This window comes from Arachis ipaensis, chromosome B7 (assembly GCF_059453495.1).
Source record: "Arachis ipaensis isolate K30076 ecotype BB chromosome B7, ASM5945349v1, whole genome shotgun sequence".
In the NCBI taxonomy this organism is placed as follows: Eukaryota; Viridiplantae; Streptophyta; class Magnoliopsida; order Fabales; family Fabaceae; genus Arachis; species Arachis ipaensis.
In genome coordinates, this window is record NC_142442.1 from 130,921,972 (window position 1) to 130,992,361 (window position 70,390).

At 38.2% G+C, this 70,390-nt stretch overlaps 7 protein-coding genes across 12 annotated transcripts; 4 read left to right on the plus strand and 3 right to left on the minus strand.

Moving 5' to 3' along the window:
* Window positions 1-12,685: 12,685 nt before the first annotated feature.
* On the plus strand, window positions 12,686-13,385 carry LOC148554140 (uncharacterized). The gene is made up of 2 exons (XM_088493120.1): window positions 12,686-12,880; window positions 12,957-13,385. The coding sequence occupies exons 1-2, from the start codon at window positions 12,686-12,688 to the stop codon at window positions 13,383-13,385; spliced, it is 624 nt and encodes a 207-aa protein (XP_088349246.1).
* A 3,135-nt stretch (window positions 13,386-16,520) lies between these two features.
* LOC148554141 (uncharacterized) lies at window positions 16,521-19,190 on the minus strand. Its single transcript, XM_088495004.1, has 2 exons — window positions 16,929-19,190; window positions 16,521-16,763 (listed from the first exon to the last, which is right to left on the minus strand). The coding sequence occupies exons 1-2, from the start codon at window positions 19,188-19,190 to the stop codon at window positions 16,521-16,523; spliced, it is 2,505 nt and encodes an 834-aa protein (XP_088351130.1).
* Window positions 19,191-20,448: 1,258 nt separating this feature from the next.
* Window positions 20,449-24,817, plus strand: LOC107605907 (putative pentatricopeptide repeat-containing protein At1g03510). Of its 6 annotated transcripts, none has more exons than XM_088493226.1 (6): window positions 20,449-20,727; window positions 20,830-21,092; window positions 21,583-21,711; window positions 21,820-21,870; window positions 21,979-22,094; window positions 22,394-24,817. In XM_088493226.1, the coding sequence occupies exon 6, from the start codon at window positions 22,504-22,506 to the stop codon at window positions 23,938-23,940; it is 1,437 nt and encodes a 478-aa protein (XP_088349352.1). In that variant the 5' UTR covers window positions 20,449-20,727; window positions 20,830-21,092; window positions 21,583-21,711; window positions 21,820-21,870; window positions 21,979-22,094; window positions 22,394-22,503; the 3' UTR covers window positions 23,941-24,817. The 6 variants fall into 6 exon arrangements, 5 of the variants coding, with proteins under 5 accessions (XP_088349352.1, XP_020961935.1, XP_016163337.1 ...); XM_016307851.3 differs by having other exon boundaries at window positions 20,485-20,727; window positions 22,386-24,817; XM_021106276.2 differs by lacking the exon at window positions 20,830-21,092 and having other exon boundaries at window positions 20,471-20,727; window positions 22,386-24,817.
* Window positions 23,954-24,727, plus strand: LOC107607695 (CCT motif family protein). The gene is given in 2 exon segments (XM_088495005.1): window positions 23,954-24,009; window positions 24,045-24,727. Coding segments are annotated over 2 exon segments (543 nt in total). The 3' UTR covers window positions 24,532-24,727.
* A 3,433-nt stretch (window positions 24,818-28,250) lies between the features above and the next one.
* Window positions 28,251-36,306, plus strand: LOC107605912 (histone-lysine N-methyltransferase ATX4). Its single transcript, XM_016307861.3, has 23 exons — window positions 28,251-30,049; window positions 30,162-30,217; window positions 30,318-30,531; window positions 30,766-30,885; window positions 30,993-31,061; window positions 31,164-31,232; window positions 31,338-31,429; window positions 31,729-31,824; window positions 32,127-32,262; window positions 32,401-32,503; window positions 32,604-32,703; window positions 32,936-33,060; window positions 33,267-33,412; window positions 33,606-33,710; window positions 33,880-33,944; window positions 34,080-34,290; window positions 34,480-34,566; window positions 34,645-34,701; window positions 34,795-34,884; window positions 35,207-35,293; window positions 35,394-35,468; window positions 35,554-35,654; window positions 35,869-36,306. Exons 1-23 carry the CDS (start codon window positions 29,120-29,122, stop codon window positions 35,957-35,959), a joined length of 3,225 nt encoding a protein of 1,074 aa, XP_016163347.1. The 5' UTR covers window positions 28,251-29,119; the 3' UTR covers window positions 35,960-36,306.
* Window positions 36,307-37,999: 1,693 nt separating this feature from the next.
* ORG1 (OBP3-responsive protein 1) lies at window positions 38,000-42,711 on the minus strand. The gene is made up of 14 exons (XM_016307862.3): window positions 42,526-42,711; window positions 41,685-42,011; window positions 41,546-41,589; window positions 41,384-41,462; window positions 41,187-41,303; window positions 40,898-41,080; window positions 40,698-40,784; window positions 40,298-40,401; window positions 40,129-40,216; window positions 39,745-39,825; window positions 39,577-39,653; window positions 39,229-39,364; window positions 39,018-39,080; window positions 38,000-38,771 (listed from the first exon to the last, which is right to left on the minus strand). The coding sequence occupies exons 2-14, from the start codon at window positions 41,994-41,996 to the stop codon at window positions 38,118-38,120; spliced, it is 2,025 nt and encodes a 674-aa protein (XP_016163348.1). The 5' UTR covers window positions 41,997-42,011; window positions 42,526-42,711; the 3' UTR covers window positions 38,000-38,117.
* Window positions 42,712-47,584: 4,873 nt separating this feature from the next.
* Window positions 47,585-49,428, minus strand: LOC148554142 (uncharacterized). The gene is made up of 4 exons (XM_088495006.1): window positions 49,246-49,428; window positions 48,670-49,128; window positions 47,748-48,132; window positions 47,585-47,589 (listed from the first exon to the last, which is right to left on the minus strand). The coding sequence occupies exons 1-4, from the start codon at window positions 49,426-49,428 to the stop codon at window positions 47,585-47,587; spliced, it is 1,032 nt and encodes a 343-aa protein (XP_088351132.1).
* Window positions 49,429-70,390: the final 20,962 nt, after the last annotated feature.

Genomic DNA, 70,390 nt, shown 5'->3' on the forward strand with positions numbered 1-70,390 from the left:
GCTATTGAGGACATAAATTTACAAAAAAAATGAGTATTTTTTACAAAAAAAAAAGAATATCTAAAATACATGATGTGATTACCGAAATATAACTACGTAAATCATTATTAATATAATAATATAAATGTTAAATATGTTAATATAAAAAAAACAAATGATTTTTTTAATAAATATAGAGATTATTATATAAAAACTAATTTAAAATGTATAAAGACTTGAGGGTATGATATTAAATTCGTTAAGTGAAAAATATTAGTGAATTAAACAATTAAGACATAAATTTATCATATAATAAAAAATAATACATATGAAACTATGAAACTACTAAATTACATACTATTTTTTAATTCTTTTAAGCACATATCTCATATATAAATATAGTTTCTCTAAATTTTGGGAGAGGGGCCAAAGCCACTGCTCGCCCCCCTCTATGTCCGTCCCTGCTTATATATACATTTTCTTATTTAGCTAAATTCCTTACAAATTATTTTTCTACCCTCGTATAATAAATAAAAACAATAGTAACGGACACTTCAATATGAGTATATCAAAACCCTATATCCTATATGCATATAACTACAACTTGACATTTTTTGAAGGTGTCTAGACCTCAACTTAATACAGATATCATGTAACAATGTTCATTTCCGCCAACTGAATTTTAAAAAAACAAAATAGGGGCTTGAAATTATATAAACATGACCGACCACTCTATCTTTGTTATACCAGTTTAGAGGTAAAAACTAAATCGGTTTATGAAAGATTTTGGCGCTGATATAGTAGTTCCTGAAGTTTGCATTTAACCACATAGTCCGTAAAATGATTTTAAAATTTGACAAATGTATCCCTGAGCTCGTCGCACCACAATTCCGACAACGACAATGCTAACATGGCCACCGGAAAGTTCAAGGTGGAAGATTTAATTACCTAATCAACCCATCCAACCTGGAACCTTAATCATCTGCATTCCCCCTTTAAACCCTAAACTGCCAACTCATCCAACGCACTCTCTCACTCATGAGTTGCTCTATCCCAGTAAATCCTCCTGCACCCTGATCCGGCAAAAGATCCTCCCTTCCCATCACACTTTCGCTTTTTCAACCCTGAATTGTTCCAAATTATGAGATTACTTTACAATTAAAACAGATTAATAACAACAATGCCCAGAAAATTACAAATAGATTCACATACAATAATCACAAGACAATAAATTAAAATAAAATACCACCCCACAACAATAAGAGACAAACAAGACACGACACATCAGAACCAACAAAGAACACTGACAGAGGGTGTAGGGCAGCGACTGGCGACGAGTAGCGAGCAGCTACGAGCAACGACTCGTGGTGGGGCCGTGATCAGAAGGGACAAAAATGATAAGTGAGCAGCTGCTGTTATGTGTGCATGTCCTTATGCTTGACCACTTTGAGGGAAGGGAGCAACCGCGAAGCACGTACCTACAGCGTGACATTCCGAAGACAACAGTAAAGGTGCAGGGCAGACAGAAAGTGGCAGTTTAGGGAAGGCGAAATTGTTTAGGGCACACGAACGATGCGGACCTGCTGAAAATGACGGACGATAGAGCATTTGGTAGACGCAACCGAACTTAATACGAGATGGCGACCATGCGGTATCGGTGGCATTGGCTGTGTCAGACTGAGAAGCTTTAGCTCTACTATTTTTTTGGGGAAAGTGCTTTCAAATGGTTACAGAGTGCATTGGGGAAGGGGGATTAGCATTCACAGGAGGAACGGAGTGGGATTCGTGGGATTTGGGGCTTACTAGGGGTGTTCATGGGCCGGGTGAAATCGGGTTTGATGTGACCCAGACCTGGCCCAAAATATATGCTGGATCTATTTGTTAGACTCGAACCCGGCCCTAGACCCGATGAAACCTATACACTTTCGAGCCACGATTATACCGGTTGAAAACCGGGCCGTTAACATTACATTACCTTGATACCTTCTTGTAAGGAAGCATGTGAAAATATCCAAATTTCTAAGATTCCAACTATTATTTGACATGGTAAAATTCACTTAGAAAAATATAACAAGAACCAACCCTTCTCTAAAATTAAAGCATAACCATAATCAATACTAATATTGTCTAATAGCTCCAAATTTTTAAATCAATACAAATAACACAGTATTATGCCATTAGTCTAAAGTCTTATGCATTTTAAACATAGAACATTAACTTATAGTCTTATAATGACTAATAACACAAAATATTAAAGTTTACAATACTTAAATTCCAAATAAAAATAACCATCATCCATCACTAATAACACAAAATATTAATTGTGTATGATGACCGGGACATCGGGCCGAGTTCGGACGACCCGAGTTATGGCCCCAACTCGACCCGAAACAATGACTGGGTCTATTTTTGAGACCCTTATCCGACCCTAGACTCGATGAAATCACACCAAATTAACTCCTAAAGTGTACGAGACCGGGCCGGGTCTTCGGGTCGGGCCTGACCATGTACACCCATGGGGCTTACATTCTGGATAATGAATTAATTACAAATTTCATCTAACATTTTTGGGTGGGCATCTTAGCATTCTTCTCATCGGAAACGTGCTCTGGCAAGTCTAGGCATATGCTTTTCAAGTTTTAAAGTCATATAATGACTACTTTGTCAATTAAAACAGTATGGTGTTATTTTATCAGTTGCAAAATCTTTTCGGTCCCGATTCGGTATTTACCTAAACCAACTTATATACTTAAAAAGAGGTTTAATTACTTTGTTGGTTCCTATTGTTTTGCAAAATTTTGAATTAGGTCCCTATACTTTTTTTCCTTTTAATTGAGTCCTTGCACCAATTTATTTTTTAATTCGGGTACCTATACTTTCTTTTCCTTCTCATTGAGTCCCTGTACCAATTTCTTTTGTTTTAATTAGATGCCAATACAATTAAGCCAACTACTCTTATTGAAAAAAAATGGATGTAGGGAGCAAGGGACCAATTCAAAGAAAAAAAAAGTATAGGGTCCTAACTAAAAATCTTTCCAAACTACATGGCTCAACAGATTAATTAAACCCTAAAAATATTCAGAATGTACACTGCTATATCTTATTCACTATTTCCATATTTTGATTGCATTCTTTAAAAGAAGGTTTAATTTCTCTATTGGTTCTTATAGTTTCGCAAAATTCATAATTAAGTCCCTGTACTTTTTTTTAATTGAGTCCTTGCACCAATTTTTTTTTAACTGGGTCTCTACATAATTTTCTTTTTATTTGGGTCCTTGCACCAATTTTTTTTTAACTTGAGTCCCTAAAAAATTAAGATAATTACAGCTAAGAAGGACCTATTTAAAAAAAAATTTGGTGCAGGTCCCCAATTAAAAAGAAAAAAAGTATACGAACCTAATTAAAAATTTTGCAACACCATAGAGACCAACAGAATAATTAAAACCTTAATAGAATGCTTACAAATTATTAACATTTTCACTACCATAAAAAAACGGCCACGTTGACATGGAAGTCTTGAATTTATCATTCTATTTCCTTTTTTTTTTGGGGTTACAGTCCCCTAGTACCAAAATCTCTAAGAGAGTCAACCTAACCCATGACCCACTCACAGTATTTCTAGATACGGGGCCTAAAAAAGGCAAGTCCATTCATCATATTCATTCAACGGAATTTTTCTGCTGACCCGGAATCACCATCCCCCCATCAGCTTAGCTACAATGTCGACCAACTTAAACCAGCCCTGCGGCCTCTGCAAGCCGTTCAGTAAAGTCAGCGAGTTGCTCCCCTAACTACCAGCAGATATCCACGCATCACCTTTGCAACGAACCAAAGAGCATATCTTTATCTTCACATATGTACCCTATAATTTACCCATAAAAGTATTATAGCAATTTGTATTCATCTGTTGTGGCAAAAACATACAAGTTTTGAATTAGGCGTCCGACCTTGTTAAAACCTTTTCTGAGCAAAAACCCAGTGTAGGAAAAAAGCTTATGAGTAGAAAAAAGAGTACCATCATACGCCTTTTTATGACTAAGTTGTGTACAATCTTAAGGATGAGACGTTCCACGTTCCGAAAACTGGGTCTCCCTTTAGTGTTTGCAGCATATAAGCCCCCATTCTGAGTGTCTTAACAACTCGGTAGGGTCCATCCCATGTAGCTGCCAACTTGCCATGTCCATGGTTTCGCCGAGCCTCTTATGTCTTTCATAAAACGAGGTCCCCCTCCTGAAAGGTCCTAGGGATCACCTTCTTATTATATCTTCTTTGTATCAATTGATGTAGTGCCTTTTGTTTCAAAGATGCCTCGTCCCTGTATTCTTCTACCATGTCAAGTTCGGCTATCCGTACTTGGTCATTGGAAGTATTTGTATGGAGCTCGGCTCTTAGTGTTGGATTGGCAATCTCTACCGGAATCATTGCATCCGCGCCATATACTAATTTGAATGGGGTTTTCCCTGTGGCTGAGTGCATGGTGGTGTTGTAACCCCACAGCACCTCTGGTACCAGGTCCGCCCATTGTCCTTTTGCATCACCGAGCTTTTTTTCAAAAGCTTGTAAGACAACTCGGTTGGCTGCCTCTACCTTGCCATTTGTTTGGGAATGCTCTACTAAACTAAAATGATGTTTGATATGGAAGTTCTATAAAAAAGAAGCAAATTCAGCATCAGTGAATTGCCTTCCATTATCAATAACGACCTCACCAGGAATGCCATATATGCAGATGATGTTTTTCCAAAAGAAAGATTGTACCTTATCTGCTATGATTTGTGCTAGTGGTTGTGCTTCAATCCATTTAGAAAAGTAATATATTGATACTAAAAGAAATTTTACTTGTCCTGACACTTTTGGGAATGGTCCTAAGATATCCATTCCCCATCTGAAAAATGTCAAACTTACCTCGACACTATGCAACACCTCTGCAGGGTTATGTATTATTGTTGCATGTCTCTAACAGTTATCACATTTTTGTACTTTAGTTATGCAATCTCATATTATGGTTGGCCAATAATACCCTGCTCTAAGTAGTTTTGCCGCCAGACTTCTTCTTCCTATGTGGTTACCACATGCTCTATCATGAGCTTCGTCTATTGTTGTCATTGCTTCGTCTTTGCCAATGCATCTAAGAAATGGTTGCGAAAATCCTCTTATGTATAGCTCGGCTCCGATTAGTGTGTAAAAGCTTGCTTGTCTTCGGAAGAGCTTTGGATTTATTTCGTTAGTTGGTATTATTCCATGGCAAATATAATCTATGATAGGAGATCTCCAATCTTCTTCCTGTGACACACTTAATACACATGTTAGGTTTACGCTAGGTTGTTCTAGCATTAATTGTGATAGATTAGGTATATTACCCTTTCGGGTCGTTGCTAACTTAGACAGTATGTCGACCTCGTTGGTTATTTTTCCAAGGTATATGAATGATTTTGAAATTATCAAATTTTGAAATAAAGTTCCTTACCATGAGCCAATATTGTTCCAACAGGGGGTCTTTTACCTGGAACGATCCGTTTACCTGTTATACTACTAGCAATGAATCACAGTGTACCACGATCCATGGTATTTATAGTTTAATGGCGAGCTTTAATCCAGCAATTAGGGCTTCATATTTTACTTGATTATTGCTTGCCACGAAGGAGAATTGTAATGACTGCTCTATTATTATGTTTCCATCTTCTAATAGGATTCTGACCCTACTTTCTTCATTATTGGATGCTCCATCTACATATAATCTTCAAGCGTGTACCTCGGTCAGATTACCTAGATTTGTGAGTTCGGCAACGAAGTCGGCCAGGATCCGTGACTTCAAAGTAGGTCTTGATTGATACTGTATGTTGAACTCGGATAGTTCAATAGACCATTTAATTAATCTCCCCACCACCTCTGGTCTGGTTAAGATCTGCCGGAGTGGTTGATCTGTGTGGACTATGATAGTATGGCTTTGAAAGTAGTGTCTGAGCCTTCTAGCTGTAGTGACTAAAGCTAAGGCTAGTTGTTCTATATTTGAATACCTCTGTTCAGTTGGTTGTAAGACTTTGTTGACGAAGTAAATTGGGCTTTGTGCTTTATCTGTTTCAAAGACAAGAGCCGAGCTTATAGCATAGTTAGAAACAGATAAATATAAATTTAATAGCTTACCGACTTCTAGATTCTGGAGTATTGGGGGTGATGACAATATTATTTTTAATTCCATAAAGGACCTATCACAATCATCTGTCCATTTGAATTGCTTATTTTTTGAGATGACTTGAAAAAAGTGATAAGATTTATATGCTATCATTGGCAAGAATCGTGACAGGACTACTATTCTTCCTGTCAATCTCTGGACCTCTTTCACAGTTGTTGGGGTGGTCATGTTTAAGATGGCAGAGCACTTCTCGGGGTTTACTTCAATTCTTTGGGAAGTTAACTTGAATCCGAGAAATTTTCCTCCTTGTATTCCAAAAGTGCATTTTTCAGGGTTTAACCTCATATTGTAAGTTCGGATTTGGTGGAAAACCTCGATCAAATCAACGTAATGTGAGCCTCCTTGGGGGGTTTTAGGCTTTTAGCCACCATATCATCTACATAAACTTCCATATTTCTTCCGATTTGGTGACTAAAAATTTTGTCCATCAAGCGCTGGTACATCACATCTGCATTCTTAAGATCGAATGGCATTACCGTGAAACAAAAATTTCCAAATTCCGTAATGAATGCAGTCTTGTGTTGGTCCTCAGAATGCATTAGGATCTGGTTATAGCCAGAGTATGCATCCATGAAACTCAACTAAAAAATAACCGGATGCATTATCTACTAGCATGTCAATGCAAGGTAATGGGTATATATCTTTAGGACATCCTTTATTAAGATTCGTAAAATCGATGCACATGCGCCATTTACTTGTGTTCTTCCTTACTATTACGACGTAAGACAACCAGGTTGTAAATCTTACTTCTTTGATGAATCCTGCTGTTAACAGTTTCTTGGTCTCTTCCAAAGATGATTCTCTTTTTTCTGTTTCGAGGTTGCGCTTCTTTTGGGCTATGGGTATAACTAATGGGTCCACAGCTAACTTGTGGCACATAATGCGAGGGTCAATCCCTGGCATGTCTGTCGGGCTCCACGCAAATAGGTCGGCGTTGTGTTTTAAGACGGTTATAAGCCGAGCTTTCTCTTCACCTGAAAGTGCACTTCCGATATATGTAAATTTGTTAGGATTTTCATTAAATATTACCTTTTTAAGTTCGTCCATAGGCTGAGGTCTTTCTCAAAAATCCTCCCGCAGGTCGAGCTCATTAAGCAGGGGTAGGTCTTCTGAGTTATAAACAGCCTGTACTTGAGTTGGAGCTATCTTATTTACCGCTTTTTACTTTAGGCTAGCATTATAGCATTGACATGCTTCTTTATGATTCGCGTGTATTGTAGCTACTAAGTTATCCTGCACATGAAAATTAACACAAAAGTGTAAAGTGGATACAATTGTACCAAAAGAATTCAAAGTCAGTATGCCTAAAATGATGTTATATGGGCTTATGCAGTTTACTATGAAGTATTGAATGTCAACTATTTTTTATTGAGGGTACTCCCCCAAAACAGTCTTCAACCAAGTGTGTCCCATTACCGGTACCTTTTCTCCTGAGAACCCAACCAGGTCCCCGGAAGAGGGCTGTATGGCTTTATCAGATAAGTTTATTTTTGGAAAGTTGAATAAAATAAAACATTAGCACTACTACCTGAGTCTAGAAAGACCTTTCTTACCAACAGGTCGCTAACCTGAACTGAGATGACCACGGGGTTGTCAAGGTTTGGACTTGATAATCTGAAATTTGAAGGCGTGAAAGTAATTGCCTTTGTAACTATATCCTTTTTTGTCAAAAGGTTCATTCCTTCTATTGTCAGCATTGCTCTGTAACTTCATTTTTGGGCCGAACTTGTGGTCCCCCCACTGGCGTAGCCTCCTGAGTTAAAGTTGAAGACTCCCCGTGGCGAGTTTGAGCTCATCCACTTTCTTTTATCATTTTCTTCTGGCATTTGGTTAACCACTTCTCGGGTTTTGCTGCTTCTCCTGTGCTGGCGTTCATCTACACATTTGTCTAGGAGTCCTTGTTGGGCTAACCATTCAAGTAAGTCTTTTGCCACTATGCACTCATCTGTTGTGTGACCAAATTTCTGATGAAAAGCGCAATGCTTTATTTTCTCTACAAACCTCTAATCCTGGTAATTACCAGCTCTTCTTAGAGGCTTGGTAATCTTGGCGTGAAGGATCTCCTTTATATTGTCCTCCTTCTTTGTGTTGAATTGGGTATAGTTGTCAAATTTGTGGGTAAGCTTAAATGGTTTTTTCTGGTCTTTGTTACTTGGTGGTCTAGAGGCTCTTTCTTCCTCCAGCCTAGGCTACTGTTTGTCTGTCCTCCGAGCTTCTCGGAGCTCTTCAATTTTCATTTGCCCGGTAGCCTTTTCCCAGAATTCGGCCAATGTCTTCGGTTTCATGACTGTAATTGTCTCCTGAAACTTGCCAGGCCAGAGGCCGCTTTTGATTGCATGTAAGTGAACATCCGGGCTTAGATCAGGAATCTCCATGGTTGCCTTGGTGAATCTCGTCATGTAATCCTTGAGACTTTTCCGTTGTCCTTGCATGATGGTGCTAAGGTAGTCTAAGCCATGTACATATATCCTTGAAGCAGCAAAGTAATCTATGAAGGATCTTGCCAACTCTTCAAAACAAGAGATCGAACCTGCATGTATCTTTGAAAACCAAAGTAAGGCAGCACCATCTAAGAAAGTTGGAAAAGATCGACAAAGCATAGGGTCAGAAGCACTGTTAAAAAACATCGACTGGAATTTTTTAATGTGAACACAAGGGTCTCCAAACCCTTCATAAGTCTTGAGTGTGGTAGGTAGCACAAAGTTCTTTGGCATCTGTAAATTTATTATATCCTCCGAAAAAGGATTGGATAAAGTGAGTTTTTCCTTTGGAGGGGTTATCTCCTGGGGTTCTGCATCCCATGATTGTGTATTGCTCAGGTTTGAGCTCTTGAGGTCTCCATCGCCATGCTTTCCGTTTTGGCTTTTGGATGATAGTTCGGTTATCCTTCGAACTTCAGCTTGAAGTTTGGCAAGAGCTAGAAGCTCGGCTTGCGTGGGCTGTTGGGCTCTGCTATCAGTCATACCTGAAGGTTAGTAGCATTGCAAAAAGAAAGTGTAAAACTAAAAGAGAGTTAAATTCAGTGAGGTTTCTATACTGGGCCCCACGGTAGGAGCCAACTGTTCCGTCCGAGATGAACTATCCGATCTATGGACGGTTCGAGCTTTAACGACGTGGAATGCTGTTATACAACTACTCCCAGGTTGAGTTATTGGTTGGCCAAGCTCCGAGCACCGCAGGTGGAACACGGAACACCTGCAAAAGAATCTCCAACGCTCAAGTCAGAAAAGGATTCAATAATAACGATAAAATAAAAGGAGTTCACTCTTTAGTCTGTGTGTGTTCGCTTCCTTGTTGGATGTGCCTTTTTGGTGCTGTTCGTCTTGTTTAAATAAAAGGAGAGGCTATTATGCCGAGCTTCTATTATCTCGTCCTCTTTCATTATAAGATGATAAAGCATGTAGCTGAAAACATTTCGTATTCTGATGAAGATATATAATCATTTGTATATGCATAATATATTTTTTGAAATCGTTTCATCCTAGTTGCTTTCAAGCAAAGGAGCTAGTGTTGGTGATATTTTCATTATATCAGATTGTGCTTTCCATGATAGAAGAATACCTATACTTGTAAGTATTATGTTATATCTTTTAGCTCTTGCTTGATTTGTCTTTTGCTCCCTTATCTATTTGAAATGTGATTGACTATATAAATTTTTTATTTGAGACTGTGATTATAGAATAACCTATTGTTGTATTGCATATATCTTGTGGAGGGCTGCTCTAGTTTTGGTTATTGTGTTCTATCTGTATTGAATATTTTATCCACTTTTTTCTATGTATTTCCTCTATCCACCTAAACTTCTAGTTATACTATTTATTTACCTTGGAGGGAAAAAATGACAAGATACTAGGCGTGACATACCTCACTTAACAAGTTTGCATATAGGCAAGTGCATATTTGATCGACGTATAATAACCCATTTCTCTTGTCTTCCATAGGTTGTTGATATGTATGGAGTTGGTTTGCGTAAAGCCTTTGAGACACCGAATCTTGTAAAGGAACTTAACTTCCATGTGTAGGCTAGTGCTGTACTCATGTATTCAAAGTTATCAAATATGTGAAAACTTATTTCTCTTGCATCTTCAAATATCATTTCTTCATTATGTTTGCTAAAATGAATCTATTCTTGTTCAAATTGAATTGTGAATTGAAAAGGTCCGTCAATATCCACATTTGTGGTCATGAAAATAGGTTCCAGTTTTTCAACATATTAATTGGACTAGATTGAATGCATGTGTGGTACACCGTACACGAAGTTTATACCTCCGATCACATACAAATTTATATTGTCTGAGTTTGACACGACCACTAGAAAATTCTCTTGGTTTCAGAATTGTTATTGTGACAATTTATGTATGCCGCATTTCATTAAGAACTAAGAAGTACTTCTATTACATTTCATTATAGCTGCTATTACTTCTACCTGCTCTTCTTTCACTCTTTTCTTAAACCAAATCTTATTCTATTATATTTGTGGTTTGTCCGAACACTAGGGAGGCCGAGCTTAAGCGCTTCCGAGTGAGTTGACACCGAGGAGGAAGAGCTTGACGTCGGCCGGAAGTCAAACACCGCGGCGGGAATACCTGCACAAGATACTCCGACGCTCAAGTCAGTAGTGATTCATGGTGAGTGAGTTAAGAGAAAAGAGTGAGAGAATAAGAGTGAGAGAATAAGAGTGATAGAACCTGAGACCTAGCCGAGCGTATCATCTAGGTTTTATAGGAGTTGGTTTTTACCTGTTAATGGATAAGTCCTAGTTTGTAGGTTGGTTATGATATTCTGTTTTGGTGCTATAAACCTGCTGAGCACGTTTCTTATTTTCAGTTGGGTGATGCTGCTTCGGTCCTGATCACGTGCCGAGCTTTTCGGACGGCTGATACGGGACCGAGCTTTATGATGCACGTGTCTTTTCATTCGAATGGGTAAGGTCGAGCTTATCTGCTCACGTACCGAGTATTCCGGGCGAGCTTTATGATTCACGTGCCGAGCTTATTGCGCAACCGAGGATAAGGGTGACGTATCATAGCCCCCAAGCTTGCCTTGGTGCAGACATGGCTAAGGCGAGCTTCTCAGACCAGGAGTGCTGAATCCTCGGTTGCTGACTTTGTCTTGCATATGGTCTTCGTAGCCCCCAAGCTCGTCTTAGTTGGATGTGTTGGTATTGAAACGTTTTTGTAGCATTTAATGCTTACTCTGTTTTCGCGCCCTAATGAATGATTGATTTGATTGTGCTGCGCGTTCCAAGGAACCCCTGACCGTCTGATTTGTAGAGTGCTGATCATGGATTTTTTGATGGTTTGATTAAATGGTAACGTTTCATGTGTAACCGCTTCCCTTGCAATAAACTTGTCTACCTTGGTTTCTCTTTGTTTCTTTTTCTGTGTTGGTGATTTCAGCGATTTGGAGAGAATGAGCAAAAAAGGTGAGTGCTGATTTGCGTTCTTCCTCCTTCTCCCTTATTCATTTTGGTTTTTGGTCTTTCCATGGAAGAAGAGAAGTTTGAGTTTGTTGGGGGTGATCCATATAGTTGGGTTGATACTAAGGTTAGGGGTTACGTTTCTCAGTTTAGTGATAAGGAGTCTGTTGAAGTGCTGGGTTCTAATGTTTGGGTTAGGAGTGGTAGTAAGATTAAGATAGAGATACTGCCTTGTGATTCTGATGACCGCGTCTTCCATTGTCGTAATGACTGGGCTTTTTTCTATATGTATAGTTGCTTGCTTACTGAACTAGAAGTTAGACTTCCCTTCACCGAGTTTCAATGTGGTGTTTTATACTGGTTGAATTGTGCCCCGAGCCAGCTTCACCCTAATTCATGGGGGTTTGTCAGGGCGTTTGAGATTTTGATGGAATTCCTTGAGCAGCCGCCCTCTCTTCGGTTGTTCTTCTCTTTGTTTCAGGCTAAGGGGGTTAATCGAGGTCTTTGGGTTAATCTTAGTAGTTACCCCCGTCGTGCTATCTTCGGTCTCTACAAGTCTTCTTTTAAGGATTTTAAAACCATGTATGTTAAAGTGAGAAGTGTACCCGAGGAGTTTCCGTTCTATCTAAATGAGTTTCTTGTTGAGAAGTTCCCTTTATATTGGTGTTCCGAACCTGTGCAAGCCTTAGACGTGGATGATAGGTCGGTTGATGATCAACTTGTGATGGAGTTTCTGTTTGAGGAGTTGGGCCCAAAGGGGTTACTATCTGTGTCCGAGTTGTTAAAATGGGATCTTGATAGAGAGGCGGTTCTGAGATATCTAGGTAAATTAGTTGTTTTTGCTTTGTTTGTTCGTTTTGTCCTTGTTTGTTCTTATTCTGTTGGCCCTCTGTGCAGGTGACAAGGCGCCTACGATTACCACTGCTGGTCTGAAGTCATTCTTCAGTCAGCGGAGGAAAGCCGAAAAGGAGAGTTCGGCTACCAATGCTGATAAAGGTCTTGTGATTCAGCCGGAGCCTGCCCTTAAGTCTAAATGAAAGAGGGGTCTTGCAAAAGAGAAGATTGCTGAGGCTTTCCTGAAGGACGGAGAGTCTTCTATGGAGCTTCAGCGAGTGGAGTCTGCTTATGAGTCTCAGAAGAAACTGCATGGGTATTCAGAGGACGTACATAGTCGGTCTTTATGGGGTAAGTTGTATCCCTTTTCTGTTATGGCGGATGAACTTTGCTGCTTTCCGGACGATATGAAGATGATTGAAGACATCAGGCATGTAGGAGTTAGTCGTTTTCTTCAGGTAGGTGTTTGTGACTTATTTATACGTTGCTGTTATGATGCTGTTATTGCTGTGACGATGTTATAATATGTCTTAGGTGATTGGTGCGCGCATCGTGGCTGTTGGCCGTGCTGAAGAGCTTGCTCTTGAAAAAGAGAATAAGTCTGCTTTGGATGTTGGCAAGCTCTCTATGGCTTTGGAGGAGAAAGAGAGGACCATCTCTAAGCTGTCTTCTGAGCTGTCTGAGGAGAAGCGCCTTCGGCTTACTTCTACGGAGGAGGTAAGGACTTTTAAGGTTGAGAATGACCGCTTGGGGTCAAGGGTTAAGGAGTTGCAGACCGAAGTCTACAAGGCCTTTGCACAAGGGTTTGAATGTGCTGTTTCTCAAGTGCGGGTGCTGTTTCCTGAGTCGGATGTGGATAAGCTTGATGCGACGAAGGTGGTTGTGGGTGGGCAGCTTGTGGAGGACGAACCTGTTGTTGCTGATGAAGGTGAAGGATCCAGCATTGGTGACAAAGTCGAGTAGGCTCTTAGTTAAAATTTGTGAGCTTCGTATGTAGTATTGTGGCTCTTTTAGAACTTTTTTGCTTTTCTGGGTAATTCCGAATATTGTTATCGGTAGTGATACTTTTGTTTTCCGAGCATATAGCTCGGCTTAATTATGAAAAGAGGTTGATATTTTGAATGAATTTATGACTATGTGTTGGAAACAGTCGTGTGTATGTATTGAAGATGGCCTAAGCCGTTCTTTGCTTAAGTGAACTTGTCAGAAATGTGAATAGCTGTTCTAATGTAGTATTTATCTTTTTGAATGGAAGCGCTTTAAGATTTGTTTGATGATAATGTTTGTTTGTACATCTCCCGAGCAGTATGCTCGGTATGCGCGTGTTGTTTTCCGAGTATGAAGCTCGGGTTAGTTTGTTAATTGGAAACACTTTGACTTATTCTTATGATGGGAGTTTTCCGAGGAATATGCTCGGCTTATGATGTTAGTGTTCCGAGGATAATGTTCGGATGGTGCGTTTACTAACTAAAATGTATGCTAACTGTCTAAATGAGAACTGTTTTGATTGTACATTAGGTTGTATGGGTACAATGATTTGTTGCGTCCGGCCTCATTAAAACCCTTTCCGAGTAAAACCCTTGCGTTTTGGGAAAAAACCGTCGGAAGGAAAAAAGAGTACCATCATTCGCTATTACACAGGCTATGTCATGATTGATATTCCCTTAGAGAGGAGACGTTCCATGTTCCTGGAAGTTGCTCTCCTCTAAGGGTTTCTAATTTGTAAGCCCCCTTTCCGAGGTTTTGAAGAACTCGGAAAGGACCTTCCCAATTTGCCGCTAATTTGCCATGTGCTGGTGGTTTCCGCGCATCTTCTGTTCGTCTGAGTACAAGGTCTCCATTGTTGAAGGACCTGTGAACTACTCTTTTGTGGTGTCTTTGCTCTAGGTATCGTTTTCTGGCTCGCTGCTTTATGGCGGAGATGTCTCTGTCTTCTTCTACGAGGTCCAGTTCGGCTGACCGAGCTTGTTGATTGTTTGGTTGATTATAGAGCTCGGTCCTTAACGTTGGGACGCTGACCTCTACTGGAATAAGCGCTTCTGCGCCATATACCAATTTGAAGGGAGTTTCCCCTGTGGCAGATTGAATGCTGGTGTTGTAACTCCATAGAATTTCTGGAATGAGGTCGGCCCACTCCCCTTTAGCTTCGCCGAGCTTTTTCTTTAATCCCTGCAAGATAATTCTGTTAGCTGATTCAACTTGTCCGTTAGTCTGCGGGTGCTCTACTGAGCTGAAGTGATGTTTGATGTTAAAATTTGTCAGAAAGGTGGCGAGCTTATGGTCTGTAAATTGTCTTCCGTTATCCGAGATTATTTCTCTTGGGATACCGAATCTGCATATGGTATTTTTCCATAGAAAAGATCGCACTTTTTCTGATGTTATGTGCGCTAGTGGTTGTGCTTCTATCCACTTAGAGAAATAATCAATTGACACTAAGAGGAACTTTACCTGGCCTGGCGCTTTCGGAAAGGGTCCAAGGATATCCAATCCCCACCTATCGAAAGGCCAGCTTACCTCTATGGTATGGAGCTCCTCGGCTGGGATCTTTGAGAGGGTGGCATGCTTTTGACAATTATCACATGCTTTGACTTTTGTGATGCAGTCCCGTTTTATCGTCGGCCAATAGTATCCTGTTCGCAAGATCTTTGCTGCTAATGCTCGGCCGCCGATATGGTTGCCGCAGACTCCTTCATGCGCTTCAGCCATAACCTCCTCGGCTTCCTCGTTGCTGATGCACTTGAGCAATGGTTGTGAGTGTCCTCGCCTGTATAGGGTGTTTCCGAGCACTGTATAGAAGCTTGCTCTTCTTCGGAAGAGTGGCAAGTTCGGCTCATCATTTGGAATGGTGCCTGTATTAATGTAATCGAAAAAAGGTGTTCGCCAATCTGGGACCTGTGTAATACTCAAAATTGTATCTTGCTCAAAACTTGGTTTGTCAAGTGTTAGCTGGGACAGTGCCGATGTGTTTTCGGCTTGCCGTGTTGTGGCTAACTTAGATAACACATCGGCCCTGGTGTTTTGTTCTCGGTTTACATGGATAATATCAAATTCTTTAAATTTTGAAATTAGATCCTTTGTTATGAGCCAATATTTCTCTAACAAAGGATCTTTTACCTGAAATTCGCCCTTTATTTGATGTACCACCAAGGAAGAGTCGCAGTAGGCTGTTATTCGGGGTATTTGTAGTTGTAGGGCGAGCTTTAGCCCAGCAAGTAGGGCCTCATATTCTGCCTGATTGTTGCTTGCGTTGAAGCGGAACTGTAGTGACTGCTCGGCCACCACCTTGTCTCCTTCTTTTAGTAGTATCCCTGCCCCACTGCCTTCTTTGTTTGACGCCCCATCCACATGTATGCTCCAACTGACCTCTGTATTACGTGTGTCATTAGTCATCACCGATATAAAGTCGGCTAGCACCTGTGACTTCAGTGTTTTCCTTGATTCGTACTGGATGTCGAACTCGGAGAGCTCGACCGACCACTTTATCAATCTGCCGGCGAGCTCGGGTCTGGTTAATATCTGCCTTAGCGGTTGGTCCGTTCGTACTATGATTGTGTGGCTCTAAAAATAGTGCCGCAGTCTTCTTGCTGTGGTGATTAGTGCTAGCGCCAGTTGTTCTATCTTTGGGTACCTTGTTTCTGTTGGTTGTAGCACCCTACTGATGAAGTATATTGGGCTTTGCTTTCTTCCTGTTTCTGTTACTAAAACCGAGCTTATAGCATGGTTAGATACTGATAGGTATAAATACAGTGGGTTACCTGTCTCTGGTCTTTGGAGGATTGGTGGTGATGTTAAGTGTTGTTTAAGTTCGGTAAAAGCATTTTCGCATTCGTCTGTCCAGTTGAACTTCCTGCCTTTAGAGAATGTCTGGAAAAAGTGATAAGACCGGTTTGCCACTGCAGGTAGGAAACGTGACAGGGCAGCTATTCGTCCTGCAAGTTGCTGGACTTCCTTTACCGTTTTTGGGCTTGTCATGTTCAACACGGCCTTGCACTTTTCTGGGTTGGCCTCGATGCCTCGAGATGTTAACATGAATCCCAGGAACTTCCCTCCTTGTACTCCGAACGCACATTTGTCTGGATTGAGTCTCATGTTATATGTTCAGAGTTGTCTGAAGATTTCTACTAGGTCGTCACAGTGTGACCCCTGCATAGGTGTTTTTGCTACCATGTCATCTACGTAGACCTCCATGTTGCGACCTATCTGTTGTTGGAACACCTTGTCCATTAGCCTTTGATATGTCGCACCTGCATTCTTTAGGCCAAAGGGCATTACCTTGTAACAAAAATTCCCATGTTCTGTTATAAAAGCTGTTTTGCTTTGGTCTTCTGGGTGCATTAGAATCTGGTTATAGCCAGAGTATGCATCCATAAAACTCAAAGCTTTGAAACCAGAGGCGTTATCAACTAATTTATCAATGCAAGGCAGTGGATATGCATCTTTAGGGCAAGCTTTATTTAAGTTTGTAAAGTCGACGCACATGCGCCATTTACCTGAGCTCTTCCTTACCATTACCACGTTGGACAACCATGTGGTGAAGCGAATCTCTCTGATGAAACCTGCATTGAGGAGCTTCTGGGTTTCTTCGAGTGCTGCTTGTTTTTTCTCTTCTCCGAGGTTCCTTTTCTTCTGTGCAACTGGTCGGATTGTTTTGTCGATTGCTAGCTTGTGGCAGATGACTTCTGGGTTGATTCCGGGCATGTCATCTGATGTCCATGCAAAAAGGTCGGCGTTCTGACGCAGTATGTGAATGAGTCTTGCTCGGTCTGCCCCTTCTAATGCCTCTCCGACATATGTGCATTGTTTGTCGTCTGCTGTTAGTGTTACTTGTTGAAGATTGTCCATTGGCCGAGGTCTTTCGCCGAGGTCTTCCCTTGGGTCTAGATCGGCTAGTGTTGCTGAGTTGGCCGTCGTGTGGATTGTTTGAACCTGGGGCCGAGCTTCCTGTTCTGTTTGGACTGGTTTTAGACCAGCGTTGTAACACTGCCGAGCTTCTTGATGGTCGGCGTACACCGTAGCGATCTTGTTTTCCTGCACTGAAAACTTGACACACAGGTGTAATGTGGACACCACTGCCCTGAATATGTTCAGTGCGGGTCTCCCAAGTATAATATTATAAGGGCTATAACAGTTTACTATTAGATATTGAATATCGATTGATTTTGACATAGGGATCTCTCCCATCGTGTTCTTTAGCCATATGTGCCCCATGATGGGGACTCTCTCTCCGGAGAACCCAATTAGCTCTCCAGAGGAGGGTTGTATCAATTTCTCTGATAATTTCATTTTTGTAAAAGTAGAGTAAAATAAAACGTCAGCACTACTATCTGGATCTAACAATGTTTTTCTTACCAACAGCTCTCCGACCTGGATGGAGATTACCACGGGGTCGTCGAGGTTAGGGCTTGCCGATTTGAAGTCTGTTTGGTTGAAGGATATTGTGACGTCTGGTTCTTTGTCCTTCCTTGGTTGTATGGTTCCTTCGATTGCCAGCATTGCTCTATAGCTTCGCTTCCTGGCCGAGCTTGTTCCTCCTCCGCCTGCAAATCCTCCCGATATGTGGTTGATGACTACTCTTGGCGGATCAGGAGTCGTCCTCTCTTTTTTGTCGTCGGCCGTTGCTTGCTTATGCTCTATCCTGTCCGAGTTTCCTCCTCTGCCCTTCCGGGTCTCGATGTATCTGTCCAGGAGCCCTTGGCGTGCTAGTCTTTCCAGGAGGTCCTTTGCAACGATGCAGTCATCTGTAGTATGACCGAACTTTCGGTGGAAGGCACAATGCTTTATCTTGTCCACGAATCGTTGATCCTGGTAGTTCCCTGCTCGGGCTGGTGGCTTTATGATTTTGGCGTTGAGGATTTCTCTGATGATGTTCTCTCTTCTGGTGTTGAATCTGGTGTATGTGTTGTACTTTGACGCGGGCTTAGGAGGTTTCTTGGTGTCCCTGTTGCCTGGCGATCTGAAAGTCCTTTCCTCATCTCTCCGATGTGGCTGTTTGTCTGATTTCTGGGCTTCTCTGAGTTCTTCAATCTCCATTTGCCCAGCCGCCCTTTCTCGGAATTCCTCTAGCGTCTTTGGTTTTGTTATGGCAATGGTCTCCCGAAATTTGCCAGGCCTGAGGCCAGCCTTGAGAGCGTGCAGGTGAACGGCCGGGTCCAAGTCTTGGATCTCCATAGTGGCGTCAGCGAATCTGGTCATGTAGTCTTTCAGACTCTCGTGCTGACCCTGTTTGATGGTGCCGAGATAGTCTGAGCCATGTACATAGATTCTTGATGCAGCGAAGTAATCAATGAATGATCTGGCGAGGTCTTCAAAGTAATCAATGAATGATCTGGCGAGGTCTTCAAAGGAGGAAATCGAACCTGCAGAAAGTTTAGAAAACCAGAGTAATGCAGCACCATCTAGGTAAGTGGGAAACGCTCGACAGAGGACGGGCTCATTGTTCGGGCCGTTGAAGAACATCATCGATTGGAACTTCTTCACATGGGCTCGGGGGTCGCCGAACCCCTTGTACGGCTCCAGCGCGGTGGGCAGCGTAAAGTTTTTTGGCATCTGGTAATTCGTGATCTCCTCGGAGAAAGGGTTGTCGAGGGTGAGCTTTTCTTTTGGCGGGACGATGTTTAAAGGGTCCGCCGCACTTTGAGCCGAGCCTTTGGAGTTCTCTCCATTGTTTTGTGTTGAGAGCTCGGCTATCCTCCGTACCTCCGCCTGAAGCTCGGCGATCTGAGCCAGGAGGTCATCCTGTGAGAGTTGTGGATTTTCCTTGTCAGCCATGTCCGAGGATCGGGAATCCTGCAAAATAAAATAGAAGACTAGACGAAGGAAAAATGGGGTTAGATGTATTCCGGGCCCCACGGTGGGCACCAAGTGGTTCGTCCGAACACTAGGGAGGCCGAGCTTAAGCGCTTCCGAGTGAGTTGACACCGAGGAGGAAGAGCTTGACGTCGGCCGGAAGTCAAACACCGCGGCGGGAATACCTGCACAAGATACTCCGACGCTCAAGTCAGTAGTGATTCACGGTGAGTGAGTTAAGAGAAAAGAGTGAGAGAATAAGAGTGAGAGAATAAGAGTGATAGAACCTGAGACCTAGCCGAGCGTATCATCTAGGTTTTATAGGAGTTGGTTTTTACCCGTTAATGGATAAGTCCTAGTTTGTAGGTTGGTTATGATATTCTGTTTTGGTGCTATAAACCTGCTGAGCACGTTTCTTATTTTCAGTTGGGTGATGCTGCTTCGGTCCTAATCACGTGCCGAGCTTTTCGGACGGCTGATACGGGACCGAGCTTTATGATGCACGTGTCTTTTCATTCGAATGGGTAAGGTCGAGCTTATCTGCTCACATACCGAGTATTCCGGGCGAGCTTTATGATTCACGTGCCGAGCTTATTGCGCAACCGAGGATAAGGGTGACGTATCAATTTGTATTTTCGATACTAATCAAGTACTCAACAAAACTCAGAATCCAAAAGCTTCACAGCATCCAAAGCCAGAGAATTAAAAAACAAAAAATTAAACAAAAAATTCAAACTAAATTCAGAATCACATCAGCAATAATTCCAACTCAAAATACAAAATTATTTTAGAAAATCAGCAACTTAGAATAAGAATATCAACTCAGAATTTTAACAAATTAAGCAAAAATAAACAAAAACAGAAAAAGCAGCACCTTAATACGATTTTAGCAACTCAAGGAGAGGGTTTATATATTTATTTTATATTTTTAAAATTGAAAACCGAAAAAACCGTCCGATTCAAGCAATTTATTGGTTAATCGATTTTTTGCCGGTTTTTTTCCAATGGTTTCTTACTTCAACCGAATCGGATCATCTGGTTCGATTCTCGAAACATTAGTTTATAGCATAGTTCTAAAAATCGGACCGGATCGATCGATCGGACCGGTCCGACTCTGAGCCGACAGCTTTAACGGTTTGGTTTATTGTCTAAAACCGTTCAATTAAAAACCGGATGTGGCCGTTGAATCGGAACCGTTACCGTCCGGTCTAAGTAACACGACGTCGTTCGTTAAAAAACTGAGAGAGAGATGCCAACCCCCGGCCTTGTGCCCCCCAAGCCCCTTCCTTCAGAATTCAGATTTCAGAGAGCAACAACAAGGAACTGCTGCCCGCAACCCTAGCCTCCACCACCGCCTTGTGCCTCTATTGCCGCCGCGCCGTCCGTCGCACTGACCCCTGTACGCTCTCAGACTCACCAGTCGCAGGCACGCTGTTTCTTCCTCGAGCGTCCGTCGTCTTCGTCTTCGTCTTCGTCTGATGACTCTGCTCGCCGTCGTGCTCGCCGTCTGAGACCGAAGGTCAGTGCTCACGCTCACCTGTTCTTCATTTTTTTTAATGCTCTGTTCCGAAATCAAATCACAGGATGATTGATTATTGAACGTTTTGTGATTTTATTGAAGAAAAACCCTTTTCCATTCCAATCTCCTTCCTTCGAGTTCAGAGAGCAGAAGCTCAACCAACAAAAAAACCCTTCTCCATTCCAATCTTTTCGCCGTCTGTCAGAGTGAGAGACTGCTGTTGCCGCCTCCGTTGCACTCAAGAACTTCCGTCTTCGTGCTATCGGCGTTCGCTACTTCGCTCCATTCCAATCTAGTGCTTGTTCTTCGTGTTTATTTTATTGTCTGTTCAGAAATCAAACCCTCTTCGTGCTTGTTCTTCGATGGTCAGTGATCGTCGTTTTTTAATGCACACTGCTAGTGTTCTCACTGCTGGTGTTTTTGTGCTTTCATTGATTGATGATTATTGATTAAGTAATGTGTTGCTTTTTTTTTTTTTTTACTTTGTGCTTGAGTTAATTGGATGCTCTGTCAGTGCTTAGTGCTTGTTCTTGGTTGATTGGCTTTGCTCACTTCTCTGGCTTGTTCTGGCCTGTTTTTGACTGATTAACCCTGTTACTGGCTTATTGATTGATGATAAATTGATACTAATAAATTGATTACTGGCTTGTTCTTGCTGGTTCTTACTTTTTTTTTGTCTGTTGTTAAATTTTGTTAAAGTTTCTTGATTTTGTTGTTAATCATTGTGCTGAGCTTGTTAAAATTTGGTTGAAAACTTTGTTAATCTTTGTTAAAGCATGTTAATTTTTGTGATAACCTTGTGAAAACTATGTTAAAAACTTGATGGTGCATCTTTTGGCGTTTGATGTATAATAGGTTGATTTCAGACTCTCGGTGATTCTCATAATATTAGTTTTTGTGAGTAGTCTCTGATACTGGTAATGGAAGCTGCTTAGAGGAATTTCAAGCTGAGGTTTTCTTCCAACGATGATGCTGACAACTGGGGTAACTTAACAATTGGACTATTCATTTTAGAGAGGAAAAAACATCTACATAATTTTCATATTTTATTGATGAGAATTTGAGCTGTTTATATTTGATGCTTGTAAACAGATGGAATGCTTTCTATAAAAACCACGAATAAGTTTTAACGTTCTTCTCACGGTTAGTTTTGCTTCGATTTCACTGAATACATGCATACACCTCAAGCTTTAATATGTTTTGAGCCATAGTATTAATATGTTTTGAATTATCTACTTGAAACTTTATTAGGGAGCAGCTCAAAGTTGGGAGTGGAGTAACTTCCAACATTGAAAACCATCCGCACAATGAACTGGTGATGGAGGCTGTTTTAGGTTTTAGAAGCCAAAGGATCGATCCTATTTTAGGTATCTTTCTAAAGATGGTTTACACAACTCAATTTATAAATTTTTACCATCATTTGAAAACACATTTGATTGGATGCTTGAAAAACATTTAATACTGTCAATGTATTAACTATTAAACAAACATGTTTTGTAATTTTATAATATAGCAATAAACATGTTCTATAATTTTTATTGTGTTGATGATTTATTGAATGTTTTTATTGTGTTGATGAGAGTTGTTCTATAATTTATTTATTATTTTATTCTAAAACGGTTTTTTCGGTTGGACTACGGTTGGACCGGTTGGACTAGTAAACCAGTGAATCAGTGACTAGAGCGGTTTGATAATCGGTCCGGTTCTCAGAACCTTGGTTTATAGTGTGGTGTACTGGTGTTTGTTGACTCCAACTCCATATTATTCTACTTTGACATGTCCAACTCCAACCTGATATTTGATTATGTAATTCAATTTTTGCGGAAATGTCGTCATCATAAACATGAAAGATTAGACATGAAGAAAGTGCATGGGTACCTGGTGAGGAGGGGCATCCTCTTTCGGTGCCACCGTCTTCACACAGGAATGATGGCCACATACGCCGCCGGGTGCCCCCATTCTTTTGCTAATAAGAAGCTTCAAACACTGATGAACAAGTTCTTGAGATGCATCAGCATCAACTCCACCAACCCCATACACTTCAATGCCATCATCTCTGATTCTTCTCGCATGGGCCTCCCCTTTCTCGCTCTCACTACCTTCTCCTTCATGCACTCCAATGCCATTCCTTTGGATACCTACGCTTTCTGCAGCACCTTAAATGCTTCCTCTACACTCGCAGATGTTCACTTTCCCAAACAGATACATGCTCACCTGGCAAAATCGGGTTGGTCCTCTAGTGTGTTTGTGGCCAGTGCTCTCATTGATCTCTACTCTAAATTGTCCACTTTGAAAGATGCAGTCCTTGTGTTTGATGAAACTCCTCACAAGAACACCGTTTGTGCCAATGCACTTTTGTCCGGTTATGTCCATGCTGGTTTCTGGGTTGAACAGCTTGAACTAGTTAGGAAGATGCCAGTCTTGAAATTGAAGTACGATCACTTTACACTCTCAGCGGCTTTACGTGCATGCACCGGTTTATCCGCCATTGAATTGGGTAGACAACTGCATAGTTATTTGCTGCGTACGATACGGGACATAGAGAGTGATGTGTTTCTGCAGAGTGCGCTGATTGAGATGTATGGCAAGTGTGGGATGGTGAAGAAGGCATGGCAAGTGTTCGGGTTGGCAGGAACCGAGGTGAAAAAAGAAAGAAGCAGAGATGTTGTGCTGTGGACTTCAATGCTTGGTGTGTATGGCAGAAATGGACACTACAAAGAAGTCATTGCTTTATATAATGAAATGTTGGTGGAAGGAATCAAACCAGATGGGATAGCATTTCTTACGGTGATCTCGGCTTGTGGTCGAACCGGCCAAGTACAAGAGGGTGTCAAGTATTTTGAATCTATGGCTAATGAATTCAAGTTAGATCCTGGTCCAGAGCATTACAGCTGTTTGGTTGATTTGCTTTGCAGGGCTGGGGAGTTGCACAAGGCATGGGAAATACTAAATGAGAGAGTGGGAAAATGTAGCATCTCCATGTGGGGAGCTCTACTCAGTGCATGTGTGGATTGTGGGAACATAGAGTTGGGCGAATTGGCAGCTGAAAGAGCACTTCACTTAGATCCTCAGAATGTTGGGATCTGCGTTATGCTATCAAACCTATATGCCAAGTTTGGTATGTGGGATCGGATCAGGGAATTGAGAGCCCTGATTAATGCAAGTCGGTTAAGAAAAGATGTTGGGTGCAGTTGGGTTCAGGTAACAAGTTGAATGGCTTCTTGTCATGCCTTCAACAAAATATGACAAACAACACAGGAATAGCTTTCGATCAAGTTTATGGCATGAGGAGATCATTTAGTGAGGGAGATATAAAGGTATGTGACAGCAGAGGGTGATCTGTTCAAAGCCCCGGAACCTGTTTTTGAAGAGTCATTCATGAACCTGGATCCTGTGACAGCAGCCATCTCAATGATATCTTGTGGGGAAGATGTCTTCTCACAGGGACTAAAATCTGCTGATATTGATGTTCTTCAAAAGGAACAGCTTCTGAGTGATGTGTTTTATGAGTGTGAAAAGGATCTCTTATAAAAGGCAGCAATAGACTTGCCGTTCTCCGATATTCTGGAAATCAAAGTTCCTGTTCTTAACACAGAGGAGAACTCAATTGAAGAAAAGAAACAATTTCTAGACATGCCACCATTACCAAAGAGTGTCAGTTCAGGAAGTTTGAGCTCAATGGACTGGATGCATGGAGCTACAATGAAGCCTGCTTTCCTCGATGTCCCAGGAATAGATTTCAATGAAGTTTACGGCATGAGGATATCATTTAATGAGGAAGATATAAAGGTATGAACTAGTTGATCCATGTGACTTTTACTTCTCAAGGTGTGACTTATACATATATTGTGTCGTATGCTTTAGATAATCACAATTATGTTATATAGTATCAGTTGAAGCTATAATGATATCTTGGACAGTATATATATATATACACACTGCAACACTGTTAGAAACTTTATATTTTGATTAGAATTTGATTCATTTGTATTTCCACTTCTCTCCCTATGTTTGGAGGAACATATTAACATTTGCCTCAAATGTTCCAAAATATGATGAAACGAGAAATTATAAGCCAAAAAACAATGAATTCCCCGTGGTTATTTGTGTGATTGATTCATTTCTTCGTTAAAAGTTTGGACTTCGGTTTAATGGCAATGCTGATGATGCGGATTTTGAATCACCACAAACTAACCGACAAGTGCACCGGGTTCGTATCAAGTAATACCTCAGGTAAGTGAGGATCGATTCCACGAGGACTAATGGATCAAGCAACAATAATTGAATGATTAAACTAGTCAGACAAGCTAAAATGAGTGGTTTGAGATTCAAATTGCATGAAACAGTAAATCCAGAGTGCAATTAAACAGTTAAGGTTTTAGAGATGTCCAAATTTTCGGATTAATTTTCTTGCCACTCACTTCAATCAAGCAAAGATTTAATTCACAACAAACTATAAGTGATTAAATTTTAATTCAATTAACTGTCAGTTCCTTGGTCACTTAAGTTAAATCTAATTCCTTAGTATTTTAATCTCTCCTAATCTAATTCACTTTTTACATATCTATTCAGTTTTCTTTCATTTAATTTGCTTGGGACATCACATAGAACAATTCAGATTTCATTGTTAATTTACTGAAAACTGATTCACATTTCAGAATTGTCTTGTATTAAAATTCTATAAACTAGTTGCATCCTCTAATCTTAATAAGAAATTTTACTTGAACATGACATTTGTGGGACACCGAGTTCATATAGAATCCACCACTAGATGAGATGTGTGTGTGTTGGGGTTAATTAAAAGTAACAAATCATATGATGTAAATAGGTGGATCATTAACTATACATGTTCATGCCATGTCCCTCTCGCCAATCCGGAAACAGTGTGAGTTCTGACACGCTCACATGCTACACATTTGTAATCTTTTTTGTTTTATGAATTATTATGTTTGTACTATCTCTTTTGTACATCTTTGGTATACTTTTTTTGATGGGATAATTAATCTTTTATTAATCACTTTTAATATAAGAAATAGTAATAAAAATAGAAAATGTATAAAAGTGGTGTATTTAATATATTTTTTGTTATTATGTTAAATTCATAAGAAATGGTTCATGGATTTTAGTTCATTTCAGGACATAAGTTTTTATTTAAATTAGGTCTTTTAGACAATCACAATTCTAATTTAAAGGGGAATGTAACTTGAGCATATGAAATTTGGAAGTTAAAGTTATAGAGTAATTATTGATAGAATTAGAAATACTAACCGAAAAAGTTAGTTAAAAATCAGTTAGTGTTATAAATTTGATGTCTTAAGTGCTCTTGGACCCTTCGCAATCCGATCTGTCTATGACCATTCTAAATCCTAACAAATTCGCTATACTCTCGGGTATTCTTTCATCTCGTGTCTATGATCACTCTACTCTAAATATTGGAATGCCTTTACAAGTACCACCCCACCGCTCTTAAGATCCAGTCTTACCATCCTACCGAACCGACAGATATCTGATCCACCTTCTTCGGAATAAGCTACTCTCTGAATCATCATGTAAAGTCTTGTACAGTTAGGTAGTAAGTTTTTTTTTTTAACAAAAGTTAGGTAGTAAGTTAGTTAATAAAAAAACTTGTTAGCGTCCCTGCATGCAAGTTGTATATAAATAACACGTGAAAATTTTTATAAGCATTAAGCAATTCAACATTTCAATGCCAATATTCATTTTCTCCTCACTTACTTATCCAAACTCTACATACTCTACATTTTCTGCCTAACCATTCTCTATTCTTCGTGAATGCATCTCTACCATTTTCAATCTTGTTTCCTTTCTTCTAACTTGATTCATTTTCTGCTATACAAATATTCATTTTTCACGTCAAGTTTTTATTAACACAATTAACCGATTAGCTAATTTAGTTAAGTTAAAAATTAAAACACTACCTTAATTATCTTATAAAAAAAATTAAAAAACTAATTTAATTATTAGTTGGTAATTGATAGCTTTGATATGGTAATGACAAATCAGCTTTACGCATATTTATATGATTCACAAATAGAAACTCATATGCAATTAATTTCATGTGAAGTTGATAGTTAAAAATCGTTGAATGATTTAACAGATTTGATTAAATTGTCATCTAACAACTCTTAACTATCAACTTCATATGAAGACAATTGTACATGAATTTTTACGGAACCCCTCTTCCCTGCTATTTAAAACCACAAACCATGGCTTTTTGCTCCCATTGCATCATTCAACACATTCACAAGCTCCTTCTACGCTGAACATGACTCTCTAGTCTCTACACTTTATTTTAGAAAATAAATTCAACGTGGAGCTTTTATTTTTCCACAAAAAGTTATTCAACAAAAATAATCACTGAATTATAGATCCAATTGCACATTAAACTTGCTGCACCAAGGTATTGAGACAAAGTAGACCTAGTTACAGTTACCTAACATCGTTTATCTTTTAGATTTAATATATATTCTTTTTAATTTAGAAAACAAAAGTTCTACTTTACTTGTTTCCCAGAATTTAACATATTAACTTTGCTTAGTTATGAAAAAGAATAATGTTGAACCATTTTAGTCTTTTGGGGATAAATTAACAAATGATGTTATCATTTAGCAAGATAAACACACGTGATTATATTACCTTTCTAATAACAACGAATGGTGAGAAGAATCTCTTCCATGGTCTTCACGGTGGTCGTGCAAAGAATGAAGCTTTCGTTCCCAAACGGCCAAACCCAAAGGGCGAAGAAAAAATAAAATAAAATAAAATTTTTGAAAAATTAAAAGAATATATTATTTATTTTTGTACATATTAGAAAACAAATAAATTCTAGACCATTTTCTCGTCATCCATGATTGATACCCGATGTTCCAAGACTCATGATCCAGAACCAGGAAGATTTTTTTCCCTTAAAAAAAGTGAAAGATAACAACACCAAGAGAAAAATTGAAAGATAAATTTAATTAAAAGAAGGAAATAAAATAAAAGCCCATAGATAAAATAGATTTGTATTGAATTTAGAAATAATTGGTGAGTGGACTCACCAGAACTCCGTTTACCGATTCATTCACTTCATCTACAGAAAAAAAAAAAAAAAACGCTCCACCTCATCTTAGATTCTTAGGCCAAAACATCGTTTAATTCCCCATTAAATGAAATCAAATTATTTTATTGAAGTTACAAACTTTTTGGGGCTGGTTACTGTTTGCACGTCGTCCTCTTGAAAAACCTTCACCCCCCACCGGAGAAATGAGGGACAAAAAAGAAAAAAACGCTTTCCTTAAATATCTCAAAAAAATCCCATAACCAAAATATTCATTATTCAAATCCTCAATCTCCAATCCAAGGCATGAAGTGAACACAACAATAGTAGTAAAAAATCATAGGACAAAAACTCATGACAACAACAACGTTAACAAAAAGAGAAATGTCTCAAATATATAGACAAGTTATAAATGACGGCGCACACACATTATATAAACTCCAAATTTCTTGGAACAAATTTCAGCGGTGTCATTGTGTGTGTTTTGTTCACTCATACACAAACACGCCATATCATTGCAAGTTTGAAGCTTTTTGCATTAAAGTTTTTAGAACTTGGTATAATGATGACACCCATGAAACCCGGCCCAAGATGCCGAACCAGAATGCCATGACCAAGGAAGAAGAAATTGCGGTATCCACCACACGCAAAAAGCGCAAGTTAGCAACCACCTAGTTGCATTCTATAACAAACAAGATAACGCTCAAGAATTCTCTTTCTCTCTCTTAAGTCTTACTCTGTCACCTCTTCCTTTCTCTCTCTAAAAACAACTTCTTCCTTGGTATTACTTACAACACCTCCTTATCCAATCCCATGTTACAATCTCTTTTGTTCAGTCCCATAAAAATTACAAATTACATTGTAATCCGTCCGAGGATTCTTCCTTTCACAAAAATAATAAAACTTTTCCTGTTTCTCTCTCTTCTCTCTGTCTTCTTAGGCAGTTGGTGAGAGAGAAAGAGAGAGAGAGGTCTTACCGAAAACAAGATCCCTTTTGTCACAGTCTCTCTGCTCATTCGATCTTCCTCGATCAAATTCTTCAACGACGTTCTTAAACTTAAATTCCTTCCCTTTCTGACACCCTTTTATCTTCACTTTCCATTCCACTGCTCAGAATCTCGAGTTGCCCAAGCTTCGTGTTCTTCCTTTCTTGCTCTGTTTTTTTCCCTTCGAATACCAATTCGGAGATTAGGGTTTACGTGCCGTCCTCATCGCAGTGCCTCAAGTCCGAAAATTCTCTTTCTGGGGTTATTTAAGTTCGATTTTTGAGGCCACCCGAGACTCCAATTGAATGCGGTGATCGTTCCCTCAGCGAGAAGAGAAGAGAACAAGAGAATGATCATAAAGCGGAACCTGAAATCCCAAATGCCGAGTCTGAAACGGTGCAGACTCAGTGACTCGGTTGGGAAGAACGACGAGTGCTCTGAAACTCGGAAGAAGAGGAAGAAGACCAATAGCAACGGATACTACCCTCTGAACCTCCTCGGTGACGTCGCCGCCGGCGTGATTCCGATGAGTTTACACGGCCTGCTGAGCGCCGCCGGTGTGTCGGAGAAGGGATTCTCCGCTTCGTGGTGCACTGAAGTCTCATGCTCCCCTAGCGGCGAGGTGGATTCGACAAACGAAGGAGGAGGTGGCGGAGTTGGAAACGGTGTCCTTCGTGTCAATAGGAACCGTGCTGGCGGTGAGGTTCAGCGGCCGGCACTGGTTCGAACCTCACGGGGGCGCGTGCAGGTGCTTCCTTCGAGGTTCAACGACTCTGTTATTGATAATTGGAGGAAGGAGAGTAAGAATAACCATGGCAGCTTGCGTGATTGCGATTTCGATGATGAAGAATACGAATGCAAGCATGAGAGGTTAAGCTTCAAGGCACCAAAGAATGGGAGGAAATTGAGGAACGATGAAAAAACACGTCACAAGCATCGAAAGTACTCGGCACTGTGTGATGTTGGAGAGTTAATGAGGGATTGCAAGGATTTTGGTTCGAAGCGGCGTGACAGCGTTTTGGTTGAGGATGAAAATGGGAGGTTTGTGGAGGTGGAAGGAGTTGAGCTAATGGGGAGTAAGAGGAGTGAAGGGCAATATGGTCCAGAAGATTTTTATGCTGGTGATATAGTGTGGGCAAAAGCTGGGAAAAAGGAACCTTTTTGGCCAGCCATTGTGATTGATCCTATGACTCAGGCACCTGAGCTTGTGCTCCGCTCTTGTATAGCTGATGCAGCTTGTGTCATGTTCCTTGGTTATGCTGGGAACCAAAGCCAAAGGGTGTGTGTGAATTGTGAATTATGAACTATGAATGAATGAAGTACCTTATATATAGATTTTTAGTTAATCTGGAAATTGTTGACTATTAATATTGTTGGTGTTTTTTGAGCAGGACTATGCATGGGTGAAGCATGGAATGATTTTTCCATTTATGGATTTTGTAGACAGGTACGGAGTTGTTGTTGTCATTTTTTTTTTTTTTTTTTGGTTTTCCTGTTGTGGGAGAATCTTTGCTTACTAGGCATGATATGATGCTTGCTTGGTTCAGGTTTCAGGGGCAGTCTGAACTTAGTTCCTATGATTCTTCTGATTTCCAAACGGCAATAGAGGAGGCATTCTTAGCAGACCAGGGCTTCACAGAGAAGTTGATAGCTGATATAAATGCAGCAGCCAGTAATGCCGGATTTGATGATACTCTTCTCAGAGCCCTTCATAGGGTCACTGGTTCAAACCAGTATGCAGGGTATCACTTTCTGAATCAGGTGAGCAGAAACTAATAATATTAACTTAGTTTTCAACTAGAAATTGACATTCTTTAGTCTTTAATCCTTTTCTGGGCTGTAGACCGAAATTTGCTTCTTTTGCTTTGATTATGTAACCAACTAATCATTAGTCATAACCTTGTGCTCCATATTTCACTAAAATGTAGGGGAGTGAGGAATGCTACTGAAGTTTGGTAAACTTTAAGTATTCATTGATTTGAATTGCCAATGCAGGATTTATTTGATAAGAAAGACACAAGACCCTGTGAAGCCTGTGGATTGCACCTTCCTTTGTCAAAGAAATTGAAGGATTTGGCTCTGAATGGCAAATTCCTGTGTAAAACATGTGCTAGGGTTTGTATATTTTGTCATTTCTTCTTCTCGAAATTGAAGTTCTGTATTTGTTTAAAAAATTGTATATTTTGTGGTCTTTGAAGTCCGTATTTATTTATTTATTGCAGTTAACAAAATCAAATCATTATTGTGGGATATGCAAGAAAGTTTGGAATCATTCGGATAGTGGAAGTTGGGTAAGCTAGTTGGATCCTGATCGGTCATTTTTTTCATCTCAAAAACTATTGGTTTGTAGTATTAATATTTTGTTTCCATTTATGGATTACCCACTAAATTAGGTTCGCTGTGATGGATGTAAAGTGTGGGTGCATGCGGAATGCGGCAAGATTTCTCGAAACCATTTCAAGGTTTGTCCGTTACTTGATATCTTAATATTGTCGTTTCTCAGCATGCAAAGCTCATAAAGTGACATATTGGAATTTTGCTGATTGGGTATGTTCTGTTTTCCGAAGAATCTTGAGGGCACTGATTATTACTGCCCTACTTGCAAAGCCAAGTTTGATTTTGAGTTATCTGATCCTGAAAAACCACAGCCAAGAGTCAAGTAAGTCTACTATGATTCTGATGTTGTTTGTTGTTGTTGCTGTTATTATTATTATTATTATTATTATTATTATTATTATTATTATTATTATTATTATTATTATTATTATTATCTCCTTCATCCCTGATTTCTTGCAAGGTTCACATGAATTTATCTATGGGATTCAATCACATCTACCAATTTAGAAGTTCTTTATTTCTTCCCTAACCTGCTATTGGGAGGAAAAATGTCTTATGTTTACTTTGTATTTTTATGTTTACTTTGTATTTTTTCTAACCATAATAGAGGCTTTGGTTCAGATCGAACAAAAACAATGGGCAGCTAGGAGGGCTTCCAAATAAGGTCACCGTTCTCTGCAATGGCGTGGAAGGCATATATTTTTCAAGCCTTCACTTGTAAGCATCACTTGTTCATATGTATCTGTCCTCTGCTGTAATTTTTTTTTTAAATTGCTGTAGCTAATTACTACGTATAACTTCTTATTTGTGAGAATACATTCATGCCTTTTTCTTTTTCTTGATTGTCAATTAATATTTTGCACATATTTTCTAATAGCTAATGCAACTTATCTCTCAAGCTTCATTAATGGATTTCAAACTCATTGATGCTAATTTTGAATCTGCTGTTGCTATTACTTCTGTATGTAAAATGATTCATTTATTGCTTTTGGGTTAATATACATTTTCCTCTACTTCAGAGTTGTTTGCAAGTGTGGTTTTTGTGGGACTGAAAAACAAGCACTCAGTGACTGGGAACGACACACAGGTTCTAAATTAAGAAACTGGAAAACAAGTATTAGGGTCAAAGGCTCCATGTTACCACTTGAACAGTGGGTATGTCTATAACTATTATTTTATTCCTTTTTGTTTGTATAACTACCTATTTTCTGTTACTTTGTTAAACTACTGTTTAAGTGTCTAACCATTCTCTTTTGAAACTAGTAACTGATGCTATGATATTTCACTTCTCAGATGCTGCAATTGGCTGAGGTCCATGCTAATGCTCAAGTTTCTGTCAAACCTAAAAAGCCTTCTCTAAAAGAGAGGAAGCAGAAGTTGCTTGCCTTCTTGCAAGGTACTCTTTTACTCACTTTTTCTGTGCAACTTAATGGTATATTGATAATGAGCTAGTTTCTGGTAATGATGATGGTGCTACATACTATTTTCTCTGGCAGAGAAGTATGAACCTGTTTATGCTAAATGGACGACAGAACGATGTGCTGTTTGTAGATGGGTTGAGGACTGGGACTACAACAAAATTATCATTTGCATCCGGTAATATATGTTTTTCAGTACATCAATTGTTACTTTATATCAATGTCCAACCCTTAAAAGACAGGGGTGGGAAGACACTGCTGGATTATGCTTTGGTTTCTGGCATTTCAGAATTATGCACCTTCCCTTGTTATGCTTCCTTGATCTATTGTCAGAAACTTATTTTTGTGATTGCTGTGTTATTGCTCTATTGCATTGTCAGTAATATACAAATTCACTATATATTTTACAGATGCCAAATAGCTGTTCATCAAGAATGCTATGGAGCAAGAAATGTTCAAGACTTCACATCTTGGGTCTGTAAAGCTTGTGAGACACCTAACATCAAGCGTGAGTGTTGTCTTTGTCCTGTCAAAGGTATGTCTTCCACAAAAATCGAAACAATGATATTTATAAATTTATCACATTTTATTTGTTTGAGTATGCTGTAGAACCACTTCCTGAATCCTTTTAGTCTTTTTACCTTGGATTCTAGCATATGTGCATATGCATATAATTGAGTTTGATTCCTTTGACATTATAGTTGCCTGTGATTCAATGTGCTCTCTTATTTTGGACCCCAGGCGGTGCTTTGAAGCCAACCGATATTGACTCGTTATGGGTGCATGTCACCTGTGCTTGGTTTCGACCTGAAGTCTCTTTTCCCAGTGATGAGAAGATGGAGCCTGCTTTGGGTATTCTGAGTATTCCATCAAATTCTTTTGTGAAGGTGAGGTATCTGCTGCATTTACAAAATGTTATGTCTATCTGCAAATCAACATATATAGGGGACCAAAGAAAAAATCACTTTATGGCATATTGGCATTGGTCTTTAACAATTGAGGCTTGAAAAAAAAAAATCAATATGTTATAATATTTATGTCTCTTGGTCCAGTCTAATAAGATTGTTACTTCAACTACAGATTTGTGTTGTTTGCAAGCAAATTCATGGTTCATGTACACAATGTTGTAAGTGTTCCACTTATTTCCACGCCATGTGTGCATCAAGGGCTGGTTACCGAATGGAGGTGAGGATTCACTAAGATTGAATTGGTTTGTTTAATAGCATATTGTAGCACTAACCATATATTTTGATGACTGATTAAAGATTTACTCAACAGTTATATGCATATATAACATGCATCAATTGTTCTTGACATTGCAATATTTTATTGAATATCTCCTCTTTCATTGCAGTTGCATATTTCTGAGAAAAATGGTAAGCAGACAACAAGAATGGTCTCTTATTGTGCTTACCACAGGTAAACCATCCTCCACACACACACACACACACACACACACACACACACACACACACATATATATATATATTAACACCTTAATCTGAATATTATTTTCAAGTTTTGATCTTAATGATGACAAATTTTTTCTTGCAGGGCCCCCAATCCTGATACTGTTTTAATCATGCAAACCCCTCTTGGGGTCATTTCAACCAAGAACCTTCTCCAAACTAAGAGAAAAACCGGATCTAGGTTAATCGCTTCAAACAGAGTAAAGCAAGAACATCCTCCCATTGATAACGCCGAGAACGAGCCGTTATCTGCCGCTAGGTGTCGTATCTTTCAAAGGACAAATCCAACAATAAAGGTAGCTTGGAGAATCATTGTTGATGGTGAAAAAAGTTCATAAGAAAACCAACTATTACGATAACATGATTAACATGCTTCTTGCTTTAATTACTTTGCTTCTATGCTCATAGTGTAGGTTATGTTATCAACTATTGCCTTTATTCTTTTCATTTATTTTGCATCTTTAAAATTTTCACATTTTTCTTAGAGAGCGGCAGAGGAAACCGTTCCGCATAGGGTTGGAGGACATCGCCGTCACGCTTTAGATGCGATACAGAAACTAAATACATACAGAGTAAGGCTTCTATCTTGAAAATTAGATGGGATATCTCTTTTTCTTTCTTTTCAGTTTTCACACCCCTTTCCCTCACAGGCAGTAGAGGAACCTCCAACATTTTCTTCCTTTAGAGAACGCCTTCGCCACTTACAGGTAACTAACTGTTCTCTTTCTTCTTGTGGATTATTTATTTCCTCTCTGATCCATGTTCTAACTTCTTATTTTCGGACACGAATATGATTCCAGAAAACCGAAAACGAACGAGTTTGCTTTGGTAGATCAGGCATTCATGGATGGGGCCTCTTTGCACGCAGAAATATTCAAGAAGGAGAAATGGTATAATCATAAGTGATATATTTTTTGTATTATTTATTTTTATATAATTTTGAACAACTATGAAGTTTTGGGAACCCTTCTAGAAGATCAACTTTGTGACCTTGCCCCCATTTCCATAAATCTCTTGATGCCACTCCAACTGGTTTTGAGATACATTGAACAATATCTTAACAAATCTTTGGCTTGTCTAACTGGTTTCACATTGTAAAACAAAGTAAGAAAACATGCGAAGTTTGACAAATTTTAATTGCCATATTCCATCCTCTCTTTCCTTGAACAATTTGCAACAACAACAAACTCATGCTTTCGTGTTCACCTGTAGGTTCTTGAATATCGTGGAGAACAAGTGCGAGGCAGCATTGCGGATTTGAGGGAGGCGCGCTATCGGGCCGAAGGGAAAGATTGCTATGTGAGTGAATTCTTCCTCTTTCATTTGCCTACGAAAAATTTTTGATCAACTTCATTATTCATATTTGTTCTTAATTGTCTTGATCTCTTATTTTATGCAGCTGTTTAAGATAAGTGAAGAAGTGGTGGTAGATGCCACTGATAAAGGGAATATAGCCCGGCTAATCAATCATTCTGTGAGAAAACCTAAGCTTGAATCAATTTTTATACAACATAATCTCCCTCATTAATGGATATTCATCTTACCCTTCTTTGGTTCAGTGTATGCCAAATTGCTACGCAAGGATCATGAGCGTTGGTGACGATGAGAGCCGGATCGTACTCATTGCTAAGACAAACGTATCTACCGGCGACGAGTTAACGTATGTATCGATATAACTAACTCGCCATTCCATTTTTATCTCTGTAATTCATACATATAATTATTAGGCTAGGCTGCATACTTTACACCCTTTTCTAGACCCCTTTTCTAGACCCATGCGTTAACACAGGATGCTTCTACACTAAACTGCCCTTTTATTTATCCATATATCCCATTTTGTTTTAAGTTGATGTTTGGTTGTTTGTTTTGTGCAGATATGACTACTTATTTGATCCTGACGAGCCTGATGAATTTAAGGTCCCATGTCTATGTAAAGCTCCAAATTGTCGAAAATTCATGAATTAGGAAAAAGGATTATACAAATGAAGATATGAAGAAGATGTCATGACAGAAAGCATTGTTTCTTCTCCGCAAGGAGCACTAACCAATCCCTCTTACACCGGGGAACTCACAATTACTCAACACCAAAAGCTGTAATTTTTTTATTTTATTAAATCAAAGACATAAGAAAAGAAAAATGATAGTGAGGAAAAAAAAGTAGTTGTTTTTCTCTTTTGCCCTCTCTTAGTAGTTAGTAGTGTTTTTTTTTCCCTCATGTCCTTATAATAAAAGCCACAGATTTTTTCCTAGTACCTAGCATCTTGTAAATATGACTAGATATTACTTAATACTTATTATCTTCTTAAATTTAATTTAATGTTAACCATTTTCTTCTCAGTGTATATTACAGATGGTTTCCTATTCATCCAAATAGAAAATTTGTATATATTAGCAAGGGTATGAGATTGAATCATCAGTATTCTTAAATAGAAAGATAAATTAAAAAGAAAAGAAGGATTTTGCAAATTTCATTAGAAGTTTATGGCATTTATAAAAGATTTTAAAATACTTGTGTCATATTGTTAAAAAGAAACATGGAATGACAAAAACTAAAATAAAAGTTCATATTGAAAAACTGACCACGTTAGGGTAAAAGCTACGTAAGTTATAATCTAAGCTGAGCAACTCTTCCCTAAGAATTTCAATGGAAGAATTACCTTGTAAAACACTTCGAAGTTCGGAATCTCAGATTTACTCATCATTATTTATTTTGGTGGTGATAATTGGCAGAGTTTAAAACACTATAATTTTATTTCGCAATTCGAAGCAATCTCACAACATAATAATCGTTTCAATCACCACATAGTTAATTTTTTGAATTAGGTGATTATGATAATGGAGGAAATCTTTAGTTGTTCAATAAAATTGCAAGATAAAATAAAGTCTTAAAAAATCTATAAGGGTAACATGGATTTAGGGTTAGGTTTAGCATAGTAACAAGAAACATGAATTTAAAGAGATGTACCTGTTGCTGGTTGAATTAGAATTGGAACTTGTTAACCACCACCAACACACTCTTTCAGTCTTTCGCCCTTCTCCAACAATGAAATAAAACGTGATGTTATTATTGGACACACAAAAAAAAGGGGTTTCAACTTTCAACTTCTCAGTTCTCACTCTCAAACGTTTTTCAATCTAACCATTTCTCTTGTTTGTCAGAACAATACGATGGTTCAATTTATGGAAAAGGCAAATATTTAAAACTTGATGACTGGTCTTAATATTAATAGTTAGGATATTTTGATTAAAAAATAGCTTCAAAATAATATTATTTATTAATACCTGAGAAAACATTTCTGTAGCGGCCATATTATATTATGGAAAAGATTATTAATATTTAATATGAGTAAAAAAGGTTTACATTTACCAAATATATAATATGGGAAAAATTTCAAATGTATCAGAAATACCGGTGTTTCAGTTGTTTTAATCGTTGATTTTAATTAATATATATTATATATATTCTTATAATTTAGATCAACGGTTAAAACAATTGGAATACCAATATTCTCGAAATACTTGAAACTCTTCCTATAATATGTTAATGCTTTTTATTCTGGGTGAAACTTATCACATGTACAGTTTCGGTGACCGGTTTTGTTTCAAAAAGACAAAACACTTCAAATGATGAAAGTAGACATGGTTAGTTTTATATGATTGACCTTTCTTTCTTTTTTTGTTTCAGTAATATGAGCTTTTTGTTTTTATCAGTAATACGAGTATCATTTTAGTAATTAACTCTGTTATATAACAAAACAAGCAAATCCATCAAGTACTTTTAACATTATTGAATGACAATTCCTCTTTTTTTCCTTATCTATGTTGGTTTGGTTGCTAGGGACTCTGAATGTAGTAAACTAGTAATTGATTCTTCAATTATTTCATATTTATCATCATCAAGTACTTTTTAAGTTTTAACAATTCCTTATCTAAAAGGCTAAAACTGTGATAATAAATAATAGCTAACTTGACTAAAATTATTCTACATGTAAAGACCAAATCATATAGAGGAAACAACTATATATGGACAATACGTTTCAGAAGATCACAATGGACTATTCTATAAACTGAAAAGAAGCTATATACATAAATCATAATGATGAATCTGCTGCTATATTAACATCTAATTAGAATTATTCTTATCTACAAAAGACCTTGAAAATAGGAGTGCTGATCCATTAACCCCACGAAGCACAAGCATCCTGGAGTCCACATAAGTTCCACAGACAACCTTAGACAAATCAAACATTTCTGGTGGGATTTGTGTTCTTAGTTCTTGAAGCACATTTCGTGCCATATCAATGTCTCTATTTAATGGATCGTCAAGATTCATAGTCACATCAACGTCACTTGAAGTAAGCTTTGCTGCAGGAAGACTTGATGGAAACTCCTTGAATGGTGTTATTTTTTGCCATTTTTTGCCGGTGAATTTCTGAGCTAAAGCCTCCTCACTACCAAAAGGGCCAAAAAAGAACTTCTCTGTTGTCTGGTCTTGCTTCAGATATAACCGTCTCCCAGCTCTTAGCATAAATGAAGAATTCACCTGTAATCTCCCGGTTTTGCCAGCTTTGTCGTGCGGCCAGTCCTGGCCAATCATGACGGAGAAACTAATGTCAGAGACAAAAGAAAGATTGGCCTTCATCTTTGATTCTCTTGTCACCGTTAAATGCACATCTCCGACGAGTACACGGGCAGGAGGTTGGCGAAGGGTCAGTCCTACATGCCTCCCAGTGCAGTACAATAGACGCCATTTGCCTGGAAGCAGCTCCAGCCAGTTCTACTCAAATGAATAGTTAGCCTTTAGCATAATGTTATTATATATATATATATATACAAAATCCATGACAAGTTTTAGGTTCTCCTGATTTCAACCCTCCAATTAATTGGATCATTCGGCAATGCCAAATGGTGGAGGCTACTTATTGGATCATTTGCTTTTGGGGTTGGGGGGTAAATTAAAATGCAGGAAAGAACGCTGAAGAGGAGAAATATACAAAAAAAGGTTATTAACCACAGAATTTACCTTCGGCTTTGGATGAGGATTCAACATCTCCATTAAGTCAATGAAGTGGGCAAGTCTACTACGCTAAAAATAAAAACATTGAAACACATAAGTTGACTCCGTAGACATAACACCAATAACAATAAAAACTCTTTTATAGTTGTACAAGGACCCAAATATTCACTATTCGGGTAAAAAGGAGAAAAAGTTGCATATCTCATTGCATGAATACCTGAGGCTGACGATAAATGTATTCCTCACTGATACGCATTGCAGTAGAACCTAGGCCCCATCTGATAATGTCCATTGACGGAACTACACGCCATCTTGGACCACAAAGAAATGGGTGTCTTAGAGCATGCAAACAACTGTACCACAGTTAACATTATCAACATTAGTGGTAGTTATAAACTAGGTTAAAATCAAACTACTAGCTCCATGAAAATGAAATTTATGTCTTCATGGCCCTACACTTTTCTATTATGAAAGTCTTGACATGTATGTCTCTGGTTCATGTCATACAGATTCAATAAAGATTTTAAATTGTCCAACATGGCAGAATTGTTGATTAAATTATTACCTTATCCTTTGTGAAGGCTTGTTTGCAAGCAATAAAGACAAAAGGTGCCAACCAGCACCCCAGTTCCTATCAAGTATCTGCATCAAAATAATATTAGGAAGTCATCAGAAAACACAAAAAACAAGATTAAAACTTTAAACGAACATCACTAAAGAAGCATAAATTTACTTGTAAGCCAGCATTTCCATTTGGGGAACTTCTGCCAAGGATTTCTAACATAAGTTCTCGCAGACATGAAGGATCATATCCCTAAAATTCAAAAGATACATATCACAAAATGTTAAATTGAGAGGTACATCAGTACTAGAAAAAGTGTTTTCTTATTAATTTTTTATTAACCTTCCAACAACCACTAAGTTTAACTAATGCACTATCTCCAAATTTTTAGTACATAGGGCAAAAAGAAAAAGAAAAAGTTCTGTACATGTTAGTTTGAGGTAAGGACGTTAGTTTTTTTTATTATTATTTCAAAAGAAAAGAAAAGGTTGAGCAATTTAGAATTGGTCAAGAGCTTAAGATATAAAATCAAATAAAAAGTTTAGCTTCCTATACCTTTGTGAGGAATAATTTGAACTTTGCAAAGATCGAAGGATCCATAAGCTCCCTCATTACCATTTTAGCCATTATGAAACCCACGCATCTATGCAACACAGATAATACAAATATTATATAGCTCTGAACACCATCCTTCAGTAGCCCATGAAAATTCCCCAAGGCCTACCTCATGTCAAATGCAATCATCATCTGCCGTCGGTCCATGTTGTCCATAGAATCGTTATTTGAACCATTCTCATAAAAGTCGGCAGCATTTCCCAGTATACCTACCTGGTAAACAAACACTAAAGATAAATCAAGCACATGAAGAAAGGTTAAAACAGATTCTACAACGTTTCCAATTTATTATTCCATTTTAGCACAGGTGGTTAACCAAAACTGTTATAATATGATTATTTCCTGTGATTTGCAGTACAATAATTTACAAACTAGCTGCTAAAACAAAAATCTAGGACTATATGATGTATATTACATATTAACATTCTTTTGATCAGCAAACAGCAGAGCTAATCTACAAAACTACAGAAATGAATGAAGAAAGGATGCGTAACAATAACAATGCTTACTTTGATATGTCTGTCCACTGGGCTTATATGCACATTTTCCAGCCTCAACTCTGTATGGGCAAGACCATGGCTATGCAGGTAATTTACCTAAATTATATGAACAATAGAGGAAAATATCATTCCTGCTATGACTATGTAGAATATACAAAGTACTGTTTAATAAAGATGCATCCCATTCAAGAGAGTATAAAAAATTGTACCCCAATTAGAAGATCCCTCATCAAGATCCGTATAAGTCGCAATTGCCTAGAAACAGCAGGACCTCCAGTTGTGTCTTCTCCCACCTTCCTAACAGACTCTTCATCCAGTGCAAGAGTGGCCTCTAAAGTTGGGAGCCAATCAGACTGCTGGAGCCAGTGCCTCAAGGAAAAACTACCATGATACTGCAACGAAAATTTATTAAAAATACTGAACGTTCAGTCTGCATTCTTGGGTTACAAGTGAAGAAATACTCAAACTAGTAAATAAATCTTAAAGACAAGGACCTACCCCATGGACTAGGATAAATGAACTACTACCACCATTTGCAGGCAAAGAGATGTACCCATGAACATGCATGGAGTAAGAATGATACAGAAGTTTTCGGCGAACCAGCTTCTTCAATACCTGGTAGACGCCACAAAAGAAAACTTAAGTACATACAGACATGCACGGATATATGATGAAACATAACCGTAATAAACTACCTCTATTGCTCGTTTGCCTCTACGCTGAGCTTGGGCACTGGAAAGCTGTCTAAGTACAACTCTTGTGTTATACAGAGGGCTGCAAAGGAAAATTAATGGATATAGATATCATCAAAACTAATCATATTCCCTTTCAGTGAAAGAAATAAAGAACAAACTTACCTACCGCTATCTTTCACCTTGGCTTCGAAAACCACCTCATCTGCCTACAACAGAATTCACAACAATCAGACCAGCTTGTGGGGGAAAAAGAGAGCATTCTGGTCAGGAAATATGATAAAGGCATTTTCATAATTCATACCCGCCCACCAAGGCCGATGCTAACACGATCCAAAATCTTGAAGTCTGACATTTTGAATCGTATAACATGATCCAGCTCCTCCTCCTCCAAGCAAACTGATAATGCACTTTCTTCCTGCGACTCCATAGCAGATGCAGATGCAGCTTTCTTCAGTGATGAGCAGCATATTCCCTTGTGCCTCCTTCTCCTGACCAAATAAGAGCTCTGTCCAGTAAAACGCAGGGGTATATGTCCAATAAGTCTTGTCGACAAATTTCGAGCCGAATTACTCTCCAGAATTGGGTTAAACCCAGTTCCACAACAAAGTGCCATTGATCAAACCTATAACTGGATAGCAACAAAAAAACATGAGGGTATCCATCTACAAAACTTCAAATTAAATGTAACTAACATAAAAAGAACTAACTTCACAATTTACATCGTGTTTAACAGTCAAAAGATATAAACAAAGTTTACATTTCCCCGAGTTGATAGAATAGTGACATAGAAAGAGACCAAATACTGCTCCATTTTGTACGAACATCAAAATTAGTTTCAACTTTCGATCTATTTCCAACATTTCAGGAGCTAAACTAAGATCTATTTCTTTTTTATTGTTTCCGTCTCCAATGATGAAAGGTAGTTACGTGTACGTGTACAATTACAAGCAGTTAGCTACATCAAAGCAAGGAGTTGGTGAATTTTAACTACTTCAGATTGAAATTCAAGTTGTTGAACATTAAGATCATAAGTTCGTAACAGAATCACCAATCATATGGAGTACTAACAAGTTAAAAAAAATGAAATAGACGAAAAAAGAAAAAGGAAAAGGAGGAAGGAGAAAATCAGGAAGTTAGTTTACCAGAAAGAAGAATGAATTGAAGCCCAAGAAGAAGAAGACGGTAAATGAATTCATAGATATAGAGAGGGAGGCGCGTGGGGATTGCGTGCGACGGAACGCTGAAAACGTTTTGCCACGAGTTTATCGCATGTCAACGTCTGCCTCCCCAAATATCTCTCCATCCATTTTATCGAGGTAACGATGTATAATAAAATCGGTTATTAAAATTAATTATTAGGATAGAATTTAAATATAACTGATTTTGGTATAAAAATATTATTATTATTATTATTATTATTATTATTATTATTATTATTATTATTATTATTATTATTATTGGTATTTATTTAAATTATTCTGTTGCGAATTTAAATTTTAATTAATAATTTATTGTTAGTTAAATAAATTATTGTATATATAAAATAAAATTAAAATTTTAATTTAGGGTAAACAACCCTAATAAGCCAAGGCAAGAAATGTGTAACGCAAATACGCCAAACTGAAAATCGTTTCAGCAATAAGCCAAACGTAATTTTTATGTAATTCGAACCAGGGTGGTTCGAACTACAAACCTTAGTAATTCGAACCAGGGTGGTTCGAATTAGGTGGAGAGGCACTTTGAATGTAATTCGAACCAATGTGGTTCGAACTACTACCCCAAGTAATTCGAACTAACCCAGTTCGAACTATAGCCAATTGTGCAATGTATGTAATTCGAACCAAGCTGGTTCGAATTACCCTTGGCTTGCTCCTTCATAAATTGAACCAAGGTGGTTCGAATTAGGGGTGATTCGGCTATATAAGGAGTTCGAATCACCCTCATTCGAACTATTATTCCTTCCCCCTACCCCACCAAATCTCAGAGAAAACGACCCAGATTCTCTCCGGGAAAGACCTGAATGGAATACTCTGCTGATGGGGGACGATCCGGCACGGTTATATCGCTTGGACGGAGTTGCTCATATAGCCGGGGTCATCAACGACGAGGTTAGTACGGAATTTTTTTTGATTCTAGCGTTATTTGTGAGTTAGTGGTTTTGCATGTGGGTTAGATGGTGGTTTATGTTAGTGGTTTATGTAGGTGGTTTATGTGAGGGGATTATTTTGGTGGTTTATGTTAGTGGTTTAAGTTAGCGGTTTAAGTTAGTGGTTTAAGTTAGTGGTTTAGGTTGGTGGTTTAGGGTAGTGGTTTATGTTAGTGGTTTAAGTTAGTGGTTTAAGTTAGTGGTTTCTGTTAGTGGTTTATGTTGGTGGTTTATGTTACCGGTTTTTGTGAGTGGTTTATGCAAGCGGTTTACGTGAGTGGTTTAGGGTAGGTGGTTTTCGTTAGTGGACTTTTATGTTGGTGATTTGTTTGACTTGTTTGATGGTAGTTGTTTTACGCTAGCTGTTTTATGTAAACCGGTTTAGTTAAGTTGTTTCTTGTTAGTGGATCTCGTTAAGCTTGTTTATGTTAGCGGTTTAGTTTTGCGGTCTATGGGTTTATTTTCCAGTTGCTTATCTTTCATGTAATGTTATGCGGTTTTATTTAGCAGAATGGTTAGTTGATGATTTATCGTGTTGCTTACGGTTGTGGTTGGTTTTTAAGCTGGTTCTAACTATGCGGTTCATTTCATGCGCAGCCCCAGCGATGCATTAGGAGCATGCGGCGGCAGCAGGGCATGCGACTTGATGACAGATACGTTCCGTACTTGTAGATGGCAGGTCTATACCATCTTGCAAGGTTGAACGACCGATGGTTCCGGCTAGACGAGGCCCTTGTTAGTGCATTCGTTGAGCGATGGCGTCCCGAGACGCACACGTTTCATATGCCGTTCGGAGAGTGCACGATCACACTCCAGGACATGGCATACCAGCTGGGTTTGCCAGTGGACGACCGTTACGTGAGCGGGTGCCTGTCAGAGTTCCATATATACATCGAGGGTGGTCGTCCAGCCTGGGTCTGGTTCCAGGAGTTGCTCGGAGTTACACCTCCTCCTAGTCAGGTTCAGAAGTACGCAGTGAACTGCAGCTGGTTTCAGGAGACTTTCGGTGAGTGCCCTGAGGATGCAGATGAGGAGACTGTGCGCCGATATGCCCGTGCGTACATCATGATATTGTTGGGCACGCAGCTATTTGCGGACAAGTCCGGGAACCGGATTCACATCAGATGGCTTCCGTACGTAGCGAGGCTGGAGGAGCTGGGTACCTACAGCTGGGGTTCTGCAGCACTGGCTTGGTTGTACCGGTGCATGTGCCGAGTGGCAAACAGACATGTTGTCAAGTTAGCGGGCTCGCTTCAGCTACTTCAGTCTTGGATCTTTTGGCGCTTTCCTCGGTTTAGGCCTGCAGGATATGAGACGTTCAGCTGGCCGTTGGCCTCGAGGTACTAGAAGCGGCCTTCTCTATTTCAATTTTACACACAACACTGCATTTCATTAATAGTCTATTGCATACTCTAAACATATATTTCAGTAGATGTAACACATGTGTATGTTACAGATGGTCAGGTTACAACCCTTCCGGGAGCGAGAAGGGTCCTAGAGTGGCGATGTGGAGGCTCAGGATAGACCGATTACAGGACAGGGAGGTGAGTATGCTAGTTAGCAAGTCTCCTTTTATAAGCTAGCTTTTCGATTTGGTTCCAACAGTTGCCCTGACAAGGGTGGGTTCCTTGTGTTGTGCAGTTTATATGGATGTCGTACAGTAGCCCTGACGTACTTCAGGTTCTGCATCCGGAGGTTTTGGAGCCTCGGCATATGGCGTTGTGGCGCTCTGTGACCGCGCTGATCTACTTTGCTGTCATAGAGTGGCATCAGATAGATCGTGTTCTTCCGCAGTTTGGAGGGGTACAGCCCCCTCCGCTTCCCGCCCTGAACATCGACTTTCTGATGTCCAAGGACGGGAGAGGTGGCGATCGGTGGTTCCCGTCTTATTTGCAGAAGTGGCATCTCTACTGGGACTCTCGTCAGGAGAGTGTGCTGAGGTTCGACGTTGTTGCCGACCCCGGACCGTCGCATGAGTTCCTTTAGTGGTGGAGTCAGCATGGGAAGAGGTTCTTGTCTCCGGACACGCAGCTGGGGGATCCGAGGGCAGTTCCGGTTCCAGTTGAGGCATCACAGCGGGGTCCGGGGCAAGTTCCTGACATGGATCGTCCTGAGGACGTGCCGGACAGGCATAGGGTTGAGAGGAGGATGGGTGTGGGGACACGGCAGAGCCAGCGTGAGTTTAGGTGGCCTGATCATGCTATGGACGATGATCACGACGCCGGTCCCGTTAGAGGCGGACGACGAGTCCAGGGAGGTAGGGCGAGGGGGCGTGCTGACCGTGGGGACGACGACGAGGGTCAGCATGGGCACGTTGGCGGGGGTGGTTCAGGGGCTGCTGCAGCTGCGGGTACTAGTACACACGATGGCGGTCATGGGGGTGAGTGGTATGGTACAGGGATGGGTGACGGGGCTGACACGGGTGACGCTGGACTAGGATCGGGCCCTCTTGGACATTACTTCGTTGGTGTGCCAGCCGATGACCAGCCTGAGCAGGGGGGTACACCTTGTGTTATCCCGGGATCACAGTGGTCAGACTTTATTGGGTCAGACACGCTTGTTGGGGACTTCAGGAGTCCACGCTTCCTAGAGGAGATCACCGCCATCATGCAGGGGGACGTCACTCCCCGGAGTGGTGGTCAGACCTCAGGCACACAGACCCCGTTAGATGTTGATCTGAACGAGCCTCCATCGTCATCCGGTGGTCACCAGTTCTGTCTCGGAGGTACCCCTCCATCCGCCTTCACCGCTGCATCAGAGTCTGTCGCAGGGCTGGCTGCGGCACCCCTGCATGTTGCGCCACCTGCACAGCCTGCCCCGCAGGAGGATGGGGATGACATCGAGGATGAGGAGCCGTTTATCCGCCGAGGTCAGAGGGCACGGGTAGCCCGTCGCTGTGGTACTGGATCGCATCTGTTTAGATGATTCGCTTTTCATGTATTTTGTTCCCTATGGTTCAATCATGTATGATAGTGATATGTACTTTTCTTGTTATGTTGTAGTCTGTTTACCTATGTTATTTGTTATTTGTATTGTGGGACATTGACTATTTATAATCATTAAATCATGAAACAGTTTAGTGTTTACCTTTACTTATTAAAATTTGCATCGACAGAACTTGTAGTAGTATACATAATGAAAGACAACATATTCATTACTACTCGCAACAATCATAGTACAATGTGTAAAGATCAAACAGTTACATAAATGCTCAAACATTGCGTCTAACAGGAAAACTAAAATGTAAATAATACTAACACTAACAACATGCCCACTAATGGCGCCCTGTCTGAGACGATCCTCCAATCTGTGGGCAACAACGTCGTGTGTGTCCGGGTTGGCGACATAGGCCGCACCTCTTTGGCCGATTTGGATCTGCCTCGTCCATATTCGTCCGTATCCTTGTGGATCTAGGACGACCCTCTCTCGCACGCCTCTTCTCAGGGTCCGGAATCACCGTGGGCCCGTCGTAAGGTGGCCAGAAGCCCTCCGGGATCGAAGAAGTAAATCCCATCCAATACACACTGAACACCGAGCTAATCTGATAGACGCTGTGAACGTAAGAGGTCTAGGTGACCCGTGAGTAGGCACAGCATGCAAGTGCGTGCTGACACGGAAAATGAAGCGCCTGGAAGTATCCGCAGTCACAGGTCCGCGAGGCAAGTGATACTCTGTAGGTACCCAAGGAGAAAGAACCAGTCGGAGTGGTCTCTGCTACGGTGAACTCGGAGTTATCCCGGTCATACAATGTCACCGTGAAGCACCTGGCCGTCTTCAAGTTGGCCTCAATACACTTCACCAAATGCTGACTGAATTGTTGTCCGGTTCCCATCTGGGCCTCAGCCTCTCTCCCCTTGCGAACAAAGAGTTCTGCAAGCCTACAATATGTTGCCTTCACCAGGGATGCTACAGGGAGATTTCTGACCCCCTTGAGGATTGAGTTCACACACTCGGAGATATTCGTCGTCATGTGACCGAATCTCCGACCCTCATCACGATGCTGAGTCCACAAGGAGTAATCAATCCGGTTCGCCCAGTCACACATCGCCGGGTCTTCAGACTGCAGAATATCAAACCAGTAATCAAATTCAACCTCGGTCTTCGCATACGCTGCATTCACTAGAAGCCTCCTAGCGTCTTTGCCCTTGAAGGTAAGGGCAAAATTAGCCGCTACGTGTCGTATGCAGAATGCACGGTACGCAGATGGCGGTAACCAACCTCCGTCAGGGGCCTCAAGCGCAGCCTTGATGCTGTTGTGCCTGTCCGATATAACCAGCAGACTGGGCTGCGGGGTCACGTGCTGTCGAAGGTGCGACAGAAAGAAGCTCCAGGACTCTGCATTCTCACCCTCTACTAAGGCGAATGCGACAGGTAGAATGTTGGAGTTCCCGTCCTGTGCAATCGCGATGAGCAACGTTCCCTCATACTTCCCATACAGATGTGTACCGTCAATGCTGACTAGTGGCTTGCAATGACGGAATGCCTCGATGCACGGGGGGAAAGTCCAGAAAAGTATGTGGAAATACGCTTGAGACTCGTCCACCTGTCCTCCAACTCGAACCGGGCTCGTCCTGAGGACCGCAACACTTCCAGGCATCGTCAGCTAGACACCCAACACCCACCTAGGTATGTCATTGTATGACTCATCCCAGTCACCGTAGATGAGGGCAATAGCCTTCTGCTTTGCCATCCATACCCTCCTGTAAGTCGGCCTAAAACCAAAGTGCGCTGCCGTGGCGTTTAGGAGCACCTTTATGCTCACGGATGCGTCAGCCCTAACCATTGGCATAATGAACGCCGAAATCACATGATAATCCAAACTCCTGTGGTCGCTCGAGATGGATGTGGCCAGGCAAGTGTGAGGTCCGTTGTACCGTTTGACCTCCCAAATGCCCTTGCGCTTCCGGAGACTCAGTCGAATCAACCATGTGCACCCATTCCCAAACTCGGAACACTTGCCCACATACTTGCGGTGATCGGACTCCAGCACCTTGTATTGTACCCCTCGCCGGATGCTGTAACTCTTCACACTTAACAGGGCCTCATCTTTATCCTGGAATTGCTGACCAACCTGGAACTCTGTCAGACCAGCAGTCCCTTCCGCATCTCTAGCTCCGAATCCAACAGCGTGCCCTAAAACCCCCTCATGCCTCATGGCGTCCAAGTCCAACGAGAAAAAATGTGGTGGATACTGCTGTGTGCCAGAGCTAGAACCACCGCCCGCCAATGTATGACCAGTCGCTCCAACCTCGTCGCCGCTGTCATCCTCAATCGTATCCGGCTCGACGTCGTCCTCATCTGCATCACCCAAGACTCCGTCTCCGACGCCAACCGGTGGAACGCCCTCTAAAGCGTTCGGCAGAATATCAAAGGATCCTATCTCGTCGCCTACGCCGTCATTCAGATCAACAGCAAAAGACGGGGAGGCGACAAGTTGGACCGCTGGCTCGTACACTGGGACGGAGGAAGAAGCCACGGCAGCCCTGGAACTGGAACCAGCTGCCGTGGCTACATTGGTGGTATTCCGGTTCGAACCCCCTGAGCTGGATACCACATCAATCAGCTTTGCCAGCAATTCTGGTGTCCTCACCTCCGAAAACTGCCTCCGACAAAGAAACATGACTTGCAGGTCCTCATCACTACCAATCGTGAGACAATCATACTTCACCGTATCATGCAGGATCGTGACTGGAATGCGATAGAAAAACTTCTTAACCCGCTTTACACTTTCCAGGCCAAGTTTCATCAGCACAGATCTAACAAGATCATCATAGCTTGTCGTTGGATTCACGACAATACACAGAGGATCCTTATCTGTGAACTTCACTCCGGAACGAGTTTTCCTCTTAATGGATCCTTTGTGGTGAACCAGAACAACAAAACTCTCCTCACTAGCCATCGTAGTCCATCTAATGAGACCAACTCACGCTTAGAACGGTTATATAGAGGTCTCTCTCCCACTAATTCGAACCGGCCCGGTTCGAATTATAGTTTGTGTAATTCGAACCAGCCCGGTTCGAATTACTAAGGCCATACTCTCTCTATAATTCGAACCACCATGGTTCGAACTATGTCAACCCAAGGTTCGAACCTACCTAGTTCGATTTATGAAGAAAATGTAGGTAGTAGTTCGAACCAGCTTGGTTCGAATTACATACAAAGCTCCTCTCCACATAATTCGAACCACCTTGGTTCGAATTACTAAGGTTCGTAGTTCGAACCACTCTGGTTCGAATTACATAAAATTCACGTCTGGCTTATTGCTGAAACGATTTTCAGTTTGGCGTATTTACGTTACACATTTCTTACCTTGGCTTATTAGGGTTTTTTACCATTTAATTTAAGTGAACGAGTAATAACATAAAATAGGAATAGAATTTAGATTTTATCTTAATATTTGAAAGTTTAAATTTTTCTAAAATTTAATCCTAGCTTACTCTATTTCAGATTGAGAATTGTTCAATCTTAATTCTATCTATATTTCTATCTCCAACCATATTCATATTTTTTTTAATCAAACGTAATATTTATAAACATATTAATAAAATAAAAAATATAAAATTAAGTGCATATTAAATTAAAAACAATAAAATTATAATAAAATTTATTTTTAAATTACAAAAAAAAGAGAATGTGAGTTTAATTTTCATTAATTTTATTTATATATAATAATTTTTAATTATATATTATAATATATTAGAAATATAAATTGATAGAATAAATTAAGGATTCGTTTAAAAAGTTTTAAAAGTAATTTTGTTGAACTTTTGACTTATAAAAAATAATAGTATTAATATTTGGTGTAATTTTTAAAATCAAATTACAACTTTTTAAAAAATTATTTAAGATATTATAAAAAAATTTAAGATAAATTTTTTTATAATATTACTATTTTTTTATCATATTTTATAAAATAAATATTTTTAAAATAAAAAATTTAAATATAAAATAATTTATTTATAAACTATTTTTAATATAATTATTTATTATTTAAACTATTTTATTAAAAAAATTTTAATTAAACTATTTATTCAAACTGAATTTAAAGGATAAATCTATCTCCGATCATTATTCGTAGTTTAATTTACTCTGCTTTTAACTGTCAAATTGTTAATCTTATCGGAACAAATTGAATCCAATTAAATACCCACAAATATAATTAATCTTGCCCGCTCATGGTAATTACATGACCGAACAGAGGACGATGACAAAAAATGAATCTACCACGTTTGTGGATCAAATTCATTTGATATACATATAACGACATATTTGAGGTCCATTTAGCGAAATGATCAAGGCACAGTTTCCCATGGTAATCCATACTTTTTGTTTGCACGATATTTCTAAGAGCGACTCCATTCGACTCTAATAATTATCTTAAAAGGACAACAAATTTCACAAAAAAAAAAATACTTAATTCAGTTCTTGATCTTTTTTTGGGACAGATTAATCGTTATTTTTTTGGTACAAAAATTTCGTTGTCCTTTTGAGATAATTGTCAGAGATCGGGTTGAATTTTTTTTGTTAAATGTCTTGTTGTCTTTTGAGGTAATTGTCAGAGGTTATTTTTGGTTTTTCTCTATTTCGAATTAGATAAATCGAGGATTAATTCGTTGCGAATTTAGTTCTATTTAAAATTCTGTTGGTGGTCAATAAATTTTTACATGTACAAAATGAAATTTAAACTTCCAACACTTACTCAAACGGACGAATAAATTGACCACTCGACCGACCCAAATTAATTAATAACCCATACTTTGTAATTGTATCTCATTGCTTATACATCAGTTTAGTTGGCACTGGTTCATAACGTTTGGATTATTAAATGGTCTCATTATAAAATATATTTTTAAAAATTTTTAATAACTGTTAAATAGTGTTTATCTAATTTTAACTACAAATTAATCTTTTATATATTATTTAATTATAAAATTTATTATTTATTTTATAAATTATTATTGTATCATTCATCTATTATGTTTATTAATAATAAAAAACAAAAACAATAACGAATTAGATCTTCCATTAATCATAATAATCTTTTTGGCGATCCTAATTGATTAAAATTTTATCTTTGATCCGTTACATTCATATAGGTTGTGAAATCGTGTTTCTTAGAAAATTAATCGATTGGATTCACAAAACAATCGATTGAATGTTGGACAATAGTATGATTTTTTTAAATATCAATCGATTGTAACTTTTACACAATTGATTGAACGATGCTTAGAATGTAGATTTTTTTTTAATTCAATTGATTGTTCATGTTACCCAATCAATTGAAGGTTTCAAATCAATATGAGGTCTCACAATTCAATTGATTGGTTGTGTTATTCAATCGATTTAAGTATTCAAAGCAATATAGATTTTCAGAATTCAATTGATTGGTTGTGTTATTCAATCGATTTAAGTATTCAAAGCAATATAGATTTTCAGAATTCAATTGATTGGTTGTGTTATCCAATCGATTGAATTGTGCACTACGTTATATGTTACGACGTTATCAATTTTTCTGCTCGTGTTTATAAATTGTTATTTTATTATTCATCTATCTTATCTTTAAAATTCTATCTTCAATTTTTAAGTTTTTGTTTTGATTTAAATACTCTAATCTTATCTTTTCTTTAATATTAAGATTATAAATTGGTGAATAATCTATCATCAATTACTCAATCCTATAATTGGAATCGTTTATCAGTCTCCTTGATTATCAAAATTTTCATTGTTTTTGTTCTAGTTATCCATCTACTTAATATCCAATTTTTTTCATTTTTTATCCATCTCTTTAATATCTAATATTTGTTCATCATTAATTGATAATCACAGTTGCAGTAATGAGCAAAGATCCAATCAATGTTTTCATTGTAGTATTCATAAAACAATCCACTGTTTTGATTACAAAATCGAGGTCAGTGAATAGAATCTCTAATTTTGCTATTTTTCATTTCGATTCTTTATTCGTGAAATTAATTGTATAATGAAAAATATTTTTTTTATCTTTTAGTAATTCACGTGAAATACTAAAAAGTAAATAAATTTTATTATTTTTTATTATTAATTAATTAGCAATATTTAAAAATATGGACTTAAAATGTATTATTGGATTATTATAATAAAAAAATTTATATAACTTATATTTTTATTTTGTCATTGTGAGTCCCACTATAATGAAGCTTATATTCCATTATAAATCCAATTAGATGAATTCAATTTATGGAATAGGTTGAGCATCATAACAAATCGAATCAATTAGTATTTTATCAAATATCTAAATCGAAGTAACTAACTACGAATTATATCACGGGTACTCACCTTTGAAAAAAAAATTATTAAATATTTAACTACTAAGTCTAGCAATTCAAACACTTCTATTGAATACGTTTATTTGTGCTTCTTAGAAAAAAAATAAAAAATAGCAGCAGTTTTTCAATGTTTTTTATTTTTTTTTAATTTTCTTTTAGAATGAAAAAATGTACTAGTATGTAGTTTGTTATTAAATAATTATTTTGTGTTCTCTCTTAATTTTTGTAGATTGTGGAATTTAATGGTTAAATCTTAATTAGTGTCACCAAATGCAGTAAGATGGTTATGTAATGTAGATTAGTGTCAATGATGAGAACAAAGAAAAAAACACTAATTATACAAAGTTTTATTTAATATTTGGAAGTGGTTTTGCGAGTTCATTAAGAATAATAATTTTGTTTGTCTAACCATTTAATTTATAATATTTATTTTAATTTTTTTTATTATTTATTGGTGAAGAGGACTGCTCAACTTGAAGAAGCTGAGGATGAAGCTACAAAAATATAGAAGAAGAGATCGGTGGATTTCTTAGATGGAAATGAAAGAAATACAAAGTTTGTTATGTTGAATAAAATATTTCTCATTTTTCTCTCATTCAATTTTCTAATTCTTCTCCTATTTTCACTTTTGATTTTTATTATAACGGGTAATCAAAATATCAAGGAATACGTACTAATAATGTTAGGATTTGAGGAGAAAATTTGTTTGAATGTGATGATTAAATCCAATTGTCTTAGTAAACTTGTAATCTGCAACTACTTTTGATGTTTGAACATTTAACATAAACTACTGTAACAAATACCATATTTTAATTTACTAGTTTGTATTTGACAATTTCAATCACATTTACACCAAGAATATTATAGCTATGGTAAATAAATCTCTTCTGATTTTGGACCTTAATAAGTTTAAAAAACACCTTACAAATATAAATAAGAGGATTTAAGATAAAAAAAACTTTTATTATTCGAAAGATCTTTTGTCAAACTAGTTCAAATCTTGAATATTTGAAAATATATAAATAGAATGCAAACAAACAAAAAAAATGGAAAAATCATTTTTTTTAAACATTAATTATATAAAATAAAATATAATTCACAAGACATAATATTTATATCACATTGTTGTTGAAATAATAAATAAAAATGATATTACTTCATCATAAAAATATAAGTTCTTTTAAACTAAGATATTTATATAGTGCATAGAATTAGAGAAAAATTGTAAAGTCACAAAGCAAAAAATATCTATTTAAGAAGTCATTGAAAAATAACTAAAAAAGTACATCCATCAAACCTAACAAATAAATACTCAATAACTAAAGTATTATAATTTATCTAGATTACTAATATTATCTTTACATCTCATGGTTTGTGTGTATATTCCAAAATTCATTGGCCAACGCCATAATTTGTGACTTCTTCTAGTTGATTCGACTCTTGAGTAAATGCACAGCGGTTATCATGCGAATATCATGATCCTCAAGCTGCAATTTAATTATTACAAATTAGTACCACAAAATGGGGTATAAATATTAGAGATTTATTTTGGCTGCTCACCTTATTATTACCCTTTGGTTTAAATTCAAAAGTCATATCTATCCACTTTATTACCCAAATTTGCCTGTCTTGACGCTGTCTCATCTCAGCAAATTGTCCCTCAATGTATAATCTTATACTTCACAATTCATCTATCAAATCTCGCATTGTTGGCGAAGGAGGCGGTGGTGGTGGAGATTCTTGAGATTGTGCTTGCACCTCAGAGTCTTGTGATTGTCCTTGTACCCGAGATTCTTGGATATCCAGATCTCTTCTGTTGTCATCAATCTTAGCTACTTTACTCAAGACGATACTTTTTTCTTCACTCAAGTCAATTCCAAGCCATTTGAAAATCTCGGTTCATTGGTAATCATATCCTAAACCAACACTTGATTTTTCTCTCTTCATTTCAAACATATGATGAACCATAAAATAAGGCCAGTTTATCTCCATTCCGATCACCATAGCCCAAAGCACTAGAATATCTTCATTAAACAAGATTCCATGATTATGTTTTTTTGGAATCAACATGTATGAAAATAAATACATCAATATACGCTGCTTATTACCCAAACCACTGCAACTTATATTACCTCTAGCATCTATGTGTGGATCCCCCATACTGTAGACTGTGCAAACCAATCAATCTTTCATATTCATCCCATTCCTCATCTGCTACAATACCTCTGGTAAATTTTGTCCCGTGATAAACTAAATTTCATTATTCAGCTAATTGTTCCAAAGTAACTCTATAATGCTGTGACATTACTTCCTCATCCTCTTCATCACTTTCAGGAACAACATAATTTAAAGTACTATAAATAGTCCTAACCAAGTGAGGATAATATTCATCCTTAGTTTGTACAAAATCAGTCAAGTGTTGTGTTTGCAAAGTATTCCAGACCAAATTATAATGTCTACCATGAATGAAATCGGCTGTTATGTACCTGAGAGGAACAATCGCCCTTGACTTGAACTTCTCCACATAGTTGTTCAATGCCTTCGGAGATGACAGCCATCTTGCCATGTAATGGGATGAAGCAACTAGTCTGGCGGATACAGAACTTTCACCCTCAACCCTAGCTCTCTTTGAATTTTTAGTTCTAGCCATTTTGGGGATATTAGTTCGGTAGATTTTGTAGGGATTTGAATGAGGATTAATAATATGTATGTAGTTTGGAGTGGGTATTGATGAGATTGGAGAAGATGAAGAGAGAATTTTTCTGGATTTAGAGAGAGAAGAGAGGTTATGCAGAAATGAAGTTATTATATTAAAAAAAAGAGGGATACCAATCGATTGAATGCAGAAAAAATCTTATTCACGACACATTTCAATTGATTGAATTCGAAAATACCATTAATCACGTAAAAACTTTAATCGATTATATTATCATACCAATCGATTAAATTTTGATATATCATTCTAATAGCGTAAGTCAATTGGTTGGGTAACACAACCAATCGATTGAATTGTGAGACCTCATATTGCTTTGAAGACTTCAATCGATTGGGTAACACAAACAATCGATTGTATAAGAAAAAGCTCACATGTCTTGCAAAATTCAATTGATTGTGTGTCAATTCCAATCGATTGAATTATGGGAAACCTAAAATTCAATTGATTGTTTTGTGAATCTAATCCATTGATTTTCTAAGAAACACCATTTCACAACCCTATACGGATGTAACGGATCAAAGATAAAATTTTAATCAATTAGGATCGCCAAAAAGATTATTACGATTAATGAAAGATCTAATTCGTTATTGTTTTTATTTTTAATTATTAATGAACATGATAAATGAATGATAAAATAATAATTTATAAAATAAAAAATAAATTTTATAATTAAATAGTATATAAAAGACTAATTTGTAATTAAAATTAGATAAAGACTATTTAGTAGTTATTAAAAAATTTTAAAAATATGTTTTGTTATGAAACTATTTAATGGTCCAAACGTTCTGACACCATCAAATTCTAGTTTAGTTATTGTTGTTGGACTCATTAGTTGGTAATTTCATAATTTCTCAGTGCTACTAAACCTTGAGGCCGTATTTTGCATGGTCTTTACTACTGTAACAAAATAAATTGATTTAAAAAACTTGTTCTTAATTTTTCAAATAATCTTACTTATATATAATATACTAAGGGTGAGCACTGATCATATTAATTTGGATTTAGGATGAAAATAGAAGCGAATCGATTTGGTTTGGATTTATTTTTTTTTATATGTATTTGAACCAAATCAAATCGATTAAGAACGGATTGGTTCGGTTTAAATAATTGGGTACCCGATGAAATAGACATTCATAAAAAAAAATATTTCTCTTAAAAATTCTGTAAGTACAATAAACATATAAAATTAATAGAAATAATTCAAACATATTAAACATTAAAATCCAAACATGTTAAATACCAAACACATTAAAATCCGAACATGTTAAACACCAAACACATTAAAATCCAAACATGTTAAATACCAAACACATTAAAAGCTAAATACAAAAGTGCAATAAAAATAATCCTTCGAAGGAATAATCTTTCAAAGTCTTCACTCCATAATCTTTCATTAAATGGTATATATATGTTAAATTTTTAGTTTTTTATTTAGTTAATATATGGTCGGATTCACGGATTGATTCGGATTCTGCACCCCCAAAACTGTTATCCGAACTAATTACTAGAAAGAATCATTAATTTGATTCGAGTTGAATCCGATTACCCGTTAATTTCAGAACCAATTTAATTAATTTGGTTCGAATTTGAACGAGTAATCGGATACCCGCTACCCATATTCTCACCCCTATAATATACTAAAAATAAATTTTGTTCTCTTTTTATAATGGTAACATATCATTCTCTTATCTACTAGCACATTATTTACTTATATTAAGTAATGTATTTGTTCTCTGTTTATTTATTTATTCTCTTATATTTAATAATATAATAATGTTATTTATATGTATCGTATATATTTCTTCATATTCTTTCTTCGAATAAATTAATTTTTTTATCCTTAAATTGTAAATAATACAATTATTTTTGTCTCATTCTTTTCTTTTATATTCTTTCAATTATTTATATTCTCTTGTTAAATCAATTTTTATTTTCTATTATATTTTCTTTTCAACGTTAATTAGTTGGAAAATAACCTATCTTGTTTTAACATACCACAAAATGACTACAAAATCATTAAATAATGTTTCGGACTTATAAGAGCCCGTTTGGGAAGTAGCAGAAGCTACTTTTTTTGACTTTTGGATTATGAAAAGTCGCAGTATGTATGTTTGGCACTACTTTAAAAAAAATTTTTAACTTCCCGAAAAGTTAATTCATAACTTTTTGAAGAAGTAGAAATATATAACTTTTTTACTTTTCGATAAGTCATTCTACCACTTCCTTAAAAAAAATTTAACTTCAAAACAAAAAAATCTACTTTCCCTCCACCACCATTTTCACGTAAGGTCTGCTAGAAGCATTGGCCTTCCACCATCATTCTTACGCAATGTTCCATCAGCTCCAAGTAAGGATCATCCATCACCATTTTCACCTAATGATTCATCTGCTGAAAGTATTGATCTTCCACTACCATTTTCAGACAATATTCCATCTGAATAATCTATTGTATATAATTTTTTTTTGTATTTTTTATTATTTTATCACTCTATTTTTATTATTAAATTTGTATTTGTATTTAATTATGGTATGAAATTTCAGTTTTAATTTTATTTTTTTTACATGTGATTTTATAACTTGCTATTATTTTCATAGTTAATTATAGCAAGTTCTTGACCTCAATAAAGGAGAAAGGAGTTCTAATAGGAGTATAAAAAAATAAAAAAACAGCAACAAAATATACATTGACACACATTTTATATTTATTTTTTATTTTCACCTACCATATCATATACAATATTAGTGATTAGGTTATGTAAAATCAACATTTAATATTGGAAAGTATTTTTTATCATCGTTATCCCTTATTTTAATATTCATTCTCTTGTGTAAAAAAAATGTATTTTTTGAGTTATTTATTCAAACGCTACAACTTTAAAATAAGTACTTTTATAACTAAAAATTCAAATACAAAATAACTTATTTATAAGCTACTATTAATAAAAGTCCTTATGCTTTAAGCTCTTTTTCCAAAAGAACTTATTTAAGTCATTTACCCAAACTGGGCCTTAGTATTCTATGAAACAATGTATGATGACTAATAACTTCAATCGAACACTTGTTTTTTTTTCCTTAAAAAAATAAAATAATTTCATTGAATGAAATGGGTGGTCAAAAAACGAACATCAAAGCAAGAGTAAAGAATTAAAGATGGAATGATCTAACTTAAATCATAATACCATAATTTAGAGTAAATAGCCATTTCTGACCATAAAAGATTTAAACGCGGACAAAACTAACCATAAAAAATTAAAACTAAAGTTATACCCATGTAAGATAAATTTCGTTAGACAAAAATGACCAATTATTAAATTTTTATTCATAATTCCATAAATACCCCATATCCTTTCTTCTTCCTTTCTCATCTTCCTTCCGTAACCACCACCACCACCTCCACCTCCACCGTAAAACCCACCATCTCACTAGATCTACTCCTCTGTTCCCACAATCACACAAGAATCGTATTTTCATAAATTCTCACCCAAGATACCATTTTTCTTGTCAATCGGAATTTTCACCAACCGAATCAGCTCATCCATGATATTTGGTTCGAATCGATTCTTCCTCGCCCAATTGTTCAGGACCTTACAGAGATCCAGCCAGTAACAATAGAACATCAGGCAGTGTTTGGTTGTTGTCTCAAAAAAATAGAGACACAGACACAAAGACACAAATACACATGAACACAAAGATACACAAATTTTATAACATGTTTGGTGATAATACACAAGACACATGTATTTAATTCAAAAGTCTATTTTATCCCCAAACTAAAACAACTCAAGTGTTAAAGATAAAGGACAATGGTTGGAATTTTAAAAAATAATTAGGGATAGAATTGGAAAAATCTGTGTCTCATGGATTGTGTCTTAGTGTCACAGCTTGAAAGAGATACACTAAATACATGTCTTTTATGTGCATCTGTGTGTAACCGTGTCTTTTAAAATTTTATGTCTCAACAAACAAACGGTGTACACGTACCACCGTGTCCATGTCTCTGATGGACATGGACATTAACCAAACGGAGCCTCAGGGAACGGAGCGTCACTGAAATGGTGGTCCGGGAGGAAGATCTATCTCCGGCGCTAGCGTCATGGTGATGGATGATCCGCCGCCACAAGATAAAGGTTCAATGGTGAGCCTCGCTGCCGAAGTTACCATCGAGGAGCTGCTGGATCTCCTACTTGGCCTTGTCCTCGCCGATCTCGATGGCGACATGGTGGAGCAGCGTGGCGTTGAGCTGCAAAGGAGGAAGAGGGGCGCGTGGATCAAGACGACGCGCATCTCGCGCTCGATGGAGAGGAGGGGCGGCGAAACACGGTGCATGAGGTAAGGGTGATGACAAAGACGTTCTTCATGGTCACTAAATTTGGGAATGGAGGGTCAACGGCGACAAAAGTTTTAGGGTAGGGTGGTTCTGTTTCTCCATGTTTGTCTTCGGAAATTCTAGAAGGCATAGGTGAAGGAGGAAAAGATAGACAATGGGGTGTGATTTTTTGGAGATAAATGTTGTGACCTGCATAGGGTAGTGTTTGGTTTGAATCTGGGTGGGGGGTTGTCAAAAAGTGATTTTTGTCATTGTTGATACTCAGGGCTGAGGGATAATAGAATAAAATCCTAAAAGAACAAATTAAAGGTTAAGTTGTGAAATGGCATAGAAGAGGATGAATAATGTGTTGGAGTTGCAGAAGCTGAAGCTGAATAATTTTTTTTTTTAGAAGTGAGAGTAAAGGAGTAGATATGGTGGGATGGTAAATTTTGGTGGTGGTTTTGGAAGGAATATGAGAAAGGAAGAAGAAAGGATTAGGGTATTTATGGAATTATGAATAAAAATTTAATAATTGGTCATTTTTGTCTAACAAAATTTATCTTACATGGGTATAACTTTAGTTTTAATTTTTCATAGTTGGTTTTGTCCGCGTTTAAATCTTTTATGGTCAGAAATTGCTATTTACTCCCATAATTTAATAGAAAGAAAAAAAACCAAATGGTAAAGTAATTAAAAAGTAAAGGGGATCTCCAGAAAAAGGGAGGTCAAGGGTGGTGTCGGTCTTCTTCTATGGTGTGGCGAGCAGCATCAACAATTTGAAGAGGATGGTGTCTCTGGTTTTCGAATAGAGTCTCGTTCCGGACCTTTCAAATCTGCCATACTACGTTTGCTGCAAGCTCCTTCTTCTTCGTTGAGTTGCTGCCAAACTTCAGATTTTTGTCAAGCTCACTCCACCAAATCCATGGTTCTTCAATTAAAGCTGGAACAGGTAGATTAGTGATTCGCCAAGCCTCAGCAGCGTCTGTGCACATCCAGAGGCAATGAGCAACAGTTTCAGGGGACCAGTTGCATCACTGACATAATGAACTCACTGATGGAAGTCTTTCACTTAACCATTGTTGGACAGTTAGGCCTTTGTGCATAATTTTTCAGAGAAAATTTTTTATCTTGGGTTGACACTTGATGCTCCAAATATCATACCATAGTTGCTTATTTCGACACTATTCTGGCAAGAACTCTACCGGGGGGTGAAAGAATTGGAATGCTAGTTGGTACCCAGACGCTACTGAATAGCATCCATTTTTCTCCTTCAGCCAGGTAACCTCATCATCACCTTGTTAGATTTCAGTGTTTATGATAGCCTGTGTAATTTCTGGTCTGAATAGTTCTTGTATTAGTATCTAGTTCCATGTTCTGTTTGGTAAAATTAGGTCTGAAACCCTTGTAGGATTGTGCTCTGAATTAGTCTCTGTATTAGGAGTAATAGACAGATAATCACGAACCCATGGATCTTCTCTTATTCTGATATCTGAACTGTTGTCCACCTTCCATAGGATACCTTTTTCCAGAACTTTTCTGCCCTCTACTACACTCTTCCATCCCCCAAAAGGGTTGTTTCCAACTCCTGCGCTGAGAAAATTGGAGTCTTTGAAATATTTACTTCGGTATACCCTAAAAATTAGAGAGTTTGTTCTTGTAAGTAGTCTCCAGCCTTGCTTGGCTAGCATTGCAAGGTTGAAAGCTTTAATATCTTTGAAATTGAGACCCCCTTGACTCTTGGGCCTACAAGTAATTCGCCATCCAATCCATTGCATCCTCCTTTCCGATCCTTTTTGGACCCACCAAAACTGCAAGATGGCTCTTTGTATATCTTCTATTAGTGTTTCTGGGAGTTTAAAGTAATTGAGAGTGTAAATAGGCACTGCTGTTGCCACCGCCTTAATAAGGACCTTTCTTCCACTCAATGATAGTAGAGTCTGTTTCAAATGTTGCAGTTTCTGTAGCACTTTATCCTTGATGTAATTAAAGGTAGATTTTTTTTATCTCTGCACTATAGCCAACAAGTCCAAGTATCTATTCTGGTTACCCACGTGTGGAACGTCTAGTAATTCAGATAACATATCTTGGGTTTGGGTGGGCGTGTTCCTGCTAAAAAAGATTGAAGACTTGTCCATGTTAACTATTTCTCAGCTAATCTCTTCATAGTTACGTAAGACCCTGAGTAAACTCTGGTAGTCCTGAACCGTAGCCTTACTGAACAAAGTTGAGTCATCTGCAAAAAATAAGTAGCTGACTTTAGGACATCTGCGATTAAGTCTCAACCCAGAAAACTCTAGGCTCTGTTCTCTTCTGTGGAGCATATGGGATAGACCCTCTGCACAGAATAAAAAGAGATAGGGAGAAAGAGGATCGCCTTGTCGCAATTCTCTACATGGTCTAAAATAACCATGAGGTGCACCATCCACAGTAATAGAGTAGGAAACCGTGGTCACCAATTCCTTAATCCAATCCACCCACTTTTTATAAAATTCCAGTTTTTCCATCATGGCCCTGACAAAAATCCATTCAACCCGGTCATACGCTTTGCTCATATCAAGTTTCAAAGCAAATTCATAATGTCTATATCTTTTGTTCTTCACCGAGTGCATAAATTCATGGACTATCAAAACATTGTCACTAACGAGCCTTCCTTTTATAAAAGCACTTTGTGAGTTGCTAATAACCTTGTGCATAACTGGTTGCAATCTGTGGACGATTATCTTTAAAATAATTTTATAAACTACAGTGCTAAGACTTATAGGTCTAATCTGTTTCAAAGAATTAGTATCATGCACCTTAGGAATTAGACATATATTGGTATGATTGAAAGCTTTTAGTACTTTACCTCCACCAAAAAAAAAACTCTTAACTACACAGAACACATCTCCTTTGATAGCCTCCCAAAAGTATTGAAAGAATTTAGCCGTGAAACCATCTTCACTGGGGGCTGAAAAAGGGTTATTAAAAACATAGCTGGTTTGACTTCTTTTTTTGAATAGGTCTCACCAGAGTTCGGTTTATTACTGCTGTTATTTTCCTAGGCATTCCTTGTAACTCTTCAGTAGGATCTTTAGAAATGTTGGTTGAGAAAAGTTTTTCAAAATACCTTTGAGTGATTTCAGCAATGCCCATCGCATCCGATGCCGTCCCCCCATTCTCATCTCTAAGCTCTTTAATTTTGTTCCTTCTGTTCCTAGCTTGAAACTTGGAGTGGAAGAACTTCGTATTTTTATCTCCCCCCCCCCCAATTTCAGCCATTGTACTCGGGATTTTTCTCTCCAATATCTTTCTTCTTGCTTAAAAGCTTGCTCAACTTCAGCTTTCCAAATATGAATTTTCGCTCCATTTTCAAGCTACCCCTTGTGTTGTTTCATCTGATATCTTCTCTTTAAAGCTCATGATTTTTGAATTTGAATTGGAATTAGAGATTCTTTGCCACTCCACTAGCTTGTGCTTTCAAAATTTTAACTTTCCGACCAATTTAAACATCGCTGACCCCACTACCTCATGCCTCCAAACTTGCTTGATTAAATTGACAACCTCTTCATTCTCACACCGTCGCTCTTGAAATCGAAATCTTCTTTTATATCTCATTTTCTCCTTGTGTGAGCATAATAGTAATGCCTTATGGTCCGAGCCTAAATCATCTAGGTGTTTGACAAAGGCATTAGAAAATTCAAACCTCCATGCCATTGAAACAAGAGCTCTGTCCAGCCTTTCTTGTATAAAATTATCTCCAAACTGCCTATTCTTCTAAGTAAATTTTTCTCCTTCAAATCCTATGTCAATCAATCCTCCCGCATTAATGAAATCATTGAACTTTTGGATGGAAGCATCAGATTTAGCTCTACCACCCTCTTTTTCGTGGTGCGCTCTGATAGCGTTGAAATCCCCAATTAATAACACTCGGACTCCCCCATGCGCCATAATCTGCAGCAGCTTTGTGCATTGCTCATCACTTCCAGACTCATCAGTGTGTAAGTAAACACCAATAACTTCCCATTTCCTACACTCCTATTGGCTTTCCATGATAAAGTGAATGAAGAACGTATCATAGTTCAAAATTTGCACATTAACTCCCTCCTTCCATGTTACGACCAAACCTCCCGCCATTCCAGTAGGGTTCACTGCAAAGCAAGACTGAAAATCTATCCTCCGCAACACTCCTTCCACAGTCGAGATATTATTTTTTGTTTCAGATAAAAATAATGCCTCGAGGGAATGGGATTTATTAATCCCTTTGATGTTGTGAACTGTCAAGGGTTTCCCCAAACCTCGACAATTCCACATCACCATCTTCATACCTCCTTGGGTGCCAATTGTTGGGTGGCACCCACTCCCTGTTCTGATTCAGTCATTTCCTCCGAACATTGTTTCTTATAGCTAGTTATACCGCTGCTCCTTTCTGTCCTCCTTTTACTCCCTGAGATTGCACTATACAAATTTTTCCTTCTAGCTATCTGTTTCATTTTCAATTTCTTCTGATTTTCCATCTCTCCATTCACCTCTGCTACCCCAATAAAGAAAGTTAGCTCCTCCATTTTGTTCTGATTTACAATTATGCTTTTTTCTTCTCCCCCACCCCTTATAACCTCCACTCCTTTTGCTATTTCAGTCTATCTTCCTTCATTTTTCTTACTGATCAGGACCCTGTAAGAGCTCTGAACCTCGTTCTCCTCTTTCCTTTTTTGTGAACTTCTATCTTGGACAGAGAGGTTTGCAAATTCCAACATTAAATTAACAGGTACTGGCTTCTGTTCTCTGTCTTTTCCAGGTCTGTTGTTGTTATTGCTGTTTGGATTTCGATTTTCTTTTTCCTCTTCCACTCTTCTTCCAAATTGGTCTGCTTGAAGCCATCCTCCCCATTTCTCCTCTATTTCCTTTCTAGTTGCCATATTCTCCAAGTGCTGTTGAAAATTTCTGATTTCATGTCTAATACTCCCACAACAATAACAAAAATTACCAATGCGTTTGTATTTGAGTTGAAGTTCAGTAACTATATTATTGTTGCCAGAGATTTTTAGCACTCTTCGCAATGGCTTTGTAATATTGAGCATGAAGCAGGCTTCCCTCCTTATTCCTTATAGAGAAAATATTAACATCTATCACCTCTCCTAAGGTCTCTCCTATCCTCTTTCCCAGACCTTTTGTTTTGCACTACTCTAGGAGGCCCCAAAGTTGAATTCAGATGGGTACAATGGTAAATTCTGCATCATAGATCAGGAAATTCTCCCTTCATTGTTTCAGATTAAGAATGTAATTCTTGAAAAGCCACGGAGCTCCCTTTTCTATTCGCAGAACATCAATCTCTTTTTAAAAAAAATTGATAAAGGTTACCTCCATCATCTAGAACTTTGAAACCCTCTGGTTGAGACCAAATGGCATAGAGGGCTGCCTCCAATGTTTATGTGCTGAATTGTCTGTCAATGAGGAGTCTTCCAGCCAAACTTTTAGAGCATTTCTCTATCCCTTCTTGAATATCTTCATCAGCATACGAAATCATCTGATTCTCCTTTGCATCACTCATTCCTTCTTGTGTATTTAGGGGGGCAGCATTGGCTGCCATTATAAAACCTGAGGCACTTGATGATAATTGACTAGCAATTTTTGTATTACTCTAAAACCCTAGTAGAGCACTGAAACCCTAGCAGCAGTAGGGCATGATGAAAGATAATCGAACACTTGTTAGATTAATCGGTATTCAAGTGGGGCGCTATTCGTACATGGTTCCAATGGTAAAAGATCGGTTCCATATGTTTTTATCTGACACCTCATACTTCTACAACCCATAGAGTCCTAAAGAATGAGGCCTAATAAGATCCTAAGAGACATCCAACTCAACATAGGTTCAAATCTTGGCTGCAACTGAGGCTTTGATTGAGTGGTTATATATGTTATCTCTTAATATATTGTACTCAAATTTAAATATTAACAATAGTCAAATAGTAAATAAATTCTTGTGTAAGTGTAGTGTATATAAGTGTATACAAATTAGGTCAAATTACGAGATAAGACAGGGACTATCAACCACTTATCCATTTTTCCAACCAAAAATTCAATTTCTATTTTATCTTTATTCTACTGAATAAAATATAACTATATGAATTAATATAGTTAGTATTGATCGATGATCGATGACATAGATATGCAGTGGGAATCAATTGGTTACTTTTAATTCTTCTAAATATTATAGAAGATGCAGAGGTTCTCCGCTACAAGGAATTCCTGCACACCAAGTGAGATTTCGCATCTCCACCTACAAATAGACTCGCCTTCACGGGAATGGTAACTGCTAAATATCCTGTTAAAGAGTAACTCATTGCTCAACCACCACTAGGTTGCCACTAAGAAACATTTTTAATTAAAAAAAAGACTAACCTATTTATATACCTACTTACTTTAGTATTAGAGCTCCTCACAAATATCCTTAACTGTCGGCTAAATTGTCGTGGACAGACCACACAAAGTTCTTATCTCATATCGCTCTAGGCTCAGTCGACTTACAATCCATGGCGATATGATCATTATAAATCGGTTATAATACATTATAAGTCGGTTATGAATGTTATAGATCGGTTGTCAATAACAATCATCAAAGCAAATACTAAAATGCTCAAATATGCTACTACTCTCCGTTTAAGGCAAAATTACTCTCCACTTCTGGGCCCACTTGGTGTGTGTTTGGGCTGAGCATTGAAGCTTTCACGTGTAGAGACTTTTCTTGGAGTTAAACGCCAGTTTTTGTGCCAGTTTGGGCATTTAACTCCAGCTTTTATGCCAGTTCTGGCGTTTTGACGCCAGAATTTCTCTGCTGACTTGGAACGCCGGTTTGGGCCATCAAATCTCGGGCAAAGTATGGACTATTATATATTTTTGGAAATCCCAAGATGTCTACTTTCCAACGCAATTGAGAGCACGCCAATTAGGCTTCTGTAGCTTCAGAAAATCCGCTTCGAGTGCAGAGAGGACAGAATCCAACAACATTTGCAGTCCTTTTTCAGCCTATGAATCAGATTTTTGCTCAGGTCCTTCAATTTCAGCCAGAAAATATCTGAAATCACAGAAAAATACACAAACTCATAGCAAAGTCCAAAAATGTAATTTTTATTTAAAAACTAATAAAAACTAACTAAAATATACTAAAAACATATTAAAAACAATGCAAAAAAGTGTATAAATTATCCGCTCATCACAACACCAAACTTAAATTGTTGCTTGTCCCCAAGCAACTGAAAATCAAATAGGATAAAAAGAATAGAATATACAATGAATTCCAAAAACATCTATGAAGATCAGTTTTAATTAGATGAGCGGGGCTATTAGCTTTCTGCTTCTGAACAGTTTTGGCATCACACTTTATCCTTTTGAAGTTTAGAATGATTGGCATCTATAGGAACTAAGAATTCAGATAGTGTTATTAATTCTCCTAGTTCAGTATGTTGATTCTTGAACACAGCTACTTTATGAGTCTTGGCCGTGACCCTAAGCATTTTGTTTTCCAGTATTACCACCGGATACATAAATGCCACAGACACATAACTGGGTGAACCTTTTCAGATTGTGACTCAGCTTTGCTAGAGTCCCCAATTAGAGCTCTTAAGCACACTCTTTTTGCTTTGGACCACAACTTTAACTGCTCAGTCTCAAGTTTTTACTTGACACCTTCACGCCACAAGCACATGGTTAGGGACAGCTTGGTTTAGCCGCTTAGGCCAGGATTTTATTCCTGTGGGCCCTCCTATCCACTGATGCTCAAAGCCTTGGATCCTTTTTATTTTACCCTTGCCTTTTGGTTTAAAGGGCTATTGCCTTTTTCTGCTTGCTTTTTCTTTTTCTTTCTTTCTCTCTTTTTTTTCACCATTTTTTTCTTTTTTTTTTATTCACTGCTTTTTCTTGCTTCAAGAATCATTTTTATGATTTTTCAGATCATCAATAACATTTCTCCTTTTCCATCATTCTTTCAAGAGCCAACAATTTTAATATTCATAAACAACAAGTTCAAAAATATGCACTGTTCAAGCATTCATTCAGAAGAACAAAAAGTATTGCCACCACATCAAAATAATTAAACTATTTTAAAATTCAAAATTCATGTACTTCTTTTTCTTTTTGCAAAAACATTTTTCATTTAAGAAAGGTGATGGATTCATAGGACATTCATAACTTTAAGACATAGACTCTAAGACACTAATGATCATGTAATAAAGACACAAACATAGATAAACATAAAGCATAAAAATTTGAAAAATAGAAAATAAAGAACAAGAAGATTAAAGAATGGGTCCACCTTAGTGATGGCGGCTAGTTCTTCCTCTTGAAGATCTTATGGAGTGCTTGAGCTCCTTAATGTCTCTTCCTTGCCTTTGTTGCTCCTCTCTCATGACTCTTTGATCTTCTCTAATTTCATGAAGGAGGATGGAATGCTCTTGGTGCTCCATCCTTAGTTGTCCCATATTGGAACTTAATTCTCCTAGGGAGGTGTTAATTTGCTCCCAATAGTTTTGTAGAGGAAAATGCATCCCTTGAGGTATCTCAGGAATTTCATGATGAGGAATTTCCTCATGCTCTTGTCCATGAGTGGGATCTCTTGTTTGCTCCATATTTTTCTTAGTGATGGACTTGTCCTTATTAATGAAGATGTCTTCCTCTATGTCAATTTCAGCTGAATTGCAGATGTAACAAATGAGATGAGGGAAGGCTAACCTTGCCAAAGTAGAGGACTTGTTTACCACCTTGTAAAGTTCTAGGGATATAACCTCATGAACTTCTACTTTCTCTCCAATCATGATGCTATGGATCATGATAGCCCGGTCTATAGTAACTTCAGACCGGTTACTGGTGGGAATGATTGAGCGTTGGATGAACTCCAACCATCCCCTAGCCACAGGCTTGAGGTCATGCCTTTTTAGTTGAACCGGCTTCCTTCTTGAATCTCTCTTCCATTGAGCGCCTTCTTCACAAATGTCTATGAGGATTTGGTCCAACCTTTGATCAAAGTTGACCCTTCTAGTGTAGGGGTGTGGATCTCCTTGCATCATGGGTAAGTTGAATGCCAACCTTACATTTTCCGGACTGAAATCTAAGCATTTTTCCCGAACCATTGTAAGCCAGTTCTTAGGGTCCGGGTTCACACTTTGATCATGGTTCTTGGTGATCCATGCATTGGCATAGAACTCTTGAACCATTAAGATCCCGACTTGTTGAATGGGGTTGGTGAGAATTTCCCAACCTCTTCTTCGAATCTCATGTCGGATCTCCAGATATTCACCCTTTTTGAGCTTGAAAGGGACCTCGGGAATCACTTTCTTCATGGCCACAACTTCATAGAAGTGGTCTTGATGCACCCTTAAGATGAATATCTCCATCTTCCATGACTCGGAGGTGGAAGCTTTTGCCTTCCCTTTCCTCTTTCTAGAGGTTTCTCCGGCCTTACGTGCCATAAATGGTTATGGAAAAACAAAAAGCAGCGCTTTTACCACACCAAACTTAGAAGGTTTACTCATCCTCGAGAAAAAGAAGAAAGAAAAGAGTAGAGGAAGGAGAAATAGAGGAGATGGAGGGGGGTAGTGTTTCGGCCAAGGGGGAGAAGTAGTGTTTAAGATGTGTGAAAATGAAGGGGTGAAGATGGGTTTATATAGGAGTGGGGAGAGGATAAGGTTCGGCCATGTATGGGTGGGTTTGGGAGGGAAAGTGCTTCGAATTTGAATGGTGAGGTAGGTGGGATTTATGATGGATGGATGTGGATTGGTGAAGGGTTTATGGAGAAGAGGGTAGGATTTGATAGGTGAGGGATTTTTTGGGGAAGAGGTATTGAGGTGATTGGTGAAGGGTATTTGGAGAAGAGTATTATGAAAAGGTGTGAAGAAGAGAGAGAGTGAGTTGAGGTTGGTGGGGATCCTGTGGGGTCCACAGATTCTGAGGTGTCAAGGATTTCTCATCCCTACACCAATTAGGCGTGCAAAACGCCCTCTGCTACCAATCCTGGCGTTTAACGCCAGGTTGCTGCCTATTTCTGGCGTTAAACGCCAGTCTGGTGCCCATTTCTGGCGTTAAACACCCAGAATGGTGCCAGACTGGGCGTTTAACGCCCATTATGCTGCCCTTACTGGCGTTTAAACGCCAGTAGGCTTCTCCTCCAGGATGTGCTGTTTTTCATTCTATTTTTCAGTTTGTTTTTGCTTTTTCAATTGTTTTTGTGACTTCACATGATCATCAACCTACAGAAAATATAAAATAACAATAGAAAATAAAAATTTAACATAGATAAGTAAAATTGGGTTGCCTCCCAACAAGCGCTTCTTTAATGTCAGTAGCTTGACAGTGGGCTCTCATGGAGCCTCACAGATACTCAGAACATGATGATGGCCTCTCAACACCAAACTTAGAGTTTGGTTGTGGCCTCCCAACACCAAACTTAGAGTTTGAATGTGGGGGTTTTGTTTGACTCTGCATTGAGAGAAGCTTTTCATGCTTCCTCTCCATGGTTACAGAGGGAGATCCTTGAGCCTTAAACACAAGGGAGTCCTCATTCACT

Excerpts from the sequence above, each read along its gene's own strand:
- LOC107605912 (XM_016307861.3), top strand. The coding sequence starts at position 29,120 with ATGATCATAAAGCGGAACCTGAAATCCCAAATGCCGAGTCTGAAACGG. Across the intron at positions 30,218-30,317 it reads TTTATGGATTTTGTAGACAG|GTTTCAGGGGCAGTCTGAAC; the intron begins GTACGGAGTTGT and ends TGCTTGGTTCAG. Across the intron at positions 35,294-35,393 it reads CCGAAGGGAAAGATTGCTAT|CTGTTTAAGATAAGTGAAGA; the intron begins GTGAGTGAATTC and ends TATTTTATGCAG.
- LOC148554142 (XM_088495006.1), bottom strand. The coding sequence starts at position 49,428 with ATGGCTAGTGAGGAGAGTTTTGTTGTTCTGGTTCACCACAAAGGATCC. Across the intron at positions 49,129-49,245 it reads GCCTGGAAAGTGTAAAGCGG|TTTTCGGAGGTGAGGACACC; the intron begins GTTAAGAAGTTT and ends TGTCGGAGGCAG. Across the intron at positions 48,133-48,669 it reads ACGCCATGAGGCATGAGGGG|CTGACGATGCCTGGAAGTGT; the intron begins GTTTTAGGGCAC and ends TTGGGTGTCTAG.
- LOC148554140 (XM_088493120.1), top strand. The coding sequence starts at position 12,686 with ATGGAGCTTCAGCGAGTGGAGTCTGCTTATGAGTCTCAGAAGAAACTG. Across the intron at positions 12,881-12,956 it reads GAGTTAGTCGTTTTCTTCAG|GTGATTGGTGCGCGCATCGT; the intron begins GTAGGTGTTTGT and ends AATATGTCTTAG.
- LOC107605907 (XM_088493226.1), top strand. The coding sequence starts at position 22,504 with ATGTCCAACTCCAACCTGATATTTGATTATGTAATTCAATTTTTGCGG.
- LOC148554141 (XM_088495004.1), bottom strand. The coding sequence starts at position 19,190 with ATGGCTGACAAGGAAAATCCACAACTCTCACAGGATGACCTCCTGGCT. Across the intron at positions 16,764-16,928 it reads GGTTGTCCAACGTGGTAATG|ATTCTAATGCACCCAGAAGA; the intron begins GTAAGGAAGAGC and ends GGCTATAACCAG.
- ORG1 (XM_016307862.3), bottom strand. The coding sequence starts at position 41,996 with ATGGCACTTTGTTGTGGAACTGGGTTTAACCCAATTCTGGAGAGTAAT. Across the intron at positions 41,463-41,545 it reads AAGGTGAAAGATAGCGGTAG|CCCTCTGTATAACACAAGAG; the intron begins GTAAGTTTGTTC and ends TTTCCTTTGCAG. Across the intron at positions 38,772-39,017 it reads ATCCTCATCCAAAGCCGAAG|AACTGGCTGGAGCTGCTTCC; the intron begins GTAAATTCTGTG and ends TCATTTGAGTAG.